The 72,089-nt window shown below is 38.6% G+C and overlaps 5 non-coding genes across 5 annotated transcripts; all 5 read right to left on the reverse strand.

Annotated features, from left to right (window-relative positions):
• Nucleotides 1–17,577: 17,577 nt before the first annotated feature.
• Trnas-cga (transfer RNA serine (anticodon CGA)) lies at nucleotides 17,578–17,659 on the reverse strand. The gene has a single exon. It is a non-coding gene; the product is annotated as a tRNA-Ser (tRNA).
• A 1,824-nt stretch (nucleotides 17,660–19,483) lies between these two features.
• Nucleotides 19,484–19,565, reverse strand: Trnas-cga (transfer RNA serine (anticodon CGA)). Its single transcript has one exon. It is a non-coding gene; the product is annotated as a tRNA-Ser (tRNA).
• Nucleotides 19,566–21,395: 1,830 nt separating this feature from the next.
• Trnas-cga (transfer RNA serine (anticodon CGA)) lies at nucleotides 21,396–21,477 on the reverse strand. Its single transcript has one exon. It is a non-coding gene; the product is annotated as a tRNA-Ser (tRNA).
• A 25,120-nt stretch (nucleotides 21,478–46,597) lies between these two features.
• Trnas-cga (transfer RNA serine (anticodon CGA)) lies at nucleotides 46,598–46,679 on the reverse strand. The gene has a single exon. It is a non-coding gene; the product is annotated as a tRNA-Ser (tRNA).
• Nucleotides 46,680–51,501: 4,822 nt separating this feature from the next.
• On the reverse strand, nucleotides 51,502–51,583 carry Trnas-cga (transfer RNA serine (anticodon CGA)). Its single transcript has one exon. It is a non-coding gene; the product is annotated as a tRNA-Ser (tRNA).
• Nucleotides 51,584–72,089: the final 20,506 nt, after the last annotated feature.

The following is a 72,089-nucleotide window of genomic DNA, read 5'->3' on the forward strand; positions in this document are numbered from 1 at the left end:
TATAGCGAAAGTATACAAATATGGGGGCTCCGAGTGGCCGAGTGGTCTAAAGCGCTCTCCGTTACGGATCACTGCCATCTCACCTCTGTCTGCGTAGGTTCGAGTCTCGGATTCGGCCAATGTGGGTATGTGAGAAAGCTTGCCAGTAGCTTCTCGAGGGTCGGTTGTTCTTTCTGGGGATTTCCCGGTTTCTTCCTCCACTATTAATACTGGCCGCCATGTACATCCTATCGTGTGCTGAAAAATGGCGTTAAACCCTACAACAACAACAACAAGAACAACAAATATGACTTGTTTTATAGCGGCATAGATCAATGAATTTACTAAAACATTCAACGCTTGTTAACACAGTAAACAAATTACCGTTGTCAAGAATAAACATCCATTAATGAACAAGTAGGTAGGTAGGTTAGCTGCTTATGTCTCTGTAACTCTGTGTATATATTTGTCACCACGAGGGTGTGTGGGTGTGTGATTTGGATTTTTAACGTAGCTTTAACAAATTTTCAGTCATATCGCTACGATGTCTGCAGTGTGGCAGTTTTTAGTGATGTCTAGCACTGGGGCATCATGCCGAAGACATGTGGCATGATGTCCCACCCAATCACATTATCCTGACACCGGGCCGACTAGTCCTAACATTAACCTCTTAATGCTGAGCACCAAACGAGGCAGCTGTCAGTACCATTTTTGTAAGTCTTTGGTATGACTCGGCCGGGGACCGAACCCACGATCTCCCGCATCCGAGGCGGACGCTCTAACCACTAGGCCACCGGAGCGGTCTGACACCACGAGGGAGTGAAACGCAAAGGCAGACCGCTATTACTGTTATGTTGACTGTTTATGCCATGTTTCATAACAACAGCGGAGAAATCACAGAATTTTGCTTATGGAAAACAAGTACATTGACTCGAACATTTAGAAAGCAAAATAACCTTCCAGAGTTACCTCCCTTACTATCCCCAATCGGACATGGACTGTTCTTATTTCCCAACGCAGGTTTGCGAAGCTTCTCTGTCATGTTATAACTATATTACATGAAATATTATGGTGTACAAGTATTCCTTACCTAGTCTTTTTCAAAGATCTATTGTTTGGCAATGAATTTTTAAATTAAAAAAAAATATTGTTATTTTTAATCATAGTACTATAGACAGTGTTTCCACTTCTGTATTCGTTTCAGGTCCGTTTTATCGCATAAAACAAATAAATATTTTTCTAGTGGCATTTTTATACATTCTTACCCCCACCCCCATTCTAAGTAAATATGGGCTACATAGAATTTCATCGATACAAGCATCCATCGTACTAGATTTGTGTTCCTGAGATTATAACTCTAACACAATTTTGTTTTATTATACTTTGTAAATGGTAAGATTCCATAGCACTCTCTAAGCTGAGAATTATAAGTTCGTCGTAGATTCTGAAAAATGGCAAATAACATACGTTTACAGTGTTAGAAACACAACGAGCGCGAACGTCTTATCTTCAATGCTATGTAAATAAACAGTTATGAAAACGTAACTGCATTATGTATTTAGCGGAAGAACTGGCTGTTTTTAATATACGTAGCCCTTTCAGCAGGAAGAGAGTTCCTTAAGCAAACACTGCATCCAATACGGTGGTTCCATCTGGAAAACACGTTTCCGAAATAAATTAATATAGTAGAAACATTTGGTTCAGAAGTCCAAGTAAAATTCAGGGATATTATTTCGACGAAGAGCAGTAGTGAAGGGGGATACTATACGTACAATGGGAATTAGCATTACAGACCCCCCCTTGGGAACATATACGTACAAGGGAAATTTAACATGGCGAAAAATCGTGGGTCAATATACGTACAATGGAATTTAACATGGGAATAAATCGTGGGTTAATATACGTACAAGGGGAATTTAACATGGGAATAAATCGTGGGTCAATATACGTACAAGGGGAATTTAACATGGGAATAAATCATGGGTCACTTTTACGTACAAGGGAAATTTAACATGGGGAATAGATCGTGGGACTGTCTAGGGACAATGGAAAATTTAACATTACGGAAACCCCTGGGGGATATAGCCTCAAGGGAATTTAACATATGGAAATTGAACATGGTGGATCTGTATAGCGTCAAGGGGAATTGAACATGGTGGGACTATCTAGGGACAATGATGGTAGAGGGTCAAACACAACAGAGACAGAAACATACATACACTAGTACAAGCGTGGGATTTATATATAAAGCATTACCAAGACCTGAAATCTTGCTGGGGTGTTCAAAAATTTGCATAATTGTAATGATGCTATAAATAGCTATAATCAAGGAAATGCTCAACGACAAAATGGATGTGACTAAAAGTAACGTTAAAATGACCAAATTGTCCCAGAATTTAAAGGAAAATAAACATATCCCCGAAAATTAAGTTACAATGGTTTAGACTAAAATGGATAAAATTAGTAACTACTTACAATATCAACTTCTGTGACGATCGTGGATAAATACCTATGTATCTATAATCAGCTGAAATTCCTATGAAATCCCACTATCTATTTATAGCTCCAACTTGTGGGTTTTTCCTTTGGAAAATCCCACTATCTTTTTATAGCCTCAGCTTGAGTGACGTTCCTGTTTATGAATTCTAGTATATATGTATAGCTACAAAATGTGGAAATCCCCAAGTCGATATTTATAGTCTCAAAATTTCCAGCGTCAGTGACGTCACTGTACTGAACACTAGGGGATAAATGGCAACAGTGTTGCAAGTGGCTGACCTGAATACGCGCTACTGTAGGTAGGTAGGTAGAGTGTATCTGATAGGGATAAAGTGAGTTTTATAGGGACAAACAGAGACCAATACACACACACACACAACATACGCGCGCAGACACACTCACACACACACACACACGCACGCACGCACACACACACACACACACACACACAGACAGGGAAGAGGAAAAAACAAACCCCAAATATACTGTCAACACAGAAGGGAGATAATGCAAACCCCAAATAAACTATCCACACAAACGTACGCGAACGCATACAAACCCCAAATATACTATCAACACAGAGTGAAGAAGAAAAAGTTTTTTGAAAGCACCTAAGCCCTCACCTGCAATGACCAACTCTGCCAAACACCTACACCCCACCCCTCCCCACCCCCACTCCCAACACTACAAAACCCATTTAACCCGTTATTTTATGGCATCAGTGTGTGATTTAGGAAACATCAAGACACAAAATGATGGATGAATAGACTGACTATTGTTTACCGACTTGCATGCCTAAAGAGCGTGCGTGAAGGAAAACATCCTTCCATTTCAATTCTAACTAAAACATGATCCAGAGGGATAGAGAGAGGTGAAAGAGCACAATTTCATAAAGTGTGAGTAAAAAACAAAACACGCCATCCTTATTATACAATGTCAAGACCAAGAGACACTTACGTTTTCTTTCTGGTCTATTCTCTTTTAGAAGGTAGTATGAAATTTCACATCAGGGCCAACGCATCGGCTCACATTGTCAATTTTTCCATTTCCATGTCTTTACTGGCACAAGTTCTTCATCATCTTCAATTTCTTCTTCTTCTGAATCCCTCTTCTCTGTTTCGTCTTGTTTTTGTTTCTTCTCTTTTCTCGTAGGGCACTCTGAATTCCAGTGTCCTTTCTCCTGACAACGATATTAGGTATCTTGACTTTTGTCTCTCTTTCTTAGACGAAGCAGGTATTCTGGAGACAAATACCCATTTACCTTTGCAGATATAGCAAACTTCATTAGCACTTACACACTTTCGTTTGACTCTCATCAAATCAACGACCAAAAGAGTAAGTTTTGTTGCCACTTTCGCCTGTGAATTATGCTTTCGTATGACTTTTAGCAAATATTTGACCAGCAGGTCGATCTGTGCTGACTCTTCCATCTTCTTGATCGTTTGAGAGCGGAATGAATACTCTGACGCTAAGACACTCTCCTTATATACAGAGACCTGCCGCGTATGTAACTTAGTCAAATGTAATTTTGCAATAAGATGAAATGATTTCATTGAGGAAGTAAAAGGCAATGATGTACCGTATCACCTCACACAAAACCTGAAGTGTTAGTTCAAATCCGTGTCAGCGATTTCGAAGACGAGTCCTGAATCAGGACTCGTGGTTTTGTGGCATAATTGGAGAGCATTGATTAAAGCCCAGTTATGTCGTCTTCGAAATCGCTGACACGGATTTGAACTAACACTTCAGGTTTTGTGTGAGGTGATACGGTACATCATTGCCTTTTACTTCCTCAATGAAATCGTTTCATCTTATTGCAAAATTACATTTGACTAAGTTACATACGCGGCAGGTCTCTGTATATAAGGAGAGTGTCTTAGCGTCAGAGTATTCATTCCGCTCTCAAACGATCAAGAAGATGGAAGAGTCAGCACAGATCGACCTGCTGGTCAAATATTTGCTAAAAGTCATACGAAAGCATAATTCACAGGCGAAAGTGGCAACAAAACTTACTCTTTTGGTCGTTGATTTGATGAGAGTCAAACGAAAGTGTGTAAGTGCTAATGAAGTTTGCTATATCTGCAAAGGTAAATGGGTATTTGTCTCCAGAATACCTGCTTCGTCTAAGAAAGAGAGACAAAAGTCAAGATACCTAATATCGTTGTCAGGAGAAAGGACACTGGAATTCAGAGTGCCCTACGAGAAAAGAGAAGAAACAAAAACAAGACGAAACAGAGAAGAGGGATTCAGAAGAAGAAGAAATTGAAGATGATGAAGAACTTGTGCCAGTAAAGACATGGAAATGGAAAAATTGACAATGTGAGCCGATGCGTTGGCCCTGATGTGAAATTTCATACTACCTTCTAAAAGAGAATAGACCAGAAAGAAAACGTAAGTGTCTCTTGGTCTTGACATTGTATAATAAGGATGGCGTGTTTTGTTTTTTACTCACACTTTATGAAATTGTGCTCTTTCACCTCTCTCTGTCCCTCTGGATCATGTTTTAGTTAGAATTGAAATGGAAGGATGTTTTCCTTCACGCACGCTCTTTAGGCATGCAAGTCGGTAAACAATAGTCAGTCTATTCATCCATCATTTTGTGTCTTGATGTTTCCTAAATCACACACTGATGCCATAAAATAACGGGTTAAATGGGTTTTGTAGTGTTGGGAGTGGGGGTGGGGAGGGGTGGGGTGTAGGTGTTTGGCAGAGTTGGTCATTGCAGGTGAGGGCTTAGGTGCTTTCAAAAAACTTTTTCTTCTTCACTCTGTGTTGATAGTATATTTGGGGTTTGTATGCGTTCGCGTACGTTTGTGTGGATAGTTTATTTGGGGTTTGCATTATCTCCCTTCTGTGTTGACAGTATATTTGGGGTTTGTTTTTTCCTCTTCCCTGTCTGTGTGTGTGTGTGTGTGTGTGTGTGTGCGTGCGTGCGTGTGTGTGTGTGAGTGTGTCTGCGCGCGTATGTTGTGTGTGTGTGTGTGTATTGGTCTCTGTTTGTCCCTATAAAACTCACTTTATCCCTATCAGATACACTCTACCTACCTACCTACAGTAGCGCGTATTCAGGTCAGCCACTTGCAACACTGTTGCCATTTATCCCCTAGTGTTCAGTACAGTGACGTCACTGACGCTGGAAATTTTGAGACTATAAATATCGACTTGGGGATTTCCACATTTTGTAGCTATACATATATACTAGAATTCATAAACAGGAACGTCACTCAAGCTGAGGCTATAAAAAGATAGTGGGATTTTCCAAAGGAAAAACCCACAAGTTGGAGCTATAAATAGATAGTGGGATTTCATAGGAATTTCAGCTGATTATAGATACATAGGTATTTATCCACGATCGTCACAGAAGTTGATATTGTAAGTAGTTACTAATTTTATCCATTTTAGTCTAAACCATTTTAACGTTACTTTTAGTCACATCCATTTTGTCGTTGAGCATTTCCTTGATTATAGCTATTTATAGCATCATTACAATTATGCAAATTTTTGAACACCCCAGCAAGATTTCAGGTCTTGGTAATGCTTTATATATAAATCCCACGCTTGTACTAGTGTATGTATGTTTCTGTCTCTGTTGTGTTTGATCCTCTACCATCATTGTCCCTAGATAGTCCCACCATGTTCAATTCCCCTTGACGCTATACAGATCCACCATGTTCAATTTCCATATGTTAAATTCCCTTGAGGCTATATCCCCCAGGGGTTTCCGTAATGTTAAATTTCCCATTGTCCCTAGACAGTCCCACGATCTATTCCCCATGTTAAATTTCCCTTGTACGTAAAAGTGACCCATGATTTATTCCCATGTTAAATTCCCCTTGTACGTATATTGACCCACGATTTATTCCCATGTTAAATTCCCCTTGTACGTATATTAACCCACGATTTATTCCCATGTTAAATTCCCTTGTACGTATATTGACCCACGATTTTTCGCCATGTTAAATTTCCCTTGTGCGTATATGTTCCCAAGGGGGGTCTGTAATGCTAATTCCCATTGTACGTATAGTATCCCCCTTCACTACTAAGAGCCTATCAAAATAGTTTCGAACATAATGCATCGCAGTTAGAAAAATGTTTCGATCGAACCTCTTGTAATCCATTAAAATAATTTCGTTATAACCATAATTCCCCTTATCCACATTATTGTCGATACATACGAGAATTCACGTTTCATTAACTGTAAACCAATAATTATTAACACAAAATTCACTCTACACTCAAGGGAACAAAACAACAATAGCGGGAAACTCGCTCGACCTTAGCGCAAAAGTCACTAATGATTCAAAGCATGGAATTTAAAATGAGAAATAAGTCACAGAAATCAGTCACAGAAATCAACCCAGTAGGATTTTCTGCCTGAGGTAAGGGAGTAAAAGTCAAGAAACCACGATTTTTAAATACATACAGGGAAACAAAAAGAAGATAAACCTCATTCTAAATTCATTGAAATTTTCTTTGTTTATTTTTAGGGAAATACCCAGTATATCAAACTCGATAGGACAAAGGGGAAAATGACGTAAAAGCCTTTGACATTCGAAAGCAAGAGAGGGTTTCTTTAGATGATAATGCTGATGTTTGAGGGTTTACAAAGATGTTTGTTAAACTTTCATTCCCTGCGTCGGATGTAAGAGAGTTATGATCGCTTAGAAATGAAAAATGCTGGTATTATAGAGGAATTTAGTTCAATTCTTGCACTTTGATAGTGTTATTTGACTGTGAAGATGACCACTGAACTTTTAGTATTTGATTGCGAAGGAGGGTAAAAGAACACACAGGAATTAAATGTATAAGTCTCGTTTCCAGTGAATAAGCAAGGTAAGATCGGAACGTACTAAATACATGTTATAACAAATTTTTCAGTCAACAAAGACAGAAGGCACCAGAAAATATAGAGAAAAAACCCAAAGAAGACCAGAAAGATACGATCGAGTAAGCTGTTATGTGAAAGACTTCATGATTATAATTTGTTTGTAAGTACATGAGTGTCACTTTATGACTACGGCTCCTAACATTTGGATGCTGTGAATCACAATCAACCATACACTAATTAGAAATTATCAACTAAGAAACACAGGCGACTGCACAGATCCCTTAGTGAACAGTTCCGCATTCACAGGCGATTGCAACGAGTAGTTAATAGTTCCCCAGTCACAGGTGACGCACACAACCTTCAGTGAACAGTTACACATTCACATTTAGCCACTATCATAGTCTATTGATGATGCTCTGGTTTTGTTATCACTTACTATTATTACTGTTTATGCTACCACTACTACTACTACCTCTGCTACTACTACCATTGCTATTGCTGTCAGTTTCCTCCTATTACTAGACGTCTTTCCTGCAACAGTGGTTATTTCTCTAGAATTAGCTTTTTCTTAAAACACGTCAACAACTCATCCCCATATCATGAAAATACTTTACTTGTTCTATCAGGAACTACAGTCTTCAGTTCCGAACTATATTCATGTGTATCGACTGAGAATGGCGTTTTTCTTTTATAGTTGTGCAAATTTCTTCCAAACCTTTATTCCACGCTAGTAATATTAATTTAATTAAGATTATGTTAGTAATTTCTCTTTAAAAACTGCAAACTATTCTACAATGTGGATCTTCTGGAAATAAAAGATCTTACCGTGGGTCCAAAAAGATTACCGTCTGTACTCGCTTACAGGTTGAGTCCAGCTGCAAATTTCAAAGACCGAGAGCTGCCATCGCATTATGCACCGGAAAATCTGTCTATGATGTTTGCCTGGAGTAATCAACAGAAGAAACAGATGTGGGTATTTGTTTGTTTACAGTTGGACTCAATTTATAAGCAAGCATACCTCTTTGCGAGGTATAAGTATTTAAGTAAATCCCTGAGTGTTCAATGAATATTCGGTGAATGTGTTTAGTATATGAGTTTTGTTATGTGTATATGTGTATGCCTAAATTCTTAGAATTTGTCTTTTTGAAAAGCATTCACATGAACCAGAAAATGTTTGCAATAGTGAGAATTTGTGAACAAAACATTGATAGTTGAGTTAATATCATATACCAATATTCAGGATCTTGACACCAGGTCACCTTTGATTTCTTTTCATGCATGTAAATCTTTCGATTTGTACCATTCCTTTAGACCGTCTTTACGGCAGCTCTTATCCCACAGTTTCCGGTACAAACAACACCAGGAAGGTTACAAACAAAGACATGACCCCATTACAGCTCCAGAAGCCCAGAGCGCCCTCTCAGCCTCAAAAAGGCACACATCATCAATCACCATTATCTGTATATTTAATACAGTCTAATACTTCTGAGACCCAAAATAAGAAGCTAGAGCAATATGACCTGTACAAGCTGTAGACATCAAACGAATACCTTCTGTGTATAATCAACTATATCTACCTGTACATATGCTGCTAGTAGATTGCTAGTACAGCTGAGGCACACTTTTACGATAGACTGTTGTGTACCTATTAGCCACTAAACTCAGCAGATATTTTTTGTTTCTCCAAACAATTAGACTAAAATGCAAACCTTGTGAAATTCTGATGTGTTTGTGGTATAAATGCCTAAATATTGTAGTTAAATTTTGTGATCATTTTATCTTTCTATTTTTCCCTCATCCATATGGCACTAACAAACAAATAAACCATTCATTCTAACTGCATGACCACTTCCTTTCTAAAAGGAAACTGTATCTACACAGTGAAGCTGACTTACACCAATCACATTACCAACTTACTTTTTACTGGCACGAGGTGTCATTTCACCGGTCAATCTCTTGTGATAACCAGGTATACCGTTACTGGACTAAACGATTAGAATGAAGAATTGTACTCAGAATATTAGAATTTTGCTAAAATAATGATACTCCCCTACATGCCAAGTTTCTTGCAAAAGGCACAAGTATTGCCCCGTCTCTAACAAATGCAGAATATATTCTGAGGCCAAAACTTCTTCAAGGTAAATTAACAATATTTTGTTTCCACCAATTATATTCGTACGTAGATCTTGCAAAGTGAGCTTCCATATATCTCTTTGAACAAAATTATGACACTAATTTATACATCATGTATTCATCTTGGATTAATTGGAAAATTGTATACACAGAAAGATGTAGTCGTATCGTATAAGGTGTCACTGGTGGACAGAAGAAGAAGAGAAATAGCAGTTTAATCATGGGTGGATTGTTGAAATTGACAGTAGTGTGTTATACAGAATATCATTTGAGGTACAGTTGAATGAAAATAAGACAATGCCATGAAATAATAAAGATGTAATTATACAGAACACATTACGATTTACAATGTCGGAAAATATAGCAAAGCGGCGATTGTTCAGAAATTGCAAAGATGTGATTATGTAGACCATATTACGATTTACAATGCCGTGAAATTGCAACTCTGTGATTACACATAACATATTACGATTCATTTATGGGAAATCTTGCTTCGCAAACTCTATTAAATGTTCGAAACTAAATACAAAGAATATTTTTATAAGAATTGTTTTACAAAGAGACTTTAAGTTTTTGTGATGATAGTAATGTGTTTTGAAAGATTCAAACTTCATACAGTTTAATATAACGGCCTTCATACTAATATATTAATAATATAATATTAATTAATTAACCACAACGCAAAATGTATTACCAATGTATGCTAATATTCGCAACACAAGCTGTATCAAGTCATATTAATATGTTATCCATAATGGAAAATTTATTACATCATACCAATATATTGTCCGTAACACAAACTATATTACATCATACTAATATTCGCCACAATAAAAAACTGTATTTAATTATATTAATATCATTTTTACAAAACAAACTGTATTACATTCTACTAATATTATGGGGGGGGGGGGGAGAGGCTCCGAGTGGCCGAGTGATCTAAAGCGCTCTCCGTTACGGATCACTGCCATTTTCACCTCTGTCTGCGTGGGTTCGAGTCTCGGATTAGGCCAATGTGGGTATGTGAGAAAACTTGCCAGTAGCTTCTCGAGGGTCGGTGGTTCTTTCCGGGGATTTTCCGGGTTCTTCCTCCACCATTAATACTGGCCGTCATGTATAGCCTATCGTGTGCTGAAAAATGGCGTTAAACCCTACAACGACAACAACTAATAGTATCCATAGTATAAATGTATTTGAATGTATTTATGATTGGATAATATAAGCTTCCTATCTGTAGGCTATAACTCTGCTGTTATAGAGGAGCCCATCTTTAGGTGAGTGACGGCTGTTCAAGTAATCTCCGTTGCAGCGTCTCCATCTGTTCGAAACTAAATACAAAGAATATGATATAATTGTTTACAGATACTGAACTAAGAAAATTTCATCAATTATAAAAGAAAGAAGTTAAGATAGGCAGACTTGCAACACATTGTGAAATTATAAGCAGAGAGATGTATAACTCTTATGATTAATGTACTCAAGGTTTATGTCATGTTCAATCAGTTTTAGGTTTACGAAATATTTCAAGAATGCACGCTATTAATGACCTTGTTGGCATTTTTCCCTCTGTACAGACAGTTTTCTTTGATGCTTGAGAACTCGTTATAATTATAGGTACAGTCTGATAACACTCTCATTGTATTGGATGGTTAGTTGATGATGTCGTTAAAAAAGAACTGCAGCAGTTTGTTTTTTTTAAATCGTCAAATGAAAAGCCTATGGAACCTTACTTGCAATGGATGGTCAAATCACTCTAATGTTTATTTCAGAAAATAGAAACCAAAAGCTCCTACACTGTGTATCTATTTCAGATAACACCATTCCACTGTAATGTAATAAAAAATAAATTTTCTCTTAGTTGTCATGTGTTTATGTACATATCGATATATGTCTGCAAGCACGTACGTACACTTGCATGTGTACATATATGTCTGTGTCTGTCTGTCTCTTGGTTGAAATTATATATGCCACATACAGAATATGCCAGCTCTCGATTATCAGTGTAGCCAACTATAATAAAGTTTACAATAATTGTATTATGGCCTGATTGGTTTCATGAAGCGATAGTTTTTCTATATGAAACCGCTGATTGTATATTTCTTACTGAAGTATTACAAAAATTGAAGACAGAGAAGCCGGTATTTACAGAGAAGACAGAGAAGCCGGTATTTACATTTATAACTGGTTTGTTACAATTTTGGTATCGTATTGTAATGACGTCGTTATTATTATTCCTCAGGGTCAAGATACAGTTTTAGAATACGGATTTGGTTAGGTTTACGATTAAGACGATGATCCTAGTTTATGATGGCAAGTCTACTTTATATATATAAAAAAAGCACAAGCCTATCCATGTCATAGTGGGTTTGAATCGGTTTGAAGTTTTGGTCTTCTTGGGATCCACAGTGATATTGCTCCTAACGCCTTCAGGTATTTCCTGTGGAACGTGTCCAGGCGGTGCTTCCACATTTGTGTGGATGTTATGTCTCCATGGTTTCCAATAGATTGGTTTCAACGCATCCAGCTTTAATATGTGTCCGACGTAATATGAAATTAACACTCACTGAGACATTCACAATACCAAAATATTCATTCTTATTATTTTCCACTAAATATATCTGCATAATGATCTTTATAATATGCCATTCACACATCAGCTCCTGACTGCTCCAATTCTTCTCTTGTCCAATTTGTTTGTATTGTGACCCTTTTCATCCAGATTATTTTTTGTGTGTGCTTTAGTTTTGCCCCCTCTGTTGTTTCTTAAACATTAATGGTCACAGAAAATGGCTTTTGATCAAGTTTAGTTCTCAAGACTACAGGAAAAATAGTTAAGTTATGTTGGTACAATCTAGTCATTGTTGCAATTACTGTATATCTAATCTCTCAGAGTGAAACAAAAGTACCATTAAGATTAATGGTACAAAAGCACAATACTGTAAATTTATTACCGAGTAAGAAGATTGAATAATACCATTAGGCTCAGTTTTTGTACTAAGATTCGTAAGCATTTCATACATTTTTATTAAAATATGGACATCACAAGGCATAAATCATGGTCATTTTCGTCTCTGTGAGACAAGTCTTGGCATCTTTTAACATTATAGTGTTTGAGGTTTGTCGCGACACATCTTTGCTGACGGCCGCAACCCGGCCGATTGCTAAATGCGCTTTTCTTCCAGATCAATCCGCCGCGTCATAGACGATTTAGGCGCATATCACGAAGTGGGGACGATAGTTCTGTGAATGGCATCAACATGCCAGTTTGTAACCTCTGAGCAGCATAACCTTACAATCAAGAGTCGACATGACGATAGTTGGCTGCCAAAACCTATTCATTTCTTCGCTTTGCAGTTTCATTTTTAGTTGTAACATTTCCTGGGCATATTTGTTCCCAAACTGTCGCTTGGCTCTGTATGCCAGCCGCTCCCTGCCTGACGTGCACGCAGTGCTTGGCCAAGAACTGTGGCACGGCACCCATAAACAACCTGGTTCAACCTGCAGCGATTTGGACCATGTTAGCGGTCACGTTTGGAGTGTGTGTTCCTTCCAACCTTATGATGCGGCAGAAACAAGAGGTCGGCTTGATATACCTCGTTAGATACTAAAGGATTAAATTGAGAGATTCTGTTGGAAGGACATTTTGCAACATGGTATGTTTTTTGCGCCACGCCATAGGAACATCTTGTGAGACTTTAACGGCTTCTACCAGCCTTTTTTTTTTTACCGCTGCCACACCCTTCCAGTAACCGTACTAACGCTGCGAATTATCGATTACGTTTTGTTCTCAAACATGACCACACACAAATAATTGCTACTTTCGCAGATGTCGTTTAGCTTGTGGCAGGGTTAGAAGTACTATCATTGCCTGGAACCATGAAATAGTTTTGTTTGAGGTCTGAGCTGATCTTTATAGAGTAGAGTACGTGGTTTATTCGTTACAGCGACAGTACGTTTGGAAAGATACTTCATGTCAACGTTCCTGGAGATACTGTGGGATACAATATGACGAAGGGGCGGCCAGGTTCACAATGTGTAGGGACCACAATATCACGATTTAAGAACCGTTAGTAGGAATTATTGGATCATAACCATTGTTTACGACAATGAAAGCAACAAAAGTGTTTTCGTTCATAAGCCTACGACAATCGTAGTAATAAATACCCCATCATTCAACAATTAATCCTAACCTTTATCAGATTTAATGCAACCGAAAATATTCATTATGGAACAAGTAGTACCTTAATTAAAATTAATTAAGTTGGGGTGAGTCTTACAGAGATCTGAGTACTGCTTCCTGAGGGAAACCACATTGGCGTAGATTACGTGAAGGCGGCTATTCGTTTACGTGGTTCTGAAGTATTTGGCAATCGGCTGCTAACATTTCTGGGCCATCGTTTCCTTCTTGCAGATACAGCGCACGGCCACGAGGTTGTCGTTATCAGCACGGCCAGCGCAGCAAGAGGGCTGACAAAAGGTTCGTGTACTGTATGACTAAGAGAACTACGTCAGTTGCTGAGGTTACAGAGATAAAGGGGTCATATTTGCATCACTGGAATTCAACGTTAGACCTCAAATCATTTACACTCAACAAAACTACCCCCTTACTGAGCACCGAATTATACTTAACCTTCACAGGAGTCGGGGTGATGAAAACGTTTGTATCACTTTTAATCCATGTAAACGGGTTCTTATTAGCACATAATGGCAGTACTGTCGTTTGGCTAACGCCTCATACAAAAGCTCTACGAACTAGCTTTGCGTCTGTTTTGCCGCCAAACATACAATCAGATGCTTGGGCTCACCATTAACGCACAGCTAACGGTATTCTCAACAACTGTGACCACTGCTGACTTGCTGCTCAATGGCAGCAGCGATTAGAACTCACGTAGGGTAAAACACGCCCAAAAGCAAGCTATGGAAGAGAAACCAGGTGTAAGCAAGGAACATGAATCATTAGTGCTACATGCTAATCATGTCACCGACGACGGAGTATTAGAGAAGCTCGTACAAGTTCATGGTGGAAGAGTATTTACGCCAACTTGGGACTGACACGTGCCGTTTCAGATGTTTTATATTGTGGTGGAAGAAAGATGGAAAGCAGATGGAAACTGAGTTGTGGGGGTACCACAAAGACCTTAAACCAAACCGGGGCCAGGTGGGTGTTACTGCGCTTTCGCTGAAGTAGCAAAAGCTACAAGTACAGCCTTAATGAGGTTGAGGGCGCTATTGTTACTGCAATGCCGATGTTGTAGTTGACAATACGATCTCGCCAATAACGTTTTTTCCTTGAGCGTATTTAGGGTCCTGTAACACGGGTGGAAAAAAAACAGAGTTATATTCGAAAAATGCCGCGCCACAGTAATTAGCCAAAATAACAAATAATCGCTTGACAAGCGTATTGGCAGGCGCATTAAAGACCGGGTGATTTCCGGATCCTAATATATTAAAGGAAATGATATATTCTTTCACTCATCGTACACCACAGCGATCGGTCGATATAGGAACTAAACCATACCTCGTCTGATCATTGAAACATTTTAGCACGCTTAAAATGTAATGCCGCTATACCATTAACTTGTTATTGCAGCTGATGCACAAGGTTTACGCCTGAAAAATACCAGAAGTTGAGAACACTAAATGTTCTGAGTCTGAACAGCTGGGCTGCGGCCTGCTGTCGATATCCGGGGCTTTCGTTAGTCGGTGGCTGAACACGAAGACTAAAAGACACAATGAGATTCTGTCCAAGATACTGCACGATAACTCTATCTTCGATCATCGTATCGGACAACGAACATGACGGATGAATCAACAAAATAATGAGCAAAACATAATTACATGTAATTTTGCTATCATCATTATTACAAACGTCAGAACCATCATCATCATATCACGTTGCTGAAGCAACAAATCAGCAATGTCATGAACCGACCGTTTACTTTTCCAAGGGCTCTATGTGTTTTGGAGAAGAAGAAAAAAATGAGACCCTAAAATAGATTGAAAAAAGTGCTTTGCTCTGATTTGTCCGTCATATTATGTTGGAAGTTCTTCATTCTGAGATTAAGGAAGAAAACCATATCTCGTCTAAACCTTAAAATGGTCGGTCCATAACTATCGGTACTGGACTATAACTGGGTGCAGGCGTATTCCTTTATGGAGGTTAACAATACATGGAAATTAAATAGAAACAATACAAATATAATGCCATTTATTTCAACTTAGCAGTTTGGCTGGTGATTAAGAAAGGGTTGTTTTGAGATTTATAAGTTTCGTTTGCAAGTAATCAAGCAATTTGAAAAATGTTAGATGGCTTCGTGGGTTAAGTGCTGAGACAGGAGTTCACTCATACAAAGGAATCTGGTATCCGACACCTTATTTAGCATAGTCAGTCAGGTTTAAATTTATCAAACCGCCAAAAATTAACAAAATTAACATATACCCATCGTCGTAAGAATAAATCTCTATTAAATATTGAATAAACCGACTCTTGGAATATTCACTTTAAGACACTTAGTTCAAATTATCAAAACATTGATTCTGGATGGTCTCCACTTTGTCGTTTCTACTTTATTTAAACTAAAGTTCGACTTGTCTCTCCATCTGTCTGATTGTTATCCCATTTAAAAATCAATCGCGGCCCGTACCAGGGATGTTAAAACCAGTTCAATTTAGCGACTAATTACGGGACCTAACCCTTTAGTCAATTTAATTTGTTTCGTGTCACACTATCTGCGGCAAGATTAACTCAGTTATGTATCACAATACCAACTTACAAATTTCACAGTTTTACACACGGATATAGTCTAGTTGCTATTAGTGGAAACATATTCCGACCTAATATTGGTAACTACTATGATAATGTTTTTGCGGGTTAGTTATTTGGTAAGTCAACATCTTTAAAGATATATCTCCAACCACGATACGACAGTCCAGAAAGTCAGCGGTAAAATCTTTCGTTGTCTTTTTTTTTTTTTTTTTTTTTTTTTTTTTAACTTGGGTTTAGCGCTATTTTCAAGGCCTTTTTCAGTTAGACTGGAAGCGAGCTAATCGTTTGTTTCCATGTGACTTCATCAAATGTGCGCACTACCATGTCCGCCATTTTAAATCCCTAGCTACCTGGCACCACTGTTTTTCAAAGAAACTTATAAAGGCACGCCCCGTTTTGTACGTAAGGATATTTTAAGACATCACATTGTTTTGTGCATGTCAACAGCACGAAACCGAATTCGTGACATTCCCGCTTTTTTCCTTAAAATAAAACAACATTGAAAATTTAAACATCTATGTTATTCTTTCATAAACAAATCGTTCCATCAATAAACTGACGCAAAAGCAAAAGGATGAACAAACAATTAGAAACATGTAATGATTTTCATTTTTCATGGGCAAAATTTCATCAGTTAGTTCACGTTCAAACTCAAAAGCAAATCGTTAACATGTCATTTAATATACATAAAACCATTTTAAAATACTCTGTTTGACATTCAACAGAAAGTCATTTTCCGTGAGACACATGTTGCATTTTAATACACTAAAGACGAAACAGTATCTTGGTACAGTTCTCGATCTGATACAGTATCAACTTCCTTCCATCATTTTGTATCCCAAAGACCATTGTCCAAACATACTCGGTTTGTCAGTAATAATTGCTTTTCTATCTGATTGCAATCTGCACGATTGCTGTTCAACTTCACTATTCCGTGTTTCAATATAAACCCGGGAATTTCCAGCTTTTGTTTTCTTTCGTGCTATAGGGTCACTTATTTCAATAATCATTTCGATGAAGTAAATATCCTTATCGACGATTAAATCAGATTTAAATCTTGAATATACGTCGTTTTCACAAACGTTTGTTCGGAAATTAAAATGACTCCGTTGCATTGTTGGTAATTGGGTATAGTATTGTGAAGTCAGTGAAATCAAGCCATAGTCAAACTTTTCTCCCAAATATGATGTAATAGACCCGATCCTAAGCAAAATAAATAATACACCTGTTATATTAATGGTACTAACATACATTTGGGATTTAAACAACGACTATTTGTTTTCTTCTAGTAGATAATAAGAAAGAATGTTAGGATGCAAATGAATTCTTCGTTATCGCGCCAACTGTGTGTTTTTATAAAACGTAATTATTTCGTCGTTGACAGGATTCGAACCTGTGCGGGGAAACCCCAATGGATTTCGAGTCCATCGCCTTAACCGCTCGGCCACAACGACTACATATCGTTTTTACTACTTTATTGAAGTATTTATATCATAAACATTTGATCCACCTTTTTTCAATCAATGCTCTATTTTTCCCCGTCTGTCAGGCTATACACACTTTGTATATATTACTTTACACTACAAATAAAATTCACATATAACACTATCAATCCCAATCAAAATTCTGCGAACAGATTAACCTAAGAAATTTTTTAAGTTAATTAAATGCGACTTTTGTTTCATTGATTTGAGCTAGATTACCTGCAAGGTTACAATTTGGACAAGTACACAAAGAGATATGAAATGATACATACACGTTGAGTAAAGTCAAAATCACCTCCTACTATAGGTGATAAGACAGCAAAGTCATTTCTGTCCTGTAAAGAAGGAACCAGTGGGAAAATGCATAATTCCCAGATAGTCTTTGGGAATCACCCTTTTTTTAATAAAAAAAGGATACATTTGTCTGAGTAATTAGGCAGAAATATGACTAATATTGCCATGTGTTCAACGAGATCAAGCGTTCACTGTCAATCTGATTCTAAGGGGTATGGTGGGGGACAAACAAACAAACACAAAAACTCCAAAAAGTTATTTCGTCAAACAGGAGACAATCAAATCATGTAACAAGAAACTATAATGGACGAAACGAGGATCCATTTTCTTCATCCAAAATGTAAATAGTTTGATCTTCATGCCTAATGTCGATGACTGTAACAGTCCTTATATAATAGAAGAATATTGAACATAAGAACAACGGGATGAAGCGAACCAAACGATAGGTTAAAGATTCTGTCTGTGAAGCATTGCAAGTGGTAGACATTGAAGGAAAATAAAAATAATCAATGGGACTACTTTTATTCACAAGCTAGTGTCATGTTGATACGGAGATGAAAGTCCGATGTCTAATTCAGGTTTGGCCTACATGTCTTGGATACATCCAGACTGAATTGATCCAAGTACCACACCCTTTAAAACTGTGCTAATTACCACACGTTTTAAAAATGAAGAACCGTAATGACAGGTTGATATTCACTAAAATGGGTTGTTTTTAAAGAGTCTAAGGCTCCACCTTAAGTCGAGTCCAACTGTAAAAATACATGGACCCTGATCTGCCATTGCATAATGCGCAAGAGATCAGGGCATACATTTAAAAATGAAGAACAGTAATACAAGACTAATATTCCCTAAAATGGGTTGTGTTAATAGAGTCTAAGGCTCCATCTTAAGTAGAATCCAACTGCAAAGAACATGGACCCCAATCTGCCATCGCATTATGCGCGGGAGATCAGGGCATACGTTGCTTGTTCTACCTGATTCCTCCAAACAACTTGCACATACCTAAATCTGCATTATGTAACGCCTGATGTGGATTTGAGCAGCCTGTAGTTTGACTTCGATTTCCGAACTATATATATATATATATATATATATATATATATATATATATATATATATATATATATATATATATATATACACACACAATAAAAAGCTTCTTTCTGGACCATAAGTGTTATAAACGACGTTTGACACGAGAAATTTTAATTATTTTTTCAAGATGACTTAGGACATTTTAGGAAAAATGACAACTATACTGAAATTTATATCGACATTTTTGCTGAAGTGCTGATGACTTTTCTCCCCACTGGGATGTAATAGACCCGATCATAAACAAAATAAATAATACGTCTTTTATATTTATGGTACTAACATATATTTGGGATTTAAACAATTAATATTTCTTTTTTCTAACAAATAAAAGGAAAGAATGACATGATTCTAATTAATTCTTCGTTATCACACCAGATGTGGTTTTATAAAACGTAATTATTGCGTCGTTGACAGGATTCGAACCTGTCCGGGAAAACCCCAATGGATTTCGAGTCCATCGCCTTAACCGCTCGGCCACAACGACTACATGTTACTTTTGTCACGATATTGAAATATTTGTATCATGTACATTTGATGCACATATTTTCAATTGATGCTCAATTCTTCCCTTTCTATCAGATGATACACTGACCGTATATATTACTTTGCACTACAAATAAATTCACATATAACACTATCAGTACCAATCAAAATTCTGCAAACAAATTAACCCAAGTGATTTTGTATGTTAATTAAGTGCGACCTTTGCTTCATTAATATGAGTTAGATCACCTGCAAGGTTACAATTTGGACAAGTACACAAAGAAATATGAAATGATACATACACGTTGAGTAAAGTCAAAATCACCTCCTACTATAGGTGATAAGACAGCAAAGTCATTTCTGTCCTGTAAAGAAGGAACCAGTTGGAAAATGTATAATTCCCAGATAGTCTTTGGGAATCACCCTTTTTTTTTTAAAAAAAGGGATACATTTGTCTGAGTAATTAAGCAGAAATATGACTAATATTGCCAGGTGTTCAACGAGATCAAGCGTTCACTGTCAGTCTGATTGTAAGGGATGTTGTGGGGCACAAACAAACAAACACAAAATCTCCAAAAAGTTATTTTATCAAACGGGAGACATTCAAATCATGTAACAAGATTCTATAATAGACGAAACGAGGATTCATTTTCTTTATCCAAAATGTAAATAGTTTGATCTTCATGCCTAATGTCGATGTCTGTAATAGTTCTTATATAACAGAAGAATATTGAACATAAGAACAATGAGATGAAGCGAACCAAACGATAGGTTAAAGATTCTGTCTGTGAAGCATTGCAAGTGGTAGACATTGAAGGAAAATAAAAATAATCAATGGGACTACTTTTATTCACAAGCTAGTGTCATGTTGATACGGAGATGAAAGTCCGATGTCTAATTCAGGTTTGGCCTACATGTCTTGGATACATCCAGACTGAATTGATCCAAGTACCACACCCTTTAAAACTGTGCTAATTACCACACGTTTTAAAAATGAAGAACCGTAATGACAGGTTGATATTCACTAAAATGGGTTGTTTTTAAAGAGTCTAAGGCTCCACCTTAAGTCGAGTCCAACTGTAAAAATACATGGACCCTGATCTGCCATTGCATAATGCGCAAGAGATCAGGGCATACATTTAAAAATGAAGAACAGTAATACAAGACTAATATTCCCTAAAATGGGTTGTGTTAATAGAGTCTAAGGCTCCATCTTAAGTAGAATCCAACTGCAAAGAACATGGACCCCAATCTGCCATCGCATTATGCGCGGGAGATCAGGGCATACGTTGCTTGTTCTACCTGATTCCTCCAAACAACTTGCACATACCTAAATCTGCATTATGTAACGCCTGATGTGGATTTGAGCAGCCTGTAGTTTGACTTCGATTTCCGAACTATATATATATATATATATATATATATATATATATATATATATATATATATATATATATATATATATATACACACACACACACAATAAAAAGCTTCTTTCTGGACCATAAGTGTTATAAACGACGTTTGACACGAGAAATTTTAATTATTTTTTCAAGATGACTTAGGACATTTTAGGAAAAATGACAACTATACTGAAATTTATATCGACATTTTTGCTGAAGTACTGATGACTTTTCTCCCCACTGGGATGTAATAGACCCGATCATAAACAAAATAAATAATATGTCTTTTATATTTATGGTACTAACATATATTTGGGATTTAAACAATTAATATTTCTTTTTTCTAACAAATAAAAGGAAAGAATGACATGATTCTAATTAATTCTTCGTTATCACACCAGATGTGGTTTTATAAAACGTAATTATTGCGTCGTTGACAGGATTCGAACCTGTCCGGGAAAACCCCAATGGATTTCGAGTCCATCGCCTTAACCGCTCGGCCACAACGACTACATGTTACTTTTGTCACGATATTGAAATATTTGTATCATGTACATTTGATGCACATATTTTCAATTGATGCTCAATTCTTCCCTTTCTATCAGATGATACACTGACCGTATATATTACTTTGCACTACAAATAAATTCACATATAACACTATCAGTACCAATCAAAATTCTGCAAACAAATTAACCCAAGTGATTTTGTATGTTAATTAAGTGCGACCTTTGCTTCATTAATATGAGTTAGATCACCTGCAAGGTTACAATTTGGACAAGTACACAAAGAAATATGAAATGATACATACACGTTGAGTAAAGTCAAAATCACCTCCTACTATAGGTGATAAGACAGCAAAGTCATTTCTGTCCTGTAAAGAAGGAACCAGTGGGAAAATGCATAATTCCCAGATAGTCTTTGGGCATCACTCTTTTGGTTTTGGTTTTGAAAAGGATACATTTGTCTGAGTAATTAAGCAGAAATATGACTAATATTGCCAGGTGTTGAAAGAGATCAAGCATTTACTCTCAGTCTGATTGAAAGAGGTATGGTGGGTGGGGACAAACAAACATACACAACAACTCCCAGAAGTTATTTCATCAAAGGATGAGACAATCAAATCATGTAAGAAGAATCAATAATGGACGAAACGAGGATCCATTTTCTTCATCCAAAATGTAAATAGTTTGATCTTCATGCCTAATGTCGATGACTGTAACAGTCCTTATATAACAGAAGAATATTGAACATAAGAACAACGGGATGAAGCGAACCAAACGATAGGTTAAAGACTGTCTGTGAAGCATTGCAAGTGGTAGACATTGAAGGAAAATAAAAATAATCAATGGGACTACTTTTATTCACAAGCTAGTGTCATGTTGATACAGAGATAAAACTCCGATGTCTAATTCAGGTTTCGGGCACATTTCAATGGATACATCCAGATTGAATTCATCCAAGTAAAACACCCTTTACGGCTATGTGCTGATTAACACACGTTTTAAAAATGAAGAACTGTAATGACAGGTTGATATTCACTAAAATGGTTTGCTTTAATAGAGTCTAAGGCTCCACCTTAAGTCGAGTCCAACTGCAAAGAACATGGACCCTGATATGCCATCGCATAATGCGCAGGAGATCAGGACATACATTTAAAAATGAAGAACAGTAATGCAAGACTGATATTCCCTAAAATGGGTTGTATTAATAGAGTCTAAGGCTCCATCTTAAGTAGAATCAACTGCAAAGAACATGGACCCTTATATGCCATCGCACGAGAAATTTCAATTATTTTTCATGATGACTTAGGACATTTTAGGAAACAAGACAACTATACTGAAATTTATATTGACATTTTTGCTGAAGTACTGAGGACTTTATGCTTGTAGACTTAATATGGATTCGTTGTTGGAAGAACATCGTAATAAACTCAACTTGAAATTAATCATTTCCTGTAGCTTTCAGAACGCTGAAAGAACTTAAAAACGCTGTTCAAATACAGTTAATATCAAAAGAAGGACACTGAGCAAATGGTTTCTGATATACATATTCTCCTCTTATCCTAGATACAAAGATAAATTATCTTCAAAGTTTATTATATGCTTACACTTAAGCAAACAGAAGTACCCAAAGCAATGCTATTCGACGAAGCCCTAAGTTATAAATTCAATGGACTTTTGTTGTATATTGAGAATAAACATCAGCGGATAAGTAACTTGAACCACCATCTTACCAATAACTTAATGGAGACCAATCGAAATTGATACAGAGAAGAAAGCATACTTAATGTTTGTCTGGGTGGCAGACTACATCGCATTCATTTATAATTTGGAGAACAAAAAGTTGTCGTTGAAGCTTAGTCCTAACAACTGTATATTGTTAGTTGGCTGAACTATACGTTTGCGATAGTGGTTCAAATATTACCCATCAACCCTATATGAGGTAAACTGAATTATACGTTTGTTATAGTGGTTCAGAAATAATTACCCATCAACGCTATATGTGAGTCATCTGAATTACACGTTTGTGACAGAGGTTCAAATATTACCCATCCACCCTATATGGGGTCAACTGAATTACACGTTTGTTATAGTGTTTCAAATATTACCCATCAACCCTATGTTGGTCAACTGACTTACACGTTTGTGATAGTGATTAAAATATTACCCATCCACCCTATATGTGGGTCAGCTGAATTATTCGTTTGTGATAGTGGTTCAAATTATTACCGATCCACCTTATGCATGAGTCAGTTGAGTTACACGTTTCTTATTGAGGTTCAAATATTACGAATATTCCCGAGACGGGGTCAACTGAATTACATGTTTGTTACTGTGGTTCAAATATTACCCATCAACCCCAATGTTGGTCAGCTGACTTATACGTTTTTAATACTGGTTCAAAGATTATTACCCATCCACCCTATATGTGGGTCAGCTGAATTACACGTTTGTAATAGTGGTTCCCATTTTACCAATCCATCCTATATTTGGGTCAGCTGAACTGCACGTTTGTGATAGTGGTTCAAATACTACCCATCCACCCTTTATGTGGGTCAGCTGATTTATAGTCTGTGATAGTGGTTCAAATATTACCCATTCACCCTATTTGGGTCGGCTGAATTACAAGTTTGTTATAGTGGTTCATATGTTACTCTTCCACCCTCTATGATGTCAAATGAATTACAAGTTTGTTATATTGGTTCAAATATTACCCTTCCATCCTATATTTGGGTCAGCTGAAGTACACGTTTATAATAGTGGTTCAAATATTACCCATCCACCCTATCTGTGGGTCAGCTGAATTACACGATTGTAATAGTGGTGCAAATATTACCCTTCATTCCAATATGTGGGTAAGCTGATTAATAGGTTTGTGATAGTGGTTCAAATATTGCCCATCCCTCCTATAGGTGTGTGAACTGAATTATTCGTTTGTAATAGTGGTTCAGATATTAAGAAACCAGCCGATATTGGGTCAAAGGAATTACACGTTTGTAATAGCTGTTCAAACATTATCACACATCCACCCTATATATGGGACAGCTGAATTATACGCTTGTTGTAGTGGTAGATATATTACCCGTCCACCCAATATGGGGTCAACTGAATTACAGAATTTTCAGCTGAATTATACGTTTGTGACAGAGGTTGAAATATTACACATCCACCCTATATATGGGTCAGCTGAATTATACGTTTGTGATAGAGGTTGAAATATTACACATCCACCCTATATATGGGTCAGCTGAATTATACGTTTGTGATAGAGGTTGAAATATTACACATCCACCCTATATATGGGTCAGCTGAATTATACGTTTGTGATAGAGGTTGAAATATTGCACATCCACAATATTGCACATCCACCCTATATGTGGGTCAGCTGAATTATACGTTTGTGATAGAGGTTGAAATATTACACATCCACCCTATATGTGGGTCAGCTGAATTATACGTTTGTGATAGAGGTTGAAATATTACACATCCACCCTATATGCGGGTCAGCTGAATTATACGTTTGTGACAGAGGTTGAAATATTACACATCCACCCTATATATGGGTCAGCTGAATTATACGTTTGTGATAGAGGTTGAAATATTACACATCCACCCTATATGTGGGTCAGCTGAATTATACGTTTGTGATAGAGGTTGAAATATTACACATCCACCCTATATGTGGGTCAGCTGAATTATACGTTTTGTGATAGTGGTTCAAATAGTACACATCCACCCTATATATCAGTTAGCTGAATGATACGTTTGTAATAGTAGTTCGTTTACTACCCATCCACCCTTTATGTGGGTAAGCAGATTTATACGTTTGTGATAGTGGTTCATATATTACCCATTCACCCTAATTGGGTCGGCTGAATTACAAGTTTGTTATAGTGGTTCATATGTTACCCGTCCACCCTCTATGATGTCAAATGAATTACAAGTTTGTTATATTGGTTCAAATAATACCTATCCACCATATATTTGGCCAACTGTAATACAAGTTTGTTATAATTGTTCAATTAATGCCCATCCCCCCATATGTTGGTCAGCTGAATTACACTTTTGTAAAAATGGTTCAAATATTACCCATCCCCCTATATGTGGGTCAGCTGAATTACAAGTTTGTAATAGTGGCTCAAATATTACCCATTAACCCTATATGTTGGTCAGTGAATTACACTTTTGTAATAGTAGTTCAAATATTACCCATTAACCCTATATGTGGGTCAGCTGAATTACACGTTTGTAATAGTGGTTCAAATATTACCCATCAACACTATATGTGGGTCAGCTGAATTACACTTTTGTAATAGTGGTTCAAATATTACCCATCCACCCTATATGTGGGTCAGCTGAATTACAAGTTTGTAATAGTGGTTCAAATATTACCCGTCAACCCTATATGTGGGTCAGCTGAATTACACTTTTGTAATAGTGGTTCAAATATTACCCATCCACCCTATATGTGGGTCAGCTGAATTACAAGTTTGTAATAGTGGTTCAAATATTACCCATCCACCATATATGTGGGTCAGCTGAATTACAAGTTTGTAATAGTGGTTCAAATATTACCCGTCAACCCTATATGTGGGTCAGCTGAATTACAAGTTTGTAATAGTGGTTCAAATATTACCCGTCAACCCTATATGTGGGTCAGCTGAATTACAAGTTTTTGTAATAGTGGTTCAAATATTACCCGTCAACCCTATATGTGGGTGTGCTGAATAAGCCATACAATACTTAAGATATAATGGCCTTCAGAAATAGGCTTAATCCTAATCGATGTCTTAAGCGTTTAAAGACAGAGAAGTGTACTTGCTCAGATCTCTGCATCAGATGTTTGACGCTCTTTATTTATATATTTATATTTCCCAACATGATACGAACGTCAGAAATTTAGTGGTAAAATATTTTGTTTTGATTGCTTTGTTTTGTATTTTTTGGTTTGTTGTAGTTATTCATGTTGATTCGGGTTTAACACCATTTTTCAGTTAGATTGGAAGCGTGCTAATCCTTTGTTTCCATGTGACTTCATCAAACGCGCGCACTACCATCTCCGTCATTTTGATTCCCTAGCCACCTAGCACCATTGTTCTTCCAAGAAAATTATGAAGGCCTGTCTCGTTTTGTACGTAAGGATATCCTAAGACATCACCATGTGTTGTGCATATCAACAGCATGACACCGAATTCGTTAAAATTCTATCCATCAATAAGAAAAAAGATCAAATAAATGGATACACAAACAAGTAGAAACATGTAATGATTTTCCTTTTTCGTGGGCTGAAATCAATTCTTTGGTTATTGTTCATGTTCAAAAGCCAATCGTTTATATGTCATTTTATTTCTCTCAAAACACTGAAAAATACTCACTTTTGACAATCTGCACAAAGTTCTTTGCTCTTACACACATGTTGTATTTTAATACACTGAAGATGCAACAATACCCTGGTACATTACTCTCTTTCAAACAGTATCACCTTCCATCCATCATTTTGTATCGCAAAAATCATTGTCCGAAAATACTTTGTTTGTCAGAAATAGTTGCTTTTTCTCTGATTGCAATATACACCATTACTGTTTAACTTCACTATTCCGTGTTTCGATATAAGCCAATGAATTTCAAGCTGATGTTGTCTGTCGTGCTATAGAGGCAATTATTTCAAGAATCATATCGATGAAAGTAGTGAAGGGGCCACCCTAGGGACAATGGGAATTAGCATTACAGACCACCCCCCCCCCCGGGCCACTCTGGGGACTATGTAAATTTAACATGGAGAAAATTGCTGGGCCACTCTAGGGACAAGGGGAATTAACATGGGGAATAGAGTTTGGGCTTGTCTAGGGGCAAGGGGAATTGAACATGGGAATAGAGTTTGGGCTTGTTTAGGGACAAGGGGAATTTAACATGGGAGAAAAAAAAACTACTTTAGGGACAAGGGGAATTTAACATGGGATTTTTTTTTTTAAAAAAATTAAAAAAAAAGGGTAGGCAATGGAAAGTCAATCTCTTTTCGAGACCTATGAGTGGCCCTGAAAAGGGCCTTTGGGTTTATGTTAATGTATCCATTAACATAAAGGACACCGCATTGGTCTTCTTCTTGTCCTTAGGCTGCGCCTCACTGTAGGACCGTAAATCAGCACTCTTTTGAGGCATCCTTGTCTTTCTACGTAGATCCTACGTATCCACAGACTGGTGTCTGTCCTGTGGACAAGGGTCCACTTGGATCGGACATACATTAGCATGTCCGTCCTAAACATCATTGAAGACACAAGGGTGGATTATTCAACTGTGGTCCACATCTTGAGGCGACGAGAACAGGTGAATCAATGCAGTGAACTGCGCTTATTTATAGGTAGAGGAAGGATTGAAACGGATTGAGTTCATTCACCAATCCAAACACGCGTTACAAAATTCAGTCAGCCCGCATCCAATCCGAAGAGAACAGTCTGTGACGTCACGTGGTCTATATAGATTCGCTAGCGCCTGTGTGTAGTCAATCTATGCGACAGTGATTCAACATGACGGAAACTCAGAAAACGATCCATTGGGGTGCACCAGCAGTGGAGACCTCCCAAGGGAACCCGGACTTACTTTCAGAAGAGGTAAATTGGGATTTTGTGGATTTTCTTACCTCGCAAGAATTTGTTCCGGAACCTTCGTTACCTTCTTCATTACCGCAAGTGGAGAATTTTAGACAGAGACAGAAAGAAGAATTGGAGAAATTTATACAACGACAAAAGGAAGCGGAACAAGCTTTTCTCCTACAGCAACAGCAGCAAGAAGAAGAGATAAGAAAAAAACAACAACAAGAAGAAGTAGCAGCAAAGAAACAAGAGGGTGAAAATCAAACGGTCACGGTACTGTTGGACATTTTAGTGGAGTTAAGACGTCTGAAACAAATGTATCAGACTTCTTTATTACGACCAAAGAGAATACGACCTTTCCGAGCTAAACACGTCAACCCTGTGACTAAGCCTACCGTACCACCTTTAGTGATTTCAACCAAATCATCATCATCAACAGTACGCAGTCCAGAAGTAGGCCTCGGCCGTCGCAAAGGCTTAGGACAGTTAAAGTTGATTGCTTAAACTCACCCTACACCAAAACAAACCAAAGGCCCTTTTCAGGGCCACACACGTCTCTCGAAAAGAAATACAATTTCAATTGCCAATAACTCAAAAAAAGACCATTTTACCCCTATAGTACGTGTATATGAGTGCGTGAGTGTACGTTCTTATTTTAAAATCAAAACTCATGGACACTTACCTTATATAATTAATGTATTCTTTTATCAATAGTTACAATCCAGTTCACAATTCACAACAGAGCACTTTAAAAAGATCTTACACTCCTTCTGTCTCATTGTTTAGTCTCTCTGTTTTTTAAATTTCTTCACCGTCACAGTTTTTCCTCCTCTTCCTCCTCACTTTCTTTCCTTCTTCTTTTCTTCTCCTGTTTCTATTTCTTTACCTGGCTGCTTTCTTCCTCTGAAGAATCCCTCTCTTCCTCTGAAGAATCCCTCTCTTCTTCTGAAGAATCCCTCTTTTCTTCTGACTCCTCTTGTTTCTTTTTTGGGCAATCTGGAGACCAATGTCCTTTTTCTTGACAATAATAACAGGTATCTTGACTTTTGTCTTTTCTAGCCCCTTTTTTTCTTTTTTGATGGTCTGGACACTGTGAAGACCAATGCCCTTTCTTCTGACAGATATAGCAAGTATCTTGACTTTTATCTCGAAAGGAAGGAGAGTAGTCCGTCGGCTGGTCTGAAGAGAATTTTCTAATGACCCCTCGCAAAGCTCTGATGAAACGTTCCATCTGGGTAGTCTCTTCCATCGTTGTGCTCGGTTTTAGAGTGAAATGAATAGTGAAAGGACAAGACACACACCCTTTTATATACGCTGGTCTGCACAAATTCATGCCAGTGATTTTGAAGAGGACATGAGTGAACTAGAATCCAAACCCTCTAAACAAAGTTCACCACCCTTAGTCAACCCTGAAAAAAAATATTCCATTCGAGAGACGGAAAAGCGCTCCTCTAGAAAATTTAGAACCACGGCTTACAAATACACGGTGAAGTTTAAAGATTTCAAGGCTGAAGTACCGTTAGAGAAAGCAGAAGGGTTCATCACCGGAGTGTGGGATTCTTTGCTCACCACACTCAAGCGACAATGTCAACCCAAAGAAGACGATTGCTTGAAACTTTCCATACAACACGACGGTTTGAAATCCCCTGTTTGGATCGAGTTTAGCACCCCTGCAGAATTGACCACTTCCAAAGTCATGGACAAAATTCAACACGTGCAACAATCTAATGACCAGTTTGACATCACCGATGGAAAAGCCACACTGGACATGACCCACGTTTCTCCTCCTCAAGGGACTGGACGCAAAAAGATGTTATTGGTGAACGAGCTTCGCAACACCAAAACAGGTCTCGTCCGAATTAACAACCCTCAAGACCAGACGTGTTTAGCCAGGGCTATCGTGGTGGGACGAACCTATGCCAACAAGAACGACACGATAGAATGGAAAAGAGCCTGGGAAAATATTCGAAAATTGGACCGAGCAAAACAACGAAGTGAAGCAGAACTCCTGTTGCAACAAGCCGGACTGTCCAAAGACACACCCTGTGGCATTCCTGAGATGCAAAAATTGCAAGATGTCCTAGCTCTACGCTACACCTTCAAAGTGTACCCTCAAGAAATGCGCGGGCCTCTGTTGTTTCGAGGGAAACACTTTAAGGATGGAAAATACATTCATGTCTATTATCACGATGACCATTTCGATACCATTACCAGTATCACTGGATTCCTGGTATACAGATATTACTGTGAGAAATGTGACCATGGTTATAACAATCGAGAGCAACACAAGCATTGTGGATTGAAATGCTCAGGATGTTTGGCCTCTCAACCCTGTCTGAGCGAAGGACCAGTGCCTTGTTCAACTTGTCTGCGCACGTTTGTCAGCCCTACCTGTTACCAACAACATTTGAAGACGCAAGGTTCACAGCAGAAATGTGCTTGTCAACTGCTGAGATTGTGCCCTACGTGTGGACAAGGCATACGTACCAATAATGCCAAGGCACACGTATGTTCAGGAAAGAAAAAATGTCACATTTGTCACCACATCGTGGACTTGGAACACCAATGCTACGTGCAAAAATACCAACCCCCACCAGAGAAAGAGGACAGTCACAAGAAGAAAGGCAATTTCATCTTTTTTTTATTTCGAATGCATGCAAGAGACCGGTATTCACATTCCTAATTTCTGCGTGGCTCATCGAGCGTGCGAGAAGTGCATTCAGGAACCTATCTTCAGTCATTGCCCTCACTGCAGTAAGATTCCCGGAGGGCGTGAAAAAATCTTTCGAGGACCGAACACGTTAGCCGATTTTGCCCAATGGGTCTTAGACCCCATCGACAAGACGTGGAGCCAAGAGGACATCGAACGTTACGGAGATTGTCATCGTCATGCCACGGTGATGGCTCACAATTTCTCCGGATACGATGGACAGTTTCTTTTGAGATACTATACGGAACAAGGCACCGAGCGTCCTAAAGTGACTTTGAACGGAGCCAAAATCATTTTCATGCAAGTGGGACAAGTACAGTTTAAAGATTCGATGAGTTACTTGGCCATGCCTTTGAGCCGAATGCCTAAAACGTTTGGAATGACAGAAATGGCTAAAGGGTACTTTCCACACTTTTTCAATACGGAAGCCAATCAACACGCCGTTCTACCCCATTTACCTGAGGCTCACTATTACGACCCAGACAACAGGCGTACCGAACAACGAGAAGGTTTCGACGCTTGGTACCAGGCTCACGCCTCGGACCCTTTCGACTTTCAGGAAGAAATGTTAAAGTATTGTCGTTCCGACGTGGACATTTTACGACGTTGCTGTGGAAAATTTCGAGAACCGTTCATGGAACACGGAGGGGTCGATCCTTTGAAAGAAGCTTGCACCATTGCCAAAGCGTTTTCCTTAGTGTACAGACAATGATTCATGCCTGAAAACACCGTGGCTGTCATCAGCCCTCAATCGACCAACTATGTCAAACGTCAATACTCGGTCAAAGCCCTACGTTGGTTACATTACTTGTGCGACAAGGAAGACAAATGGATTCAGCATGCCCGCAACGGAGGTGAAAAGACTATCGGAACGTATTCGGTCGATGGCTGGGACTTAGAAAACCCCAAGATCGTGTACAAGTTTAACGGTTGCTTATTTCACGGATGTCCCGTCTGTTACCCTGATCGTAGCACTAAAAATCAGTTTTTACAACGAACCATGGAAGACCTGTACCAGGCCACTTGTCAGCGACGCCTAAAGTTAGAACAGGAAGGATACCAAGTGGTGGAAATGTGGGAACACGAGTACGATCACCGTTTGAAAACCGATCTCGAGTTTAAACGCCTCGTGGAAAGTTACAAGCTGATGGACCCCCTGAACCCGAGGGATAGTTTGTACGGAGGAAGGACCAATGCCACCTTTTTGCTGTACCAAACCGACGAAGAGAAAGGAGAAGAAATCAAATACTTGGACGTGTGTTCGCTGTATCCCTACGTGTGCAAATATTGTCGCTTTCATGTAGGGCACCCACAATTGCTGACGGAACAGATCGACCTGAGAAACATTCGACAATACGAAGGTCTGATCAAGTGTAAAGTTTTGCCGCCCACGGACTTGTACCATCCCGTGTTACCTCACCATTGCCAAGGCAAACTGATGTTTCCTTTGTGCCGTACTTGTGCCGAAACGTGCAACCAAGACCAGACTTGCCATCACACCCAGGAAGAACGGGCCTTGACGGGGACGTGGGTCAGCGTGGAATTCTTCAAAGCTCTGGACATGGGATACCAGCTGTTAGAAGTGTACGAAATTTGTCACTTTCCCAAAACACAACAATACCACAAGGGTGACTCCACGCAGAAAGGCATTTTCGCCGACTACGCGGATGCCTTTTTGAAACTGAAGCAAGAAGCCAGCGGCTATCCTTCCTGGTGTCACACTCCCGAAGACCAAATAAAATTCAAAGAGAAATACTATGAACAAGAAGGCATCCGTTTAAACCACATCGAGAAAAACGAAGGCAGGCAATCGTTTGCCAAAGTGATGTTAAATTGCTTGTGGGGAAAAATGGCACAACGTCCGTGTTTACCCAAGACGGAATATTTGACCGAACCTTCCCGCTACTTTCAGATGATTCACGACAAAACCAAATACATGAAACACGTGGACGTCGTTCGTGAGGATTTGATCTTGGTCAATTACGAAGAAGATCTGGACTTTGTACAAGACGATCCTTTTGGAAATGTCATCATTGCGGCTTACGTGACAGCCCATGCTCGCTTAAAATTGTACGAAGCTTTAGAACTGTTAGGGGAACGCGTCCTGTACTTGACACGGACAGTTGCATCTACATCCATCACCCGAGTCAACAGCACCCTGACATCGAAGGAGACCGTTTAGGAGCCTGGACAGACGAGCATCCCGACGACAAGATTCTAAGTTTCGTCAGTGGCGGTCCAAAAAATTACGGCTACGAATACCGGGACCCACAAGGAGAAGTGCACACGAAGTGTAAAGTGAAAGGATTGACTCTTAATTATCGTACCAGTCGAGTGGTCAACTTTGGGGTACTGAAAGAAGCCTTGCAATCGGGAGAGGATGAACACTTTAAAGTGACCACCTATCAACCGAACAAGATTGTACGTTTACCCACTCACCACATCGTCAGTCGACCCTTGGAAAAAGTCTATCAAATCGTGTACCACAAGCGAGTGCGACTACCCAACCACTTTACTTTATCGTATGGACACGTTGGTATAAAACATTGGTTGTAAGAGGATAGTCACCCACTAGAAGGATGACTTCGCCACAGCAAGAATCGAGTGAGAAACCCGATGAAAACTCCAAGTTCAAACCCTACCATTTTCCAGTCTTCTTACCTGACTATTGTGATTGTGCCCGTCGATTGGACACGTTTCAGAAATGGCCTACGGATAGGGAAGGATTACCTTCTTCGCATGTTTTAGCTAGAACAGGATTTGTCTACATGGGACCTGAGTCAGGATTGGGATATGAAGTACAGTGTTTCGCTTGTGGCCTGAAGTTACGAATGGATCTATGTATCTATAAAGATTCAGCTATTCTGGAACATACTCGATGGTCTCCGCACTGCCCTTACCTTTCTATGGCCTTTCCACCCATGACACTACGGTACAATGATGACGGTACCTTAGAGACGGTACCTTCCAAAACAAGACATAAAAAACATAAAAAAGAAAAGATGTACAAGCTGGAGACTGCATTGCGACTAGTATAAAAAGGGGCTATGGTCAAGATCGATAGTTCATTGGGACTACCAAGACCGAGCGAACAAGATGAATACTTTCAGAGAAACACAAAACAAGTTTAGACAGGCACAATTCAAGTGTGGGGCTTCGGAAGTGGAATGCGATTGTGAGCCTTGCGTTGGGTACGATGCTGTACGTTGTGACCTTAGCGATGCCGTAAAGCATCGTGGGAACTTTGTTCTCACGACCCCTATCATGGAAAGTGATGCTGTGCGTGTCAAATCTGAGGGATGCGAAAGCAATGCCACTCGTCCTCTTGGACATTTTACTGGGTTTCGTTTTAAAGGGGAATGTTCACCTTCACGTCTACCCCCCTACAGATGTCATCCAGCCCTGAGCAAACTCCTGCCCATGTCACCCAACCCTCATCGAAACGAACCTGTGAAAGACGAATATTCGTTTCTTGTGCGTTTGTCGGAATACTGCGACTTTGAAAATCGTCTTCAATCGTTCAAAGGAAAATGGCCTAAGTATCTGGGAGGACCGAACCCCGAAGAATTAGCCAGAACCGGATTTTTCTACTTGGGCGAAGGAGATAAAGTCAAGTGCTTCAGTTGCGGTGTGTCACTTCACCACTGGGAACCACAAGATTCGGCCTACCTAGAACATGCTCGATGGTCACCGAATTTTCATTACTTACCCTTAGTGGGACCGAGACATTAAAGTAACTTACCATGTCGTTGACGAGGAAGAAACCAGTTTGGCTAGGAGTCAAATGTTGGACATCAACGAGACCAGTATTTAAACTTCATTTCAAAAACGATATTGAATCATTACCTAAAGAACTGCAAGAGAAGATTTACAAGGAAGTTTGGCAGGGACTTGCCAGAGTGAAATCTCAATGGGTGACTGTAGAACTTTTGTGTCAAGAAATTCACAAGAGGAAAGTGAAAAAAGTCAACCAGTGTGTTAGATTTCTTTGGGTCAAGTGTGCATTCGTCCTATTGTATTACTATAGACCGTTTACATCAAAAGAGTTCAGTGACATTCTTGGACGTTACCCTGCATGGCAGTGGCCAGAAATTACTCACTATGTGGATTACTTTTGCTCTAGGAGAAGATTGTGAATTGTACGGACTGACTTATTCATGGATACTTTACAAGAAAACATTCGTGCTTTGCCTGTGGAGTTGAGAGAACGCATTTACCGAGAGCTGGTCAAAATACAAGTGAAACGTAAAGAACAATTGCATCCGTTACGTCACCAGATCTTTAACCACTAGTACCTGAATGGTATAAGAGAACTGATTCGTCAGAAATTGTTTCAGTGGTCAGACCTTGTTCAATACTTCCAGGCCCTCGATGATCCACGTGTTGATCATTTTGGTTACTTCGAGATTCACCTAGTACAACACATTGAGGAAGACAAGGAAAAGGATTACCGACATATTTTACGTGGAATCTACTTAGCGAAAGAGGAAACATCTAAACAAACTCTGACGTTTCGGTTACAGTATGCAACATTTAGATTCCCCACTGGAAAACGAAGATGTCTGGCTAGAAAGTACGTGTATTGTTTCCGAAACAAAGAGACTATAAAAACAGGCTGCCATGCCACGACTTATGTCGTATGTAATCCAACAGATTCCGTGGAAGGAACTCAATGACCATATTCAAACCGTGGATCATTACCATCAATTATTATAAGAACTGTATCCATTCAATTTGGATCGACAAGTGGTGTGTGTCTTAGTGACTTGTTTTCTGGGATTTCGTTTACCAGCCGATTCTTTGTGGACTCTTTACGAACAGTATTTACCACCCCATTCAACATGAAAGTGGTGCCTTTAAATGTTCACGAGAGACTCCTTTTGCCCAAAGCCTTACGTTTTCATTTGGATACTTCTCGACCTCTACGGGAAAAAAAGATTCGTCAACTTTTAGCTACCCAAGACGTGTATGACGATGTGTGTGTAGCTTGTGACTTACACACCCACTGGACAGATGTCGGTGACTGGAACAATTGGGATTTTGAGGCTTCGACCCAAGAAGTGGCCCAGTATGCTCGAGAGTTGTGATCCTTCCTTTGAACGTCCAAAGAAAAAAGTTACTTTTCAACCTGTGTTAGTGACGGTGCTAGAAGAACCCGTCACCCAGGACAGGACTGTCGTGGACAGGCCTGAAAGACCCTTTCGGGAGGACACTTGTCTGACCTTACCCTCTATAGAACTGGTCAGAACATTACCCAAAACATGTTGTACAGACACTTGTGTTTATTCCACGTTGATGGTTATCATGTGCCTTTTATCCTTGTACTTAAGCCTTTGGCTTTTATGTATTTTTGTCTTTTGTATTCATGTTTAAAACATTCAATAAACGTGTACTGAAAAAAGTATATAAACTCTTGTCTTGCTTGTTTTCGTGTCACAAGTGACATTCCTCACACTATGGCTACCTCTGCTATCTCTGCTCCCTCTTCCTCTACTGTCAAAGTCATCGACGAACACTTAGATCGTGCCAGTTGGGAGGCTTTGTATCTTCGCCATCCCTTTAACATGCTCATTGCTGGACCTAGCGGTTCAGGCAAAACCGAATTCGTCAAACGTTTGATCGAACATAAACATCATTTGATCGATCGACCACCTCAGCGGATCGTGTGGTGTTACAAAGAGTGGCAATCATCGTACAGCCTCTTGCGAGAAAGTCAAGGCGATTCCATCGTGTTTGTGGAAGGCATTCCTAAAGAAGACGACGGCATCGTCTCTGACTCCCGTCAAACCCATTTGGTCATTTTTGACGACATGTTAGGAGAAGACGAAGAAGAAATTAAACTGTGGTTCACGCGCAAAGGGCATCACCGTAATGCCAGTGTCGTTTACATCACCCAAAATTTGTTTCAACAAAGTAAAGCCCATCGCACCATCAGTCTCAATGCGCATTACGTGGTCTTGTTTAAAAGCCCTCGAGATAAATCGCAAGTGCAAGTCTTAGCCAAACAGTTAGGAACGCCTTGGCTGACTCAGGCGTACGACGATGCCACTCAAACTCCACACGCCTATTTACTTGTCGATTTGAAACCTACGACCCCCGAGGATTTGCGATTTCGTACCCACTTGTTTCACCACTGGTGCCAAGACGGAGGACCTGTGCTGTACACGTCTCCGTCCTCGACTTAATTTCACTCCACAAAAAAATCTATAAAAACCTCAGACCCTTTTCGTCTGTCTCACACACCGTCAACATGACGTCCCTTCAGTCGCATCTTCCCGTGAAATTGATTCGTGCCACAAATACGAGCTCGTGTCTTAGAAGCTAGTCTCAAAGAAGTCTTACGATGGTTCACGGTGACGGCACGTCAATTACTCCAAGCAATCATTCAGATTCCTCGTCAAACCAAACGCTTTTTTGATCGAAACAAAGTCGCTTTGACCCAACTGGCCGATCCACGCATCGACACTCAAACCAAAAAACAAATCATTTTGAAACCTGGAGGGAGCGGTACTCTAGGAGGGGTCATCATTCGTTCTCTCTTAAGATGGGATCCTAATGCCCCCAAACTTCTCCCCAAGAAAAAAGTCAAACGAAGCTCCAAGAAGAAGAAAAAGACCAGGTCCCCAAGGAGAACTTCTCCAGTGGCGGGACCCTCCTCTTACCAGACACCACGCCGGAAAAAGAAAAGAAGCCCCCAGATAAAGAAACAGAGAAAAAGTCCCCAGAAAAAGAAAAGCCCACAGAAGAAAACTAGTCGCAAGAGAGGCACTTCGGCCAGGACGCAACCTTACACTTGCAAACCACGACCTGCCACGGCGGTGACTGCGTCTCCGGCAGCCTCACGTTCATCCACTTCTCCGTTGATGACACCAAGAACTGAAGAGTACTTGGAGACGTTGATCACACCAAGAACTTCTCCGTTGATGACCCCAAAAAGAACTTCCCCAGTGGCAGGACCCTCCAATTTAGTGACAATGGCTGCTGCTCACAAAGTACCTTCTCCCAAAATCAAAGTCCAAGAAAGATCGGGCATGTTACAAAGTTTGCTGGATTTGTCCAAGCAAGAACTGGCTCGATTTAGTCCGTTGCGTACCCTTGCACCACGTGTCATGCCTGTCCTGAAGTTGATACGACGTAAAGACAATCAGTGGCGACGCGTTCCAGTATAAAAAAGGCCTGTGACCAAGTAGGGTATCAGTGTATTGGTGCTCCTGAAGATGTCACCCTCCAGAAAACATCCCTCTTCTAAACAACCCCAAGGAAAGAAAAGGAAAGGACTGCCTCCTCGTTTAGTCAAACATGGGGACATGTTATCTGTCTTGTCCAAAGCTTCTCCACCCCTACGAAAAAAACTCATTCAATCAGCCTCCAAAGAGGTCATCGATACCGTGTGCGAATGTTATTTGAACGTCTTGAAAGGCACGATCCCTTTGTCCAAACATCAGAAACAATGTTTAGGCAAACATCGTCACGTTCTTCGCCAAATGGTTCAAAAGAAAATTCCCATTCGTCAAAAGAAGAAGATGTTGGTCTAACGTGGAGGTATTTTACCCCTCTTGTTAGGCCCCTTACGGAAAGGAGTCTTGGGAACCATGTTGGGAGGACTCGTGGGAGCAAGATAAAAAGGCCCTCGGAAGTCCCAAGATCTCAGAATCGACCCCTGACAACCCCATGGAAGGACGAAAACCGGCTTTAGTGCCTTACAAACGATGGATGGAATACCATCGTTGGCAAGAACAACGCACCCCGCATTTACCTCCCAATCCCCATTTGAGCGAGATGTCCCAGTTACAACACGAATTGCAGTCCTTGATGGATCGCCAAGATTTGTCCGAAACAGAAAAATCGCAAAAGTACGGTCAACTCTTGCAACGACTGCAACTCTTTCACCAGAAAGCTTTAGACGAAACAGCTCTACCCACTCTGAAAGATTTTAAGACCTTAATGAAAAGTTCAGCACCATCATCACTACCACCACCACTACTACCATCCCCAGGGGTCACCAGAGATGCTACGCCACGAAGACCTGAGGAAGAAGAGATGCGAGAAGTGTTTCAAACACCGTCAGCAGCTCCTATTTCAAGTAAGATTTCAGCATCCTTGTTGACCCCGTCCCCCACACCCCAACGAGAAGAAATGAAAGCTTGGGTTAAAAAGATGATGTCCACTCCTCCTTCGACAGAAGTGAAAAAGAAAGAAGGGAAACCAGAAGTGAAAAAAGAAAAGAAGACCAAAGCCATTCCATTGCCACCTCCACCACCACTACCTTCGACTTCTACTCCCGTAGCAGATCGGACACGTAAATCCGTTTCTAAACCACCCTTTCGTCCCACCCAAAGTAGCATCACCGAAGAGTGGGTGACTTATTAACACACAAACAAACACAAAAAATGGAAAAAGTCTTAGCCAGCATTTACTACGATCCCTCCCATCCTGCAGGTTACGCAGGAGTTCAAAAATTGTATCGTGCTGCCAAAATGCGACTGAAAAGTCTCCGTTTACCTCAAGTGCAACGATGGTTACAAGAACAAGCTACTTACACTTTACACAAACCCATTCGACGCAAGTTTACCAGAAGTCGCACCCGAGTGGAAGGCATCGATCATCAATGGCAAGCCGATTTAGCTGATGTCTCTCATTTGGCCAGCTGCAATCGTGGCTACAAATATTTGTTTTGTGTCATCGACGTCTTTTCCAAATTTGCCTGGGTCGTGCCCTTGACTTCCAAATCCAGCAGCGAGTTAGTGCGAGCCATGCAACGAGTGTTGAAACAAAGCGGTCGTCGCCCTCTTCGATGGCAAACGGACAAAGGTACCGAATTTCTGAACCAAGCTTTCCAAAAAGAATTAAAGAAACGTGATATTCATTTTTTTACCACCGAGAATCCCGAAACCAAAGCCAGCATCGTGGAACGTTTTCAACGCACTTTGAAAGAACGCGTGTGGAAATATTTTACGTATCACCACACTCTGAAGTACATCGACATCTTACCGCACCTGGTGCAAGCGTACAACCAATCTTACCATCGAAGCATCGGACGTGCCCCGCAAGAAGTGACTCCCGAGAACGAAGTGTTGGTGTTTGAGCGCCTGTTTGGTACGTCCCCGACGAGGGCTGTCCCCAAGAAAAGTGGAGAGTTGACCGTAGGAGATTGGGTGCGCATTGGCAAAACCAAACGCACTTTCGACAAAGGTTACTTACCTAACTGGACGACCGAATTGTTTCGTGTCACTGGACGAGTGCATGGTCGTCATCCTGCCGTCTATAAATTGGAAGACATGAACGGAAAAGTGCTCAAAGGAACGTTTTATTTGCCCGAGTTACAACGTGTCACCAAAAAAGAAGACGACGTGTACGACATCGAAAGCTTTCTCGAACGCTGAACCCGTAAAGTAGGCAAACGACGTGTCAAAGAAGTCAAAGTACGTTGGAAAGGATATCCACCCAGTTTTGATTCTTGGATCGACGCTTCGCAAGTCATCGACTATAAAAAAAAAAGTGAACATCATGCCCTTTCACACAGACGCAGCTACGTCGACCACTCCTTCACCTAGTTCTTCTCTGCAAGATTTACAAAAACAACCCTTGTGGGTGTGGTGCGGAGAACGTGTGCCTAAAACGCAAATCGTCTTTTTCTGCCAAATCTTCGTGGTGTATTGTGTCATCGGGGCAGCCATTGCCAATTTGAGTTTGCAACAAGGAGACAAACAATTGTGGACCATTTTATTGAACAGTTGCATCGGTTACCTGCTTCCCAATCCCTCCCTGAAATTCTCCTCGAACGGGAACCACGGGAACCTTGTGTCCAGTGCCAGTGTCAGTCACCACTCCAATAACAACAACAACGACCCCATTTTAGGCGGAGACACGCCTCTGACGTCCAGTAACCCCTCGGACAGCCACAGAACTCTGGAATTATGAGTCACCAAAACCAATTTTACTTAACCTTACCCAGTGACAGTTCCATGGAGGTGTTTCCCAACAACACGTTGTGCTGTTACACGGCCAAATTACCTCAGGCCATCCCATTAGATCACGAAGCCCATTGGGAAGTGGCTTTAGTAGAAATCATTCACCCGACCCAAGTCCTCAATGTCCATCCCAATCAAAATTTTTTTGATGTGGAAGTTCATGACGAACCATTGCAACAGTACTTGGATACCTATGGCAAATATGACAAGAAAACCCCTTCCACAAAAAATCAAATGTACACCACCTATCACTTGTTCATTCCTCCAGGCTATTATTTTAGTGGTCAACATTTGGTCAGCACCATAGCCACCAGGTTTAATGGCGTGTTTCTTAAAGCTTTGGAGAGTGTCAGAAAAAGTGTCACCATGGAATACCACAAAGCAGCTCGTCGCTTCTCGATGAAATTTGACGGGAGTAAAATCGTATCCATTTTATTTTGTCCTGAAATGGCCATGCTCAAGAAAAAGGAATTACCAATCATTTACGACAACGAGTCTTTTAGCAAGTTATTTCGTGCCCCGGTAGAACTGAACCATGGACTGAATTTGATGTTCGTGTATTCCGATGTGGTGGAGTACAACGTGGTGGGGCACACCTCCGTACCGTTACTTCGTGTCATTCCTTTCAAAGTAGATTCTGCCACGAATGCTGACGAGGAAGGTGGAAACACTTATCACGTCCACCGCGAATTTGTACATCCTCACTATTTGCCTGTCAGCAAGTCGTATTTGGACACGGTCAACATTGCTATAAAAGGAGATCTGGGACAAAATATTTCATTCACCAAAGGAAAAGTCACGGTGAAACTCCATTTTCGAAAACGGTTCTCTCACGACTCGTAAGTCATGTATCCAGTGTACCGAGGGGTTGCTCGACAGCGAGGACACGGTTTAGGAGATATGTTAAAATCGGCCTTTCGTTCGGTGGCCCCGGTGTTGAAACCGATGGTGACACGCGGATTGCACGCCTTGAAAGATGCGGCACTGACGCAAGGCAAAGAATTTCTCCAAAATGTCATCATCGACAAACAAAACCCTAAAGAAGCCTTCATGAGGGCAGGCAAAAATGTCTTGCTGCAAACGGGCAAAGACCTTTTGGGCCGCCGAGAAACACCTATAAATGCCCTGCACGCTACCGAGTCAGGCATTCAGCAAGGACAAGGCAGAAAGAGACGACGAAGAAAACACCCTTTCACCAGACTTCACACTTCTAAAGCGAGAAAGGCAAAGAAAAGAAAAACCGTTCGAGACTTAGACGTTTTCGATTATTGAGACACAGAAGAAAATGATGCACCGAGAATCTTGCGCTTGTTCCAAGTCGGAACTGGATCTGTTTGCCATGCCCACCACCATGATGACGATGCAAGAATCCCAGTGGGTGGAATTTCACCCCGTCTCCTCATTGACAGCCTCAGCTCCCATTCAGTTTGAAATCAAAGGACAGCCCGAAGATTACATCGATCCGAATAGCAGTTACCTGCATTTGAAAGTGAAAGTGATCGAACCACCCAACGCTAACATAGACAATGATGATGTAGTAGCTCCCGTCAATAATTTCATGCATTCCTTGTTCAGTGGAGTGGACTTGTACTTGAATAACAAACTGGTCAGCAGCAGCATGGATACTTACCCTTACCGAGCGTACCTGGAAAATCTCTTGACGTACGGAAAAGAAGCCAAGAACACTCATCTGGATGCTTGCGTGGTATGGAAACCTGACAAAGCGACTAAGTTCAGCACCCTTACAGTTGCTGGGGATGCTCAAAATACAACGGGATTTGTAGAACGACGAGCGAAAATTCATCTAAGTCGTAGTTTAGAACTGATGGATCGCTTGCATCTAGTCATGTGGTTACAAGAAAAGTATTTGCTGAACTGGGTGGATATCCGCTTGAGACTGAATCGCAGCAGTGCCGCTTTCCATTTGATGGCTGCTGATGGTTCCACTTACAAAACCATCATCCAAGAAGCCAGACTCTACGTGCGTCGTGTGGAAGTGTTACCTAAAGTGGGAAACGACGTCAGTCAGACGTTGAGCAGAACGACCGCCAAGTATCCGATCCGACGCGTGGAAGTGAAAACCTTCACCATTCCTGCGATCCATGATCGAAGATCATCTGTTCCAAGGACAGTTACCCAAGCGTTTGATTGTTGGTATCGTCAAGAATTCAGCCTTCAACGGAGCCTACCATGAAAATCCTTTTGAGTTTCAACATTACAATGTGTCCAAGATTGAAGTCAGTCGCGATGGCAAGACCTTGTGTACCCGACCTTTCGATGGACTCGAAATCCATTGGGTTTTCCCCGCACAGGTTCGAATCCTGTCAACGACACAATTATTACGTTTTATAAAATCGCACATCTGGTGCGATAACGAAGAATTAATTAGAATCCTGTCATTTTTTCCTTTTATTTATTGGAAGAAAGAAATATTAATTGTTTAAGTCCCTCTGCGCTCCCAGTCACATTTAGTAACTCATTTTGATCCTCGTTCTTCTTCAAGAAACGATGTGAAAGTAGATCGATGGTTTTGTGACCATTATGCTTATATTTTGTCTCAAGCTAGGAAACGTAGTGTCCATCAATGGCCTAATGACTTCCAACAGTGGAAATCACAATTTCATTCACAACGTTGTCAGCCCTGTTTAAAGTAAAGTGTGAATTGAAAAAAATGTTTGAGATTTGAAAAAATGTTTGATGTTATATTGTTGAATTTTTGTTAAAAAATGTTAGAGTTGTTGGTTAGTGTTAAGTGATTTTGAATAAAAAATGTTGTGTTTTGAAAACAATGCCTTTGTCTTTTGTTTGGCTATAAGAATGTTGATTCATGCTCTTTGACTTCTTACTATCCCTCTCATGACACTCATTGAACTTCCGGCTCGAAAACCGTAGAGGGATGTTTTCCTTCACGTCCGCGCTTTGACTTTAAGAACCGGGGCAGTTTCCAGTCTAACCATCCATTGTCGACTCATCCTCCTACGAAGATGTGCTCCAAACTAGCTAAGCTAAACGAAGCCTACTTGAATTTGCATAGGGTCAGACACAGTCTGATACCGAAGCCAGAAGAGATAGAGAATGTGAGAATGCCAAAAGTCACTGAAGACCTGAGAGAAGAGCTCTTCAGAGAAGAAGTTAACAGGGAGAAAGAAGAATGGACAGAGAAGTACAGACTTCAGAGACAGCAGCAACAGCAACAACAGCAGCAGCAGCAGCAGCAGCAGGAACCTGAACCTGACAGAGGCTTTGTCGATTGTCGTATCGACACCAAAGAGTTCTTCTTCTCTTTCCGAAGAAGCAGACCTATCGTCAGAAAGTCTATCCTCAGAGGACGTCGCATTCTTAGAAAGTAAAAGATTGCCATAGCAAACAAAAAAAAAAAAAAAACAGCCCTTTTCAGGGCTACCCCAATACTCTAGAAAAGAAATAACAATCAATTTGCCAATGTGTGTAGGTAGAGCAGTGTGAATATAAACACTAACTCTTTAGTGAGAGGGTATGTGTTTGTGTATAGGATTGTGTGTTTGTAATTGCTCACGTACGTTGGTGTGGATAGTAGATTAAGATCGTGTCTTTTTTGCTGTTAGAGGTGTGGGGAGAGTAGATTTGGGGTTTGATTGGATTGCTTTGCGTATGTGGATAGTATATTGAAGTGATTAATGAAAATTTTTTAGAATAGTGATGGGTAGTATAAAAAAGTGAGTGAGTGTTTCTTTTAGGTCCGCGCGTTTGTTAGGCCATGATCTAGGTAAGAGCAATTTTATGTTTTTAGGGGGATGTTTTCCATCACGTCCGCGCTTTCACTATAAATTTAAAATCACTCGGCAGTCTAGCTACCCTTGTTGATTGATCAACACCAGAATGAACACCAGAATTGTGAAACTGCTAGAACTCCAGATGCACCTGGAATATGCCAGGCGCATAGTAAATGAACTGGCCGCGGAGGCCATAGTAGAAGAGGCAAGGATAAAGAAAGAAGAGGAGGAGAGAAGACAAAAGGAAGAGGAGGAAAAGAAAATAGGAGAGAGGATGGCTTACAAGATACCAGAGACAGAGGATTGGGGTGATGAAGCTAATCATCCTCCCTCTGCGCTCCCAGTCAAACGAGTCAACTCGAAAGATTGGAGTAGAAGATGTGTGTGTGGTGCCAGGCCAGGAAGGTGCCAGCATTAGATAGGTGCATCTGGAGTTCAAAAACAAACAGCCCTTTTCAGGGCTACCCAAACCTTTAGAAAAGAAATAACAATCGATTTGCCAATGTGTTTATGTAGAGTAGTGTGAATATAAACACTGACTCTTTTTTTATAGTGTGAGGGTATGTGTTTGTGTTTGTGTTTGTGTGTTTGTGTTTGTAAGCGCTCACGTACGTTTGTGTGAATAATAGATTATGGGTTTGTTTATTGTTTCTTAGCGTATGTGGAGAGTATAGTTTGGGTTTTGTAACCGCTCACGTACGATTGTGTGGATAGTAAATTATGGATTTTGTTTTAATGATTTGAGTGTGTATATAGTAGATTTGGGGTTTGTTAAATGTTGCTTCACTTATGTGGATAGTAGATTATATGAAATGAGAAAGTAGGGGGATGTATTCCTTCACGTCCGCGCGTTGTTTGGTTATGATTTAGGTAATATCAATTTTATGTCTTAGGGGCATGTTTTCCATCACGTCGGCGCTTTCACTATAAGAACCCACAGTATTCGTCGTTCAAACCATTCTACAGAGAAGATGGCTTCAAACCACCTCGATAAAATGCAAACATTGCAAGACGTACTGGACAATTTGGGCATGATGGAACAAATGCTAGTGAGGCTAAATGAAGATCACTATTCTTATAGCCCCCATCGAGTGAAGATGGAGATTAACAACTTAAGAAAAGTAAAGGAAATGATAAGTGCTGTGATGAAAGAAATAAAGGAGGAGAAGGAGGATGAAGAGGAAAGGATAAGGATAAGAGCATGGAATGAAAAAATTGAAAAAGAAGAAGAAAATGAGAAGAGGAAGAAAGAAGAGGAGGAGAAGAAGAAGAAAGAAGAGAAAAAAAAGGAAGAAAAGAGAGAAAAGAAAGAAGAGAAGAGAAAGAGTGTAGGAGAGAAAATAAGAAGTTGGTGGAGAAATAGAAGAAATTAGAAGCAGAAGAAACCCAAAGGCCCTTTTCAGGGCCACTCATAGGTCTCGAAAAGAGATTGACTTTCCATTGCCTACCCTTTTTTTAAATTTTTAAAAAAAAAAAATCCCATGCTAAATTCCTCTTGTCCCTAAAGTAGTTTTTTTTTCTCCCATGTTAAATTCCCCTTGTCCCTAAACAAGCCCAAACTCTATTCCCATGTTCAATTCCCCTTGTCCCTAGACAAGCCCAAACTCTATTCTCCATGTTAATTCCCCTTGTCCCTAGAGTGGCCCAGCAATTTTCTCCATGTTAAATTTACATAGTCCCCAGAGTGGCCCAGGGGGGTCTGTAATGCTAATTCCCATTATCCCTAGGGTGGCCCCTTTCACTACTGATGAAATAAATATCCTTATCGAAGAGTATATCAGATTTCAGTCTTGAGTACATGTCGTTATTACAAACGTTTGTTTGGGAATTAAAGTGGCTGAGTTGCATTGTGGGTAATTGGGTATACAATTGTGAAGTCTGTGAAATCAAGCCATAGTCAAACATTTCTCCCCACTGGGATGTAATAGACCCGATCATAAACAAAATAAATAATACGTCTTTCATATTCATGGTACTAACATACATTTGGAACTTAAACAATTAATATTTCTTTCTTCCAATAAATAAAAGGAAAAAATGACAGGATTCTAATTAATTCTTCGTTATCGCACCAGATGTGCGATTTTATAAAACGTAATAATTGTGTCGTTGACAGGATTCGAACCTGTGCGGGGAAAACCCAATGGATTTCGAGTCCATCGCCTTAACCGCTCGGCCACAACGACTACATGTTACTTTTGTCACTATATTGAAATATTTATATCATGTACATTTGATGCACATATTTTCAAATGATGCTCAATTCTTCCCTTTCTATCAGATGATACACTGACCGTATATATTACTTTGCACTACAAATAAATTCACATATAACACTATCAATCCCAATCAAAATTCTGCAAACAAATTAACCCAAGTGATTTTGTATGTTAATTAAGTGCGACCTTTGCTTCGTTGATTTGAGCTAGATTACGTGCAAGGTTACAATTTGGACAAGTACACAAAGAAATATGAAATGATACATACACGTTGAGTAAAGTCAAAATCACCTCCTACTATAGGTGATAAGACAGCAAAGTCATTTCTGTCCTGTAAAGAAGGAACCAGTGGGAAAATGCATAATTCCCAGATAGTCTGTGGGAATCACCCTTTTTTTTAAAAAAGGGATACATTTGTCTGAGTAATTAAGCAGAAATATGACTAATATTGCCAGGTGTTCAACGAGATCAAGCGTTCACTGCCAGTCTGATTGTAAGGGATGTTGTGGCGGACAAACAAACAAACACAAAATCTCCAAAAAGTTATTTTATCAAACTGGAGACATTAAAATCATGTAACAAGAATCTATAATAGACGAAACGAGGATTCATTTTCTTTATCCAAAATGTAAATAGTTTGATCGTCATGCCTAATGTCGATGTCTGTAATAGTCCTTATATAACAGAAGAATATTGAACATAAGAACAATGAGATGAAGCGAACCAAAAGATAGGTTAAAGATTCTGTCTGTGAAGCATTGCAAGTGGTAGACATTGAAGGAAAATAAAAATAATCAATGGGACTACTTTTATTCACAAGCTAGTGTCATGTTGATACAGAGATGAAAGTCCGATGTCTAATTCAGGTTTGGCCTACATGTCAATGGATACATCCAGACTGAATTCATCCTAGTACCACACCCTTTACAACTATGTGCTGATTACCACACGTTTTAAAAATGAAGAACCGTAATGATAGGTTGATATTCACTAAAATGGTTTGCTTTAATAGAGTCTAAGGCTCCACCTTAAGTCGAGTCCAACTGCAAAGAACATGGACCCTGATATGCCATTGCATAATGTGCGGGAGATCAGGGCATACATGTAAAAATGAAGAACAGTAATGCAAGACTAATATTCCCTAAAATGGGTTGTGTTAATAGAGTCTAAGGCCCCATCGTAAGTAGAATCCAACTGCAAAGAACATGGACCCTAATATGCCATTGCACGAGAAATTTCAATTATTTTTCATGATGACTTAGGACATTTTAGGAAACAAGACAACTATACTGAAATTTATATTGACATTTTTGCTGAAGTACTGAGGACTGGATTCGTTGTTGGAAGAACATCGTAATAAACTCAACTTGAAATAAATCATTTCCTGTAGCTTTCAGAACGCCGAAAGAATTTAGAAACGCTGTTCAAATATAGTTAATATCAAACGAAGGACACTGAGCGAATGGTTTCTGATATGCATATTCTCATATACATATTCTCCTCTTATCCTAGATACACAAATAAATTATCTTCAAAGTTTATTATATGCTTACACTTAAGCAAACAGAAGTACCCAAAGCAATGCTATTCGACGAAGCCCTAAGTTATACATTGAATGGACTTGTGTTGTATATTAAGAATAAACATCAGCGGATAAGTAACTTGAACCACCATCTTACCAATAACTTAATGGATACCAATCGAAATTGATATAGAGATGAAAACATACATAATGTTTGTCTGGGCGGCAGATTGATTCATTTACAATTTGGAGAAGAAAAAAAGAGTTGTGGTTGAAGCTTAGTCCAAGCAACTGTATATTGTTGGTTAGCTGAACTATACGTTTGCGATAGTGGTTCAAATATTACCCATCAACCCTATATGAGGCAAACTAAATTATACGTTTGTAACATTGGTTCAAAAGATATTACCCATCAACGCTATATGTGGGTCAGCTGAATAATATGTTTGTGATAGTGGTTAAAATTTTACCCTTCCACCCTAAATGGGATTACCTGGATTACACGTTTGCTATAGTGGTTCAAATATTACCCATCAACCCTGTATGTGGGTCACCTGACTTACAAGTTTGTGATAGTGGTTCAAATATTACACACGAACCAATATGTGGGTCATCTGAATTATACGTTTGCGATAGTGGTTCAAAAGATATTACCCATCCACCCTATATGTGAGTCAGCTGAATCATATCTTTTTGATAGTGGTTCAAATATTACCCATCCACCCTATATGTGGGTCAAATGAATTATATCTTTCTGACAGTGGTTCAAATATTACCCATCCACCCTAAATGTGGGTCAAATAAATTATATCTTTCTGATAGTATTTCAAATATTACCCATCCACCCTATATGTGGGTCAGCTGAATTATACGTTTGTGAAAGTGGGTCAGTTATAACTCATCCACACCATATGTGAGTCACCTGAATCATACGTTTTGTGATAGTGGTTCAAATATTATCCATCCTCCATATCTGTCAGTCTGTTGAATTACGCTTTTGTGGTAGAGGTTTAAATATTACCCATCCACCCTATTTGGGGTCAATTGAATTACATGTTTGTTATAGTGTTTGAAATATTATCCATCAACCCAATGTTGATCAGCTGACTTAGACATGTGCAATAGTGGCTAAAATATTACCCATCCACCATATAAGTGGGTCAGCTGAATTATACGTTTGTAAGAGTGGTTCAAAGAATATTCCCCATCCACTCTATATGTGAGTCAGCTGAATTATACGTTTGTAATAGTTGTTCAAGTATTACCCATCCACCTCATATGTGGGTCAACTGACTCGCACTTTTGTAAAAGTGGTTCAAATATTAATGAACCACCGTATATGTGGTTCAGCATAATTATACGTTTGTAATAGTGGTTCAAGTATACTCATCCCTCTTATATGTGGGTCAGCTGAATTATAAATAGTGATAGTGGTTAAAATATTACCCATTAACCCTATATGCGGGTCAGCTGAATTACACGTTTGTAATAGTGTTTAAAGTATTACCAATCCCCCCATTATGCGGGTCAGCTGAATTACAAGTTTGTAATAGTGGTTCAAATATTACCCGTCAACCCTATATGTGGGTCAGCTGAATTACAAGTTTGTAATAGCGGTTCAAATATTACCCGTCAACCCTATATGTGGGTGTGCTGAATTACAAGTTTGTAATAGTGGTTCAAATATTACCCATCCACCCTATATGTGGGTCAGCTGAATTACAAGTTTGTAATAGTGGTTCAAATATTACCCGTCAACCCTATATGTGGGTGTGCTGAATTACAAGTTTGTAATAGTGGTTCAAATATTACCCATCCACCCTATATGTGGGTCAGCTGAATTACAAGTTTGTAATAGTGGTTCAAATATTACCCGTCAACCCTATATGTGGGTCAGCTGAATTACACTTTTGTAATAGTGGTTCAAATATTACCCGTCAACCCTATATGTGGGTGTGCTGAATAAGCCATACAATACTTAAGATATAATGGCCTTCAGAAATAGGCTTAATCCTAACCGATGTCTTAAGCGTTTAAAGACAGAGAAGTGTACTTGCTCAGATCTCTACATCAGATGTTTGACGCTCTTTATTTATATATTTATATTTCCCAACATGATACGAACGTCAGAAATTGAGTGGTAAAATATTTTGTTTTGATTGTTTTGTTTTGTATTTTTTTGGTTTGTTGTAGTTATTCATGTCGATTCGGGTTTAACGCCATTTTTCAGTTAGATTGGAAGCGAGCTAGTCCTTTGTTTCCATGTGACTTCATCAAACGCGCGCACTACCATGTCCGTCATTTTGATTCCCTAGCCACCTAGCACCATTGTTCTTCCAAGAAAATTATGAAGACCTGTCTCGTTTTGTACGTAAGGATATCCTAAGAAATCACTATGTGTTGTGCATATCAACAGCATGACACCGAATTCGTTAAAATTCTATCCATCAATAAGCAAACGATCAAATAAATGGATACACAAACAAGTAGAAACATGTAATGATTTTGATCTTTCGTGTGCTGAAATTATGATTTGGTTATTGTTCAAGTTCAAAACCCAATCATTTATATATCATTTTATTTATCTCAAAACATTGAAAAATACTCACTTTTGACAATCTGCACAAAGTTCTTTACTCTTACACACATGTTGTATTTTAAAACACTGAAGATGCAACAATGCCCTGGTACATTACTCTCTTTCAAACAGTATCACCTTCCATCCATCATTTTGTATCGCAAAAATCATTGTCCGAAAATACTTTGTTTGTCAGAAATAGCTGCTTGTTCTTTGATTGCAATCTACACAATTTCTGTTGATCTTCATTATTCCGTGTATCGATATAAGTTAAGGAATTTCCAGCTTACGTTGTCTTTCGTGCTATAGGGTCACTTATTTCAAGAACCATTTCGATGAAGTAAATATCCTTCTCGACGATTAAATAAGATATAAGGCTTGAATACATGTTGTTTTCACAAATGTTTGTATAGGAATTAAAATGGCTGCGTTGTATTGTGGGTAATTTGGTATACAATTGTGAAGTCTGTGTAATTAAGCCATAAGCAAACTTTTCTTCCCACCGGGATGGAATGTACCCGATCCTAAACAAAATAAACAATATTCTTTTTATATTTATGGTACTAAGATACACATGTGATTTAAACAATGACAATTTTTTTCCAACAGATAATAAGAAAGAATGAAAGGATGCAATTTAATTCTTCGTTATCGCAACAACTGTGTGTTTTTATAAAACTTAATTATTTCGTCGTTGACAGGATTCGAACCTGTGCGGGGAAACCCCAATGGATTTCGAGTCCATCGCCTTAACCGCTCGGCCACAACGACTACATGTTGTTTTTGTCACGATATTGAAATATTTATATCATGTCCATTTGATCCACCATTTGTTGTCGATCAGTGCTTAATTTTTCCCCGTCTGTCAGACGATACACTGTTCGTATATATTACTTTACACTACAAATAAATTCACATATAACACTACCAATCCCAATCAGAATTCTGCGAACAAATTAACCAAGGTATTTTTTAAGTTAATTACATGCGATATTTTGTTTCATTGATATGGATAACTTTAAAATTTATAAAATAAGAATCATTCCATCAACACGGTTCAAACCGTTGCTGAGAGATGCTATTGCAACCATAAATGCACCTCCTTCGCAGCCATGGCAACTGCTCTACCTTTTCAAGATCTAACAAGTTAAATTAACAGTAACAGAGAAATCAATAGCACTAATAATGGCTGTCTTTCATCATTTGTAAACTAAATGAGATGTAAAAGAAGATGAATCATACAGACAAATCTTGTTAGAATTAGTACACGGAACAACAGAGCATTAGAGCCAGAAATGATATCATCCAAGTATAAAATTAGTACTCCATGAAATACGACTTTTAGCAGAGGAGAACTTACAGCAGCAAAATTTTCTTTTAAAGGCAGGAACGGCAATTCAACGGACTTCTCAGCTGAGAAGACAAATAGCATCCACCAGAGATTCGGAAAGCATAGGAAACAATTTACATTGACGTCAGCTCCACCCCTACTTCACCTTTGCCAAAAAGGAGAAGGAATTAAAAGGATCAATAAAAACCATAGGAATGGGAAAGAACTCGGTATGAATAAGTTGTACAGAGGATTGTCCTTTTGCAGAAGTATTATCAACTGGTTTAAAAGCTACAATCGACTGAAAAATAAGACCAGAAACTGCAAAGTTTAGAACAGGGAAGAGCTGCGTCGATAACATATTCGCCCTCATAAATGCTTTTGAATAATAACTATTCAGAAAGAGAGAAAAAATTCAAAATTCTCTTATCAAACATTATAGTCAAATTTCACGTGTACAGTTGATAATTCATGAGCTGATGGATTTCTTGTTATATTCATTGTGAGGCAGGGATGTTTTATGTCGGCAGAATGGGTAATGAGAAGAACGACAGACAGGTGAAAGCGGTATAGTTGCTTTCCAAATGTTCTCAAAAGAAATAACAGAAACCAACAAATATAATAGAATTCAGTTAAATAATTTATTTCTCTATAATACAAAATCAATATTTAAAAGGAACTTACAGTATCATTAAAACCCAAAATAATCCAATAAGTTATATCACACGTCCAAAGTATAGAATGTTGGGTAGAATTTCTGAGGTGTTCTGAATGAATTCAAGGTACTGAATGTGCTGATGTACAAATAGTTTCGAATGTGTCGATGTGCCAGCAGTCTGGATGTACCACATTGACATAATCCAGAATAACCTGGAATGGACTAACTATGATCACAGAGTAATATTTGTAGTCCAAATTGACAATGACCCCTTTGTGTGTATATTTTAAATAAATGACTCAAGTCACATTATATCTGATCACAACTAATATTAATTTTCGAGCAGAAATTAAAGTTAGAATGAAATAATTTTGTTTACTTCAACTTATGTACACACCGTCACTTGACTTATTATACCACAAAATGACCTTGATCTAGATCATTCCCAATGGAATTTTCCAGCAGATTCGTCAAGAAGGTCTGCTATGTTTACTTAAAATTTAGCAAATAACCTCACGAACATCAGTTAGACTATGTTTTTGTCCGAGGGGAAAAACTAATGTACTGAACTCAAATCCAAGTGCACATGTTGCTTACAAATGATCATTATCTTAAAATACTTTCTACAATAATGGACAAAAGTTATGAGGAAACGAGATAATGAAGCAACTCACCATATAAGACTTACGATTAACATAGAGAAAACACCCTCAAACTTTAAACTGAGATGGACAAGAGCTAGAAAATGCAGAACCCTTCTAGTGTATAAGAAATATAGTATACAGGAGAAAACGGAAAAATGTGCTGAGATGTCTAATAGGGAGGAGAAGAGCAGATCAATACATATCTTCCATTGATTCGCGATCATATTGAGAATTAGGATATGTCAAATCCATCAGTAAAACATATATACATTGGCCATTTTATTAGCCTGATTGTATCATAAGCGCTCCCGGATCTTACAATATGCTATTTGCTCAGTATCTCCTTCACCCCACATTTTACATTACTGTTACATACCTACTAAGTCACACGTATATCTCTGAAATTATCCGGTATGCTGTACATGCAGCTGGAAACTTTTATGTTACGTGTTTAGGCTCTAATAAACAGTAACTAACGAAACAGTGAAAACAACAAGTTTTGAAAAAATTAACAAATAATTTCTTTCCCTGGAAAAACACTGTAAAAATGAAAAAATAAGAACTTACTGTTTTAAGAATCAAATTTAAAATATAATCCAAGAATAATCCACGCATTAAATTTTAGAAGTCCTAGTAATGAAATCTGTTGAATTCAAGTTCTAGTCCCGACGAAACCTCCAAAATGGAAGGCGATGTCGTATACTGTAGTCAGTATAGAGCTGATGTGTACAGTCCTTTGTGAACTACATAAAACAATATTCTGTTGTTTGAATTCCGAATAAAATTTCAATAAATTCTTCGTCCAAGAATTCTGTATGAAAACTCAAATATTTCCTTGGAAAAGAATTAACCATTTACAATCCAAATAATTTGAATAAAATTAACATATAACTCCAAACTGCCACAACATACACTTTCCAATGTAAAGAAGAAAGCCCACCAGAAATATCTCTATAGACATCGATATAAAACCTGACTACTGCTTAATTTCGTAAAACCCAGAATTGCGAAATAGAGTCTGTTTACATATAAAAAATTACGTACTCCTAGTATGACCTTGATATTAACCAATCATTTTACTCGAGAATAAAATAAAAATAAATAGTTGTTTACTTGTCTAGGTGATTTGTGAATCAAGGTCGGGAACTAAGTCAGAAAAAGAAATAGTGTTTCTATTATCAGGTATTTATAAAAAGGTCAGGTCAAACTGAATTTTCTGGAAAGTATCAAATTCCTAGCAAACAAAACTACATAACTTTGACACGTAATGAAATTAAAAATAAAAGATTTTAAAACTTACAAACAATTAATTTAAATCAAATATATGTAACAAGACCATTATATAGAACGTTATTTTGTCTATTGATCGACATTACAGATAAAGATTGGATAAAAGAAATAAAAGATTATAAGAAAATATTCAGAAAAGCATAAAGTAATTAGCATATTTTGGGTTACTAAAATAAAAATAACGTCGCATTTCGAGTCCATCGCCTTAACCTCTCGGCCACGACGACTAATATACCATCTGTAATCTCCTATAAAACAATTTATTTGAAACACATTAAATGTGCTTAGATGTTTACATTATGCACCTGATGACGAAGAAGAAGTATTTTACCTATTCATGCTGTTGTCGTACTCTTACGTGGAATGAAAGGTCTGGTATTCCATAAGTCTATACATGGCATGAGCCCATGATTAAAATGTGACATAATCCAGTGGGTACGTTTATATGTCACCTTTTCATATGAAATCTTAGTGTGTTTGTCTTTGAAATAAACAGTGGTAGAAAATATGTTTAGCAGTAAGAATGAAAGAAAGAGAATTAAGTTTTAAGTTGGTAGGATTAAGCTTTGGGTTTGACACGAAACAATGAACGAGTTTATATACATCCACACGCTTGACAATTTTGAAAAGGCGAACGTCAACAAATTGAACTTTAGGTATTGTTCGAATGCCTCAGCGTCAATGGCCACCGAAGACTGGAATATACCAGCAACTGGACGGAAATAAAACTTTGATTCCAAAGGCGATACGAAGATTCCAAGTTTGTGTACACATATATATTCATTGGACATCATGCGTCATCTCGCCACAAAAATCGACATTTGAATGAACAATATATTCTGTTTCATGCTTTTTCATTTGATAGCTGACCATTTTGCCGATATGTTTACGTCGAAAGAGATTGATTGCAGCTTTAGGTTCCTTTCTTTACAATGGTCGAAATAAGAAGAAACAAAAACATTCACTTGAAGCTAATAATTGTCTTCTAAAAGTGTTTGAAGGCATCAAAATGAAGACGACAAGGAGGAAGACGAAAGATTTGTGATTGGATAGCATGGTCGCTTTTTCAAACCCAAGCTGGCATTATTTGGTATGGGCAATACTGAGATAATTATCTCTTACTAACATATTCATTATTCTGGCATTATTACTGACATTGTGACTTTACATTCATATTGCTATGGAAGATAGCTACGTGTATGAATGATATCAACAGCTAAACTCTTTGCTGCATTTAGTCTAGCGTTGAAAGCCAAGGGCTTCCCTCCGTTACCTTGCATAACTTCCAATCGGACCATACTTGGCTTTCAATGTCAAGTGAAGGTAGACACCTCCGATGTAATTCAAAGTAATTTTGTTCACATTCACGATAGAGCGGTTGAAGAAGACAGCGTCGCAACGTATGCGATGCACTCCACCGAAGATATCATCAAACCCATCAATTATATTTGTATCATTACAACTATCTAAGTTGATTTCTACCGTTGACGGAAATGGCCGAGCGATGTTCTGCTTGCAATTTCTGCCTGTGCTGAGATGTTCTCATTCCTCATAAATATGCATCAACCTACCTAGCCAATGCGAGTGCCATTCAGACAGCCTCACCTATTTATGCGAGATGAAATATGCCTCGGATATATGTCGGCATAGTAATAAGCAGGAAAATTATACATTTTATTCGCAGGATATTTCGGGGCCTAAAACTAAATTGCAATCTATTTGATCCAGCTGTTGTTTCTATGAATATGGTTGACAAAGAAGTTACGAATGAAATAAAGTTCGATTCATTCTCAGCTTCTCTTTTAGTCCTTGTCCCTTATGTAGACTGCTGATTGATCCAAATGGCAGATATTTGCATGCATTTGAATTAAATACATACGGTTGGTCTTCATGCGGTAGTAGAATGTCTTTACCATTGTAATCCAACATGACCTTGCACGCTGTCTGAATGAGCGAATCAACATTCATCGTCGTCCAAACACAGTCAGATATAAATTGATTAAACGGGTCCTTTCATTGATGTATAGGAGATTGTGAACAATGTATTCTTGATGACATAGTTTTGTTTCTGTGTAGTGATGAAAGCGATTACGTCTCAGCACAAGTAGCCACAGAAAATAAAGAAGCGTAACGGATTGTCACCAGTGGCTTGCAATGATGCATTTACTTTGGAAAGCACAAATTAAGCATTCTTTTACAGCAAACTTTAGTAAAACATGATTAAAATCTTCTGATAATACATATTTTTAGTTTGCTGAATGTTAAATGAAATGCTTGATTCCGTCTCTAATTTGTGTACTCAGTAATCAAGAAGCATAGTATGTTGCTGTCCTTTTGCATAAGATATACATATAGGTTTTTGTGTCATACAATTCCTAAAATGAGGTGGGTAACCAAACTGTGAGAACCACCAATGCGTGGCTAGAGTAAAAGATGCATTACATGTTGGCGAACAAATCTAACTTGCCCAGTACACATTACGTAAAACTAACATGCACAAATCAAACGCCATTTTGGTCTGTTTTCTTGGCTAACAACGCCATCGCATCGAAAGAAACTGAACCAAATAAATACATTAGCAACTGAGTGAAAGCACAAGGAATAAATGCTCCGGAAGGGCAATATGAAAGGAGAAAATCAAAATGGGTTTTTGACTATTAGATATCAAAAAGCTTGCTAGTTTATGTTTTACGTTTTTGATGTTTTCGTCTCCTTGTGGTGATCTAGAATTTGCTCAATACCATTTCATGCAGACAATGTCTTACATCATTATTATCCTTCTAAATCTCTTAAATCACTCAAGAGCTAAATGGCGAGAGAGACTTGGAATACTAACTACAGAAATTTGGACTACGAAACACCATCGTCCAATATTATTATGCAACTCTCACAGTTGATGGCTTTCTGGTTAAATTCAATGTAAGGTAGCGATCTTTTATGATAGCACACTGGGTGATGAGAAGAACGACAGACATGGAAACCCTACTTAGTTGCCTAGAACATGTTGTAAGGACTCTATGGTCTTAAACTAAGTAACAGAAGAAGATATACCAACGAGGTTAGTAAAATTAAGTTAAATTATTTATTTAACTGGAATACAAAGTGAAAACTAAGAGAAATTACAGCATTTTAAATTAAATCTCGCGTAATCATACAATTTCTATCAAAAGTCCGAAGTATTGAGTGGTCAGAATGAATTCCAATGGTGTTCCGAATAAATTCAATGCATAGAATGTGCTGATAGACAACCAGTCTTGAATGTGCCAATATGCCAGCAGGCTTGATCTATCACAAAGAGATGATCCAGAATATCTTTGAACGAATCTACAAAGTAATGCTTTTAGTCCAAAAATGTACATGATCACTTTGTAAATAGAATGAATAATAAAAATAAACGATTCTTCTAAAATTATGTCTGGATACAACAAGCAATGACTTTAGAACGGAGCTCAAAGTAAGAATCAAACAATTTTGTTTACTTCAAATTTATATATAGACTGGCTGTTGTCTTATAAAAGAACAAAGAGACTTGGATCTAGATCATTTCCAGTGAAAATTTCCATCAAATTCGTAAATCAGGGCAGGTCTGTTTTCTTAAATGTTAGCAAATAATCTGACCAATATCAGGAAAACCAAGGTTTTTTTTTTTTCAACGGGAAAATCAATGTCCTGAACTCAAATCTAGTAATTATTTTTGCTTCGCAAGGAACACTCATTATTTAAATAAAATCTACAATCATGGACAAAAGTTATCCATGAAATATATTGCTTGCAAATGATCATTACAATCTACAATCATGGACAAAAGTTTAAAAAATACAATATGGACATGCAAAACAATGTCGACAATGCAGACGTAATAGTATTTCTATCTCAATCAAAGCAAACGATGCAGAAAAACAAACACCAGATAATGTAATTACACAACATGGAAGATTTATCATTAACATAGAGAAAACATAATTCGTGTGATGAAACATACAGGACCATCAACCTCTAAACAGAGGCTGAAAAAGGTTAGAAAATGCAGAGTCCTTCACCCAAGAAACATAATATAAAATAGCAAACGGGAAAAGGTGGTGGGTTTGGTGGGAAGGAGGAGAAGGGCAGACCAATACAACCCTTCCATGGATTCGCAGTCATATTGAGAACGATGAAACCACCTTAAAACTTTAGGATATGTCCAACAATTACATCCGCAAATTTAATCTAATTCGGCCTTGGTATTAAACAGATATTATCACACGAGCTTCCGGATATATACTCTTTGCTCTGTAGCAGAATTGTTCTCCTTCACCTACATTGACATTCACTGCAATATGTCTACTCGAAGTCACACGCATATATCTAAAAGTGGCCGGTGTTTTGTACATGCAACTGAAAATCATTGTATGCATATTATTTTGTCTATTTATTGGCTTTAAATTTTATGATAGGTTCAAAGATACAAAATGATTATAAGAAAATATCGGGAACGTGTGAAATACCACTGTTCAGGGACAACGTAGTAATTAGCATACTTTGGTTTGCTAAAATAATAATCACGTCGTCGACAGGATTTGAACCTGTGCGGTAGAATCGAATGAATTTCGAGTCCATCGCTTTAACCTCTTGGCCACAACGACTAATGTACCGTCGGCTATCGCCTTTAATGCAGCGTACTCTAACGTGGACTCGGCTCTCTAGTATTCGATAAATCAATACATCGCATGAACGACTGATCAAAGTGAAACAAACAGCTACGGATGATAAAGAAGCGTAAGAGATTGTCGCCGTTGGATTGCGACGATGCATTTACTAGGGTAAATAAAACAATAAGCGTTTCGTCTACAGCAAAAAATAAACCAAACGATTTAAAATGTGTACCTTTGAAATAACAAAATTATATAAGCTCAAATGTTTAACATCCACATGTCATGTGTTAACTTCTTCCATAAATGCCATAAGATATTGCCCATTTTAAGCAGTCTAGACTGATAAACGTAATGTTTGATTATGGCTTTAATATGTGGCTACTATAAACTAGGAAAATTGAATGTTATATTTCTCAAGCAAAAGATAGCAATGTAACTTTGTGTAATACAGGTCTCTAAAATGAGGTGGGTAACGAAACTGTGAGAACTGCCGATACATGGTCATGGTAGTTAATAAAGGCTTCATTACACCTTGCTGAACAATCTTTCTTGCCCAGTGATTGCATGCATGAAGCATTCTGGAAAACTAGCATGTAGAACCCAAACACCAATTTGGTCCAGGCGAACAATGTCATCGCATCGTAAGAAATTGAACAACACAATGACATTAGCAACTGAGTAAAAGCTAAACTAATAAATGCTTGAAAAGGGCAACATGAATGAAGAAAATCATGATGGTGGTTTGACTATAAGACATCAAAAAGCTTGCTTGTTCATGTTTTACATTTTTCATGCTTCGTGTATTGATTGTGGCGAAAAATTAACTTGTATCATATAATTTTTTTTTACAGACAATAGTAATCTTATATAAGGGATGGTCTGGCCTCAAACCCTTTTGTAACTTGATCACAACATGACTCTTCCCCCTTTATGGCCCCCTCGCGTTAGTCTAACTAATACGAAAACAACTTTGTTGAGGCGACAGCGCTTTTTTCATAATCGTTTACTCTTCGAGGACATTTTATTGAATCGTCGCCGTCGTCAAACAAAATAGAGTTTGATCCAGAACACTCCTTATTTAAGACTACTTATAATTTCAAACAAAATTTTACTATTAAATCGCTAGCAATTTGTAAATCTGATATGTCACATAACATTTCTAGAGATTTCTCGATATTTTTAACGTTTCAGCCTTCGCAATGATATAGCTCTCATCATCATGACAAAACAAGTACATATTGATTTTACCGCTGATAAGAGAATCTGGTTCTAACAATTTGATAAAGTTTCCATGAGAAACTATTGTCTTATTAATGTAACATTTTCTTAGCTCATCATTCACTGTAATGTTTGTGCATTTATTTTGCGACATTGGATTCTAAAGATTGTCAATAGTTTTAAAGACCTATTTTGTGATCATAGCAAGTTTATCAAAATATTCTGAATAATCATTACAAACAAGAGACAACTTTATATTGTTTCTTTTTTAAAAATACGTGCTATACTTCGCATTATTAGGCACAATCGTCATATGCATATCCTGAAAAAGAATTCTCATCATCTTTAGCGTGGTATCTTCCAGCGTAATATCTTCCATTATATTTCATAGTTTACAAAATATTTACCGAATGCTATTTTTCATATTTCAAAGCTCTGTTTTGGTATAATATCAACAATAAAATCGTCTCTGACTCGATGTCCCTGTATCAGATCTAGCATGATCAACTTTTCACCTCTGAGATAAGCTCGAAGTTGATTAAATATTTTATTGTAAGTTGCTGTTGCTATCTTACAAGACGCGTTTTTGTTCTCATATTTTTGTTCTACTTTTTGTTGTTGATAATGGATTTGCTGTTCATCCTGCTGATGCAATTCCTGCTGTTGTTAACAAAATCGTGATACAGTTTAACACGCTTTTGATTCTGCTGTTTGTCGAAAATATCAGATACGCCGTCGCTAGTAGATTGGCGTCATCATGATTATCTGCTATCTTGAATAAAGTTTTTATATCAGGATAGTTCATACCCAACTCACGAAATATTCTACGTTTAGCAAAACTATCTCCTATCCTGCGATTTTTTGAAAGTCTATATTTTTCGTTCTGCTAATTCGTCAAGTTCATCAGGAACGTATTTTATTCGATCTTGTTCTTGTTTCTTACCACCATGAGATTTTGTTTTTAAGAGGTCAGACTTGTTGATTGTCGTAAAATTTTCCTTCTTAATTTCGAGCAACGTCTTTGTCAACAGCGACTCTACTCGTAATCGCTGTTCTTCGCAATCGTTTGGATGACACTATTTGCCAATAATATCAAAGTCTCAGAGCTTTTTTTTCAGCAGTGCTAAAACAATTGTCTTCGTTTTCTTGTAGATCAGATGATTCGAGTTTGTTTCAGGATTAAATAAGGTCTTGTAAAACTCTTTAGCAACTATGCTCGACGGAGGATGAACATACATTTATAAATCATTTCACATTACAGTGGATCGCATAGCGATCTATGTTAACATACTAAATCTATAATAAATCATCAATCGTGTACAGTTGAAACATTGTCAAACCCGGGTAAGGACTTTCTGCATTGAAAACATATATCCGAAATTAAATGGATTCGTTAACCGTGTTAGCATTAGCGATAGTAAACTGTTTACTCGTTGAGATATAAACACCCGTTGCGATGTGCAGAGTTGTCCATGTGGTATTGTCTGTCAATCCTTCTAATCTCCAGTTATATCTGTGGCCGACACCAGCATTTGATCGCCCTCGTAAATGAAACTTTCAAATTGAGACAGCAGCAGGGCACTGAATTTAGATCCAAAAATTGCTTGTTTCTCCATATTTTGTCTACTTGGGACCTTCAGATATGTTGCTGTTAAGTTTAAAATATTTTCCTGGATATTGTCTAGACGCCGTTGCAAAAAATCCCAACGAGTATCTGTAGAATCAACAACATGTGGAATATACAACACTATCAACATACGGTTTATTTAAAATAGCTAATAAAGCAACAGGAACGTATAATAATAATAATAATAATAATAATAGTAATAGTAATGAGGACTTAGTATAGCGTTTAATCTTTAGAAGCTCTAAGCGCTTTACAACATTAGACAACACCTGTAACATAACAAAACCAATATATAATGATATTATTACATAAAACAGACACCATGAAATTTTATAAAACATAAAAACATGCTGAAAATAAGTAAGGTAGAAAACGTTATTAGGTCCTTAAGTTTGTTATTGCACTCGAAATAAGTGAGTTTTAAGAGCACTCTTGAATGGGATCACTGTCCTTGTGTCTAAGTTCAGTGGGTAATTCATTCCACATTGCTGGGCCCTGGTATACAAAAGAACGCTGTCCATATGACTTTGTTTTCATAGTGGTAATAATGAATATACGATTGTCAGAAGAGGAGCGTAAGTATCTTCCTGGCGTATACACATGGGTGAGGTCGGATAGGTATGTTGGACTGGATTCCGTCAGTGAAACATAGCACAGAGAACAAATTTTGTGTTTGATTCTGGATCGAATGGATAGACAGCGTAAGGTACAGTGCAGCGGGGAGGTGTGCTCTGATCGTGGCACTCTAAGGATGTTCCAGTATGATCCGAGCAGCTGTGTTTTGAACATTTTGAAGTTTCTGAAGTAGATATTGAGATGAACCAGACAACTGAGTTACAGTAGTCCAGTCGTGAAAGTACTAATGAACACACAGGTATTTTAGAGGCATCTGCTGAAAGATATTTGAGAATGGAGCTGAGATTTTGTACTCACTGTGTAAATTTAATGTTGGTTTTGCTGATATTTATTGTTTGAGGTAAAAGATGTGAATGAGAAAGTCTTTTTGTTGTGATCAGAATGGCCACAGTTTTATCATCATTCTTATGCAGCTTGTTACATATCATCCATGATTTCACATCAGAAATGCACCTCTCTACACCTTGGATGGTAGTATGAACTTCAGTTGGATGGCTAGATTTGTATATTTGGGTATCGTCAGCGTACAATTCGTGAGACACTGGATGATGATCTATGACACTTGAGAGTAGCTGAGTGTATAGAATGAAGAGAACAAGTCCAAGTACAGACCCCTGTGGAACACCACAACATAGATCAACTGGGCTGGAGTGTATTCCGTTTGCAGACACAATTTGTGTCCTGTTGACCACGTTGGACTGTATCATGAATGCCAAATGCATGCTGAAGACGGTGAAGTAATATATCATGATCTATTGTGTCAAATGCTGCAGACAAATCAAGGAGGGTGAGGACTGTAATCTTTCCGCTATCCAAATCAGAGAGAATGTCATTAACTACTTTTAGAAGAGTAGTTTCAGTACTGTGGCAATGAGATATGCAGATTGTACATTATAAACTGGGCGGTAGTTCTTTAAATCTTTATGGTCGAGTGTTGGTTTCTTCAGCAAAGTCTTTACTATAGCAGTTTTTAAAAATAATGGGAATTCCCCGGACGAGAGAGGTGTGTTAATAACATCAGTTAGTGAATGCAGTATTGGATCTAAGCGCTCAAGCAACTGTGATGTTGGAATTGGATCTAGTTCACGTGACTTTGATGCTCTCTTCATCACGTTTGTAGTTACTACATCCATAGAAACAAGTTCAAAGGATGCTAATGGTTGCCACTGAAATTCTGTATCCCAACAGTATGGTGACGGCGAGTCAATTGAAATTGTGTTGTCAAGCTTATCTCCAATGGTTTGTACTTTGTCACGGAAGAAATCTGCAAACAAGTGCAGAAGGTCGACTGGAGAGAAGGTAGTTGGAAGTGGTGTGTATGTGTCCCTTGATATTAGCTTGTTAGTAATCTCGAAGAGCTCTTTCCGGCTGGAACTTTCCATGATTTTAGTACTGTAGTGGGCTGATTTCGCTGCATGGACTATGTTTGTGACGTGAGAAGCTGGTCCCTAACACTGCTATACCATTAAGAACATATTTGAATTGATACTCTGCGCCACTGAGTCATGTTTGTCGAGCAATAAACGCAGGCAGTTATGCAGTTGTTCTGCTGTAGGAATTAAGCAGGTTGTCAGGTTTGCTTGGATAGCATGCATTAGTTTGGCTCTATTTATTATACAGAGGTTTATCTTGGTAGCAAATAAAGGTGGAGGGATAGGGACAGATACGTCAAGAGGGAATATAATGCAGAGGTGATCTGATACAAGTTCGTGGGATACCAGGGAGGACCGTAGAATATTATCATCAGGTCTATGAAGAATCCAGTCTAAAATGGGTTGGTTAACTGACTGTTTGAGGTTGAAAACATTAACAGAATCTAGGAGTTTTGATGTGTTTGGGTTTCCGGGACAGTCAAAGTGAAGGTTGAAATCTCCAAGAATAATCAGGTTGCCACCTATCGACTTTCCAGACTCGAGGAGATTGGGAAACTGCTCCAAAAAGAGAGATTCAGTCAGCTTGTTTTTCTACTAGGAGGAGGGCGGTAGAGGCAGACAAAATGGACTGACATTTGTTCCAGTGTGAGTTTAGTCTGGACTAGTTCAAACGATGTGTGGTAGAAACTGGAAGTTGTGGTGTGGTTAATACGTTTGATCATGGAGGTCTTTGTGGTGGCAGCAATTTCACCTCTGCGAGAGTGGCGGGGGAACGACTTGATGGAGTAACCAGTGGGTGTTAATTCCGCGCACTTGGGCTTATCGCCTGATGTTTTAGCCAAGTTTCTGTCAGGAAAAAGATGTCGATATTCTGTAGGTTGATAAAATTAACAATTTCTGTGCGTTTTTCCGGTGGTCCTTCTGATTGGGCATTGGATAATGTAATACGCAGAGGTATCTCTTGGATAGTTAACACAAAGATTGATGATTTAATAGCGATTTGAATTAGGTGATTTAAATTAACGGTTGAATTTTTAAATTGTTGAGGCGGAAAGGACAGAAGGGAGATTACTGGAATTCTTCTTCCTGTTCTACGTATGTTGATATTATATTAATTGCTTCCATGTCGATGGCTCCTGTGATTGAACCTCAAGTGTTCGCTTAACATAAAGATCATCAGCTGATGTACCTGCAACAGAAACTGCATTATTTGCTGCCACGTGGACGTAAGATTCGTTTGTCAGATCAAATGGAGATACTGGATAATATTTTGTTGTTATTTTATTTGATCCCATGTTTAAAGTGCTTGTCACTGTGTCTCCAGATTTTGCAACTCGTTTTGCGGTATAACCAGTGATCATATCATCTATGTAGTTCTTGTTTGTCAGATCAGATGTCGTTGTTGGAAACGCAGTTGATGTTATCTTGTTGACGCCCGTGTCAATATTACCTGCCATTATGTCGCCAGATTTTATCACAAACTTTTGTCTTAAATATTTTACATATGCTACCCAGCTATCGTTGGACAGATGAGTATTGTAAAGCTGCGTGTTGTATATCACTGTATATCCCATGTCTAACGAACCAATCATTAGCCCACCTGCGAATGAAAGTTTATAAGATACTACTGTGGTTAGTTGATTATAACTTGCCGCTTGTGTGATATTAGCGTTGTTTAACGGGTACGGTGTGTTGATATTTGTTATCTTAATGTTTCTCATGTTGATGTTGCCGGTCATTGAACTGCCGGCAAGTGAAATATTTTCAAATGCAGCTGTGCTTAGTTGACTATAACTAACCGCTTGTGTATTATTGATCTTGATTGGAAGATATGTTGTTTTTAGATCAATCACTCGTTGTCCTGACATGATAAGGTTGCCGCTCATTATGTCATCGGATTTCTTGAGATGATTTGTTAGATCAACATCTGTTGTTGCAGTTGCTTCAGCAGATGAACCACTTAATAACGTGCCAAATTTTGTGTAGTAGATCATGACAAACGTTTGCGCACATGTTATATGATGAGCATAATACACTTTGACACCGAACGAGTAATAAAAAATAAACACAGCTATGAGTTACCGGATTGTCATTTCCTCACAGTTGGACGTACTGGATCTGGCAAAACAAACTTGCTAATGAACTTGTTACTCAACGACATATTCAACTACGATCGAGTTTATATTTATACGATAAATCCCCAGCAGGACAAATATAAGTTCCTGAACATATACAACGAAAAATTAAAAAATGAACTTGGTGCTGGCGAAGATGTATTTGTCATAAGGACACCAGAAGATCTTATTCCGGTTGCCGAGCTAGACTCGGAAGAACAAGATATTATTCTGTTTGATGACATCCTGTTGAGCAATGCTGAAATAGACAAGATCAAATATTTTTTTCATTGTCAAGAAACCGATTATGTAATGCAATTTATCTTGCGCAGGGCTTTTATAACGTCGGTCGCTTAATCAGAAGAAATACGGTTTTTTGTGTTGTTTAATGGACTTTACAACATTGATGTGCAAAACATATCACGAGAAGAAAGAGGTTATGTTTCCAGAGATAACTTTTGTTGAGCTGTATCACGAGGCCGCCCATGGAAATAACATTCTTTTCTTATTTTATAAACTTGACACAGATACCAATCACATGTTTCGATGTGAAACTGACGTGTTCTTAGAATGTACAACAATATAAAATTAGTGTGCTATTCACAAAATGTACAAGGTGCGGATAAATCTTCTGAAGAAATATGTAGCAACAAGAATTGCGTTTAAGAAAAAAAGTTGAGCAAGAACGTGCTGGACAACAACAAACCGCAGAAGAAACTGCTAGACTATTTACATCTATCACCGAGTCTGTACTTGGCAAAAAACTAGGTGTTGATTACGTATCAATGGAAGATCTAGAAAACCTAAGACAAAGGTTTGCGAAGACTACTCGGACAAAAGACAATTGATGATGATAGTGTTGAGCAAATTGGTGATACTGATGCACGAACAGCTGTGATTTTAGAACAAATGAGAGAAGATGATTTGTTATTTGATAATAAAATGAGAGAACGACGAGATTTACAAAAGATACTTGAGGTAGTAAACAAGAAAAACTATTAAAAAATCTCATCTACAAAAAAATATTCATTTTGAATATTTTGCCTTTGAGGTTAAAAATAAAGATGTTAATTTTTAAAACACACGATAAATAAGACTATGGACTAAAAGTGAAGAAGATTAATTTTTCAAAAAATTTGAATAATGTAATACAAAAAGCAGATCAGGCTAGAAATGGTTTGGACTCTGCAACGGAAATGGATCAGGCTGAACAATATTATTACATATTCCAATAATGTGTTATTGCTAAGATATATTTGGAAGTTTTTGATAGTTTCAAGATCTGAAAAAGCTTTTACAGCTGCGAAACTATTTCAAACTATGGTGAAGCAAATAGAAGATGAGGAGTTAAATAAAATGAAAACAACGAGCAGCGGCGTATAGAATATGATAAACGATTTGAAATGGATTCTGAATATGATACTGTGGAAGAAATACCAGGTGAAGGATTAACGTTCATTAACTCGGCCGGTGATATTATTAATCGACTGGATACTGTTACTTTCATTGAAGGAAGCTGGAAGCACTAGCACAGCAATTCACGATGAATAGTTGAAATACTTGATCATCTAAGATCAAAAAGATTTTTAACGACTGACGAGTATTAGGTGTTACACGGCGACTTGATTCGCCGCGAATTAATTCGCTAATGCAAACCAGTAATTATGTTTTTATTTGTGAATAACAAATAAAAATGTCGTCGTTGACACTATTACTTGACTCATCTCAGACAACATCGAACAGCGCACACTTTTCAGCTTTTTTATAATCATGTAATCGAAGTTGGCCATGGTACACAAGCGTCCCCAAATCAGTACGAGATTGGATTAGTATCTGCTACAGTCCGGCGCTCTATTGCAAATGTTAAAACTAACGTCAACGATGATTTTACGTTCCACCAAATCTTCACCGCTAAAACAATAGCCCGACGCAATTTTCAACGTGTAGATGCTGAATAATGGCTTGCTTGCTGACTTTGTGTCACCTGAAAACCCGATTTTATTTATCTCTTCTTGCAAATGGACGTTCAGGATTTCAACCTGGAAAGTGTTTTGCTTTTCAGTGAAGTATTTGTGCAGTAACTGATCAACGTTTTTCAGCGTCTGCTAAAGCTCTTCTACCATAAGCAATTCGTCATATGTCCCTATTTGAGACAAAATATACCCTAGAGCGGTGCCGCTAGCATCACAAGTGAGCATAAATGGTTTGTTTAAATCAGGATAAGCCAGATAGGCGCTGAAGTCAAAGCTGTCTTTAGAGTTTCAAATGCTTTTTGACACTTATCTGTCCAAAGTAATGAACTGTATTTTGTCTTTTGTCAACAATTTATTTAATTGTGTTGCTATGGTAGAATAACCGTGAACAAATTTCCTGTAATAGTTGCACAAACCTAGAAAACTCCTAACATCTTTCTGTGTTTTAGGAACAGGAAATTATGTAACTGTGCTTATTTTAGATGTATCTACTTTGATTCTTTTCGTTGAGAATTTATGACCAAGATAAACAACTTCAGATGCTGCAAATACACAGTTTGAAGACTTGAGTGTCAAGTTGCCTTGACGTAAACGATCAAAAATGACTTCGAAATGTTTGAGGTGGTTTTCAAATGAATTTGAAAAAATAATGATGTCATCTATGTATGCAAAACATGTTGACCATAGTATCCCTCTACGAACATGACCTAAAAGAACACAATAAGTAGCGGATGCATTTCTGAGTCTGTATGGCATTACAATCTTTTGGTACAGACCACTTGATGCTATAAAAGAGCTCTTATGTTTCGTGATTGGGTCCATTTTATTTTGCCAAAAGGCTAAATTTAAATCTAAAGTACTAAAAAGACATGGTTGAGTTTGTCCAACTGCATCGATGACATATTCTAATCGTGGAAGATGAAATGTCATCAGTTGTGTCACCTGATTAAGTTGTCTGTACTCAATAGCAAAACGATAGTCATCATTTTTCTTTTTGACCAATGCAACTGGGGATGCATAACTAGATGAACTGGGTTCAATTAGTTTATGTTTTAATAATTCCTCTACCTGTCTATCAATTCCTTATTGATGTGCGGTGCCGCACGATAAGGTTGACAACGAATCGGCATGGAATTACCTGTTTCTATTCGGTGGGTGAATACGGTAGTACTACCAAATTCGTCTAAGTTAACAGCAAAAACATCCCTATGTTGATTCAAAAATAAGTGAAGTTCCTGTTTTTGTTTTTCTGTCAAATCTGAAGACTGTAAATCAAAATTAATTGTTCTCGTGCTTTGCTAGATAGTGCATTTATGAGGTTAGGTGTGTCAAGGGGATCCTCACTAATGGTAAATATTGTTTATGGGTGTAGTACGTCCACACATGCCAATACGGTATTGGCACGTACATGCATAGCCATCGGAGTGAGGTTAATAATTTGTAAAAAGTTCTTCTGAGATTCTGTCAAAATTGTTCTATCTGGAAGAATTGTAGAGTTTGGCATGCTGTAAGACGGGTGCAGTAAAACAGATGTTGCTTTTGGGATTTTGCTGATACGTACTGGGATCGTGCTAATTGAGTTAGGCTGAAACATTGTACAGTTCGTGGTGCGTGCCAGACCAGACCGATTATGAATCAAACTTAATGGTTATCGTATCGTCTAGCAAGGAGAGCGTTTGTGTATCTAGATTCATGATAGCTTGTGTTTAGTCAAAAAATCGATACCCAAAATGACTGAATCTTGTAAAGCAGGTACAACATAGAATGAGTGAGGGAAGCGTATGCCTCCTATTTTCAAATTAAATTGAACCAGACCGGAAACACTATGATGTTCACCACTGGCTCCTACAATTTGGTAAATATTTTATTTTTGAAACTGACGTTAATTTAAACCTGCGCGATGAAATGAATTTAAATTAATGGCCGAAATTGTCGAACCTGTTTCTGCTAAAGCATGTGTTGGTTTGTCTCTAACAAAAATCGGAACAGTGTTTTTATGAATAGGTTTGACTAAGGTAATTTGCGGCTGTTGATCATACTCGCGACAGGTTTGGATCTTCTCGTGAGATGCGCATTCCTATTGTTTTCGTGTTGTCATGCACACACGCGAAAGGTGACCTATCTTGTGACAAAAGTGCCACTGTACATTGCGTGCACGGCAGACTGAACGTGATGTACTTTGTCCGCCGCACCCAAAAAAGGGATGAGAGGAGGACTTTGTGGTTGTGGCTGGTAGCGCATACCACGAAGTGATTGATATGAGTAGTTGTTACCAGTGTAATTGTTTGGAAATGTTAATGGCTGTGCTTGAAAATTTGTATTTTGTCTGTAATACATACCGCGCTGTTAGTAGTTTGAGTTATGAGGGCGAAATTGCTGTTTTGTGGCATTAGTATGTGCGTGTATTTGAGAGCACGAATTGATGTGCTGATTTTGTTTTGCATTCGCAACCTTAACTTCATCTTTGAGTTTTTTTACTTCATCTAGAATTCTGTTAAGGCCAGACAGGTCAGTGTTATCAGTAGTGGCAATGTATTTTTCTGCTAAAACTGCTGCTTGGCGTAAATCTCCATATTTGTTGGATTTTGTGTGTTCATTACAATCCTTTTTAAGGAACGTTTCAGTCGATTCAATGCCACCGCTAATAAAACCGAGTGGTCTAAAGCGCTGTCCGTTACGGATCACTGCCATCTCACCTCTGACTGCGTGGGTTCGAGTCTCGGATTCGGTCAATGTGGGTATGTGAGAAAGCTTGCCAGTAGCTTCTCGTGGGTCGGTGGTTCTTTCCGGGGTTTTCCTGGGTTCTTCCTCCACCATTGATACTGGCCGCCATGTATAGCCTATCGTGTGCTGAAAAATGGCGTTAAACCCTACAACAACAACAATAAAACTTGATCTGGGATAGTTTTGTCAGTTGCAATTTGTAAAAGGCGCCTTAGATAGTCCATAACTGTTTCAGAAGAATCTTGTTGAGTTTGCAAAATCGTCATTGTGAAATCTATATTTAAAGGCTGTGACTAGAGTCTGCCAATTGTTTGTAACAGTATCTGGTAAGGTATCGTACCAGATTTTAGCACGCCCCTGAAAAGGAAAAGGAAAAGCATTCAAAACTTTAGCTTCTGATAATTCATAAAACTTAGTCCATTGTATAAAATGATCTAACCATTTAACAGGATTCTGAGACTGATCACCATTAAAAACATCTAATTTGATAGAGAAAACATACCTATTTGCGAGAATAGGCTGTTTCCAAAAATATTAGCACTCCTAGAAAAATGTTCTGGCGGAGTTAAAGTGACATGTACTAAACTAGACGGCTGAAACGTGAATGTTCTAGTTTCTAGCACAGTAAGAAAGGTTGGTGTAATGTTCAGTGGGTTTGCCGTGAAAAGAGTACTTTTCGGAGTCACAAGCACTGGTGAAACTGTCTCAAGCGATGCTTTTAGCTGGCTAGGGCTTTCGAACGTTGTTGTGGTGAAATCAGTTGGGCGCTGGGTCACTGGTGCTAGAATGGGTGTTGATGGTGTTAGGTCAGTTGAACCGTGGTCAAATGGTGGCTGAATCACTGGTGCTAAACTAGGTGCGGACAAGGTACCTGTTGAACTTGTTGAAATCTTCTACGAGGTGGTCAGTGGCTGGTGGATTGTCACTGGCGATGAGTAGATGGCGGCTGCACCGTCCAATAGGAGAGAAGTTGTTGGAATTAGGGATCCACCTTGTGAATATGGTGGCGCTGTCGCTTCTGGAGTTTAGCTGGGCGGCGTGAAATCTGATGGTCGC

This window comes from Sinohyriopsis cumingii, chromosome 4 (genome assembly GCF_028554795.1).
Source record: "Sinohyriopsis cumingii isolate HCF-2022 chromosome 4, ASM2855479v2, whole genome shotgun sequence".
In the NCBI taxonomy this organism is placed as follows: Eukaryota; Metazoa; Mollusca; class Bivalvia; order Unionida; family Unionidae; genus Sinohyriopsis; species Sinohyriopsis cumingii.